This window comes from Aegilops tauschii, chromosome 5, assembly GCF_002575655.3.
Source record: "Aegilops tauschii subsp. strangulata cultivar AL8/78 chromosome 5, Aet v6.0, whole genome shotgun sequence".
Lineage (NCBI taxonomy): Eukaryota > Viridiplantae > Streptophyta > Magnoliopsida > Poales > Poaceae > Aegilops > Aegilops tauschii.
The window spans coordinates 114354453-114426541 of NC_053039.3; positions in this window are offsets into that span (position 1 = coordinate 114354453).

Sequence of the window (72089 nt, forward strand, 5' to 3'; positions counted from 1 at the left end):
GATCTATTTCCTCAAACACATTGCATGATTAGGATCTAATTAAACTGTGGGTATTGGGAAGTAGTTGAGGTAGTACCTATTACCTGTTTTCTATTCAAACCCTTGGGAGTTACTTCTACGTTGCTTTTATTGTTGCCATGCTATGCTCGTAGACGTGGATTGGGTTTGAGTGATATTCATGACAGATGTGAGTTGTTTATTAATGGTTCAACTTAAGGTGGCAACTAAAACTCACATCTGGGTGGATTGAGGCACCTGGAGAACCCAGTGTTGTCTGTATGTATAAGGTCCGCCACCCAGGCTCAAAGGGATCAAAGATTATTCATGCTAGAAACTTCCGTGTGCAGCCGCAAGCTATTATGGGCTCTAGCATAGCTGAGTAGGTTACAGGATCTCTTGAAGAGGTGGACTAGCAGATGTAGGGGAAAGTAGGTGTACCGGTCCATCCAGAGTAGAGAGTGACTGTTTCTGAAAGACTGTGTCTCGGTCATCCGTTTCTCAAACATCATGCAGTGTGAGAATCAAGCGGAGGCGATCGAGTCTTGTGGGGAAAAGTGCACAAACCTCTGCAGAGTGTACAAACTGATCATGATTAGCCGTGTCCCCGGTTATGGACAACTTGAGTATCTAGTACCTGGATTATCATTTGAATCTCATCACCGTGATACTTATAATTAATTTGTTGGGTTAATGATGTTACTTAATTGGGATTGAGTTGGAGGTACCATCTCAATGTTTCACAACCACCATGATAGTTAAATAAAAATTTATTCCTTTGCAGTAGGATAAAATTGGCTTTTCGCAAAAACTGTAACCATAGAGCCTTTCCACCAGCCATATATGCATATAGTATAGCCTTATCATTGTTCATTACTCTCTATGTGTTGCTTTGCCAGCATATTCTATGTGCTGACCCGTTTTCGGGCTACAACGTTTCATGTTGCAGACTTTTCAGACGACGAGTAAGGTGCCTGCAGAGGTTTGTGCACTTTTCCCCACAAGACTCGATCGCCTCCGCTTGATTCTCGCACTGCATGATGTTTGAGAAACGGATGACCGAGATACAGTCTTTCAGAAACAGTCACTCTCTACTCTGGATGGACCGGTACACCTACTTTCCCCTACATCTGCTAGTCCACCTCTTCAAGAGATCCTGTAACCTACTCAGCTATGCTAGAGCCCATAATAGCTTGCGGCTGCACACGGAAGTTTCTAGCATGAATAATCTTATGATCCCTTTGAGCCTGGGTGGCGGACCTTATACATACAGACAACACTGGGTTCTCCAGGTGCCTCAATCCACCCAGATGTGAGTTTTAGTTGCCACCTTAAGTTGAACCATTAATAAACAACTCACATCTATCATGAATATCACTCAAACCCAATCCACGTCTACGAGCATAGCATGGCAACAATAAAAGCAACGTAGAAGTAACTCCCAAGGGTTTGAATAGAAAACAGGTAATAGCTACTACCTCAACTACTTCCCAATACCCACAGTTTAATTAGATCCTAATCATGCAATGTGTTTGAGGAAATAGATCTAATGCAATAAAACTGGGTATGAACGGGGTATAATCAAAGTGTTACTTGCCTTGCTGATGATCCGCAAAACCTAGCGAGTCGAAGTAACAAGCGGCACACTCCGGGTACTCTATCGCAAACAAACAAGCATACAATCAGTACTCATCTAATGCACAGGTAAAACTCGAAAGAAAGATCCAACCAGAAAGTTCAACTTAAGAACTCCGGTTTGCAAAAAGAATCAACTCGAAAGAAACAACGAAAGTCAAACGGCGAAAGAAAGAAACTTCGTTTGCTAATCTGGATCTAGGTCAAATTTTACTGTAGCAAAAACTTGTTTGAGTAGATTAAACGGAAAGAGAATTTCGAGACGAAACTCTAGGCGCTTGAATCACCTGATTCCGATAAACGAGCGAAAAGTTAAACAGATTCGGAAATTCAATCAGAAATCGAATCAGAGAAAAATAACGAGAAAAATCCGACGAAAAAGAAAAACGGACGAACGGTTAAATAACGGACGTTCGTTAACAGAGAAAAACCGACGAACGCGTTCGTTAAAACGAACGGTTCGATGAACGCTCGTGAAATAAGAAAACCGAAAAAAAACCGATCTAGGGTTTTTTTTAAAACAAAAGGTTTTTTTTCTTCAGAAAACCGGTCACAACGGACGGGCAGTACCTCGTCGGGCTTCTCCGGCGAGGGGCTCCGGGCTCGGCGCGAGGGGCGGCGGGGTGCGGGCTCGGGGGGGGGGGGGGGGCGGCTCCGGCGGCGAGGGGGCGGGGCTCCGGCGGCGGCGGCGAGGCAAAAGGCGGGCGGCGGCGGCGGCTGGATGCGGCGGCGGCGGGCGGGCTCCTCCGGCGGCGATGGTGGCGAAAACGGAGGGGGGGTATATATATGGAGAGGGGGGGGCTAGGGCGGCTTGGGGAAGGGGCTACCGAGGCGGCGGCGGGGTCGTGGCGCTCCCGGACTCCGGCGGCGTCGTGGGGAGGAAGGAGAGGTCGCGGGCGGGCCGTCGGCTGGGCCTTTGGCCCAGTCGGCGCGGGCGCGTATTTTTTTTTAAAGTTCCGCGGAGAATATTGAGTAGAAAAAATAAATAAAAATCAGAAAAATATGAAATAAATTTTCCCCGTCTAGTTAGAAAATATAGAATAGGGTGAACATTTTTAAAATCAAAAATAAATATTTTGAAAACATGCATATTTTTTAAATGCAATAAAAATTGCAAATAAAATCCAAATAATGATTTTAACATTTTCCTCCAGTATTTCAATATTTTGGAGAAGTCATATTTTCTCCTCTCGTTTATTTAAAATAAAATGAAATATTTTTCGGGAGGGAAAATAATTAAAATTCCAAATCCTCGTTTGAAAAATCAAATAAGAAAATTCGAGAAAATCCCCAACTCTCTCCGAGGGTCCTTGAGTTGCTTAGGATTTATCGAGGATTTGTCAAAATGCAACAAAACATGATATGCAAATGATGATCTATGTATAACATTCCAAATTGAAAATTTGGGATGTTACAAACCTACCCCCCTTAAGATGAATCTCGCCCTCGAGATTCGGGTTGGCTAGAAAACAGGTGGGAGTGGTTTTTTCGTAGATCTTCCTCTCGCTCCCAGGTGGCCTCATCTTCTGTGTGGTGACTCTACTGGACTTTGCAAAACTTGATAACCTTGCTGCGGGTAACTCGGCTGGCATACTCGAGAATCTTAACTGGCTTCTCTTCATAAGTCAAATCACTTTCCAACTGAATCGCTTCCAGTGGCACAGTATCTCTTAGCGGTATCTCAGCCATCTCTGCGTGGCACTTCTTCAACTGCGAAACATGGAATACATCATGAACTTCAGACAATCCTTCGGGCAATTCCAGCTTGTAGGCAACTTCTCCCATACATTCCAACACTCTGTATGGTCCGATAAAACGGGGCGCTAACTTTCCCTTAACTCCAAAGCGCTTTACTCCTCATAGTGGTGATACTCGAAGATGCACTCTGTCTCCGACTTCGTGAACTGTCTCCTTGCGTTTAGAATCAGCATAACTCTTCTGCCTGGATTGGGCTACCTTGAGCCTATCGCGAATCAACTTCACTTTCTGTTCAGACTCCTTAATCAAATCTGGTCCAAACAACCGACGGTCTCCAACTTCGTCCCATGACAACGGTGTTCTACACCTCCTTCCGTACAAAGCTTCGAAAGGGGCCATCTTCAAACTGGTTTGATAACTGTTGTTATAAGAAAACTCCGCATATGGCAAATTGTCGTCCCAACTTGATCCATAATCTAGCGCACATGCTCTCAACATGTCCTCCAAAATCTGGTTGACTCTCTCGGTCTATCCATCTGTCTGCGGGTGAAATGCTGTACTAAATTCCAGCCTGGTTCCCAATGTTTCATGTAACTGCTTCCAAAACTTCGAGGTAAATTGGGTTCCTCTGTCTGATACAATGGTCCTCGGAACTCCATGCAAACATACTATCCTGGTCATGTATATCTTTGCCAACTTAGCACTGGTGTAAGTGGTCTTAACTGGAATGAAATGAGCCACTTTCGTCAAACGGTCGACTACAACCCATATCGAGTCATAGCCTGCACGGGTCCTGGGTAATCCCGTGATAAAATCCATGCCTATTTTATCCCACTTCCATTGTGGTATCGGCAATGGTTGTAACAATCCTGCTGGCTTCTGATGCTCTGCCTTCACTCTCTGACATACATCACAAACTGCTACAAACTCCGCAATATCCTTCTTCATTCCGGTCCACCAGAAAGTATTCTTCAAATCTAAATACATCTTGGTATTCCCTGGGTGAATCGAGTACGGTGAATCATGGGCTTCTTGCAAAATCAACTTCCTGATCTCCGGATCATTTGGCACATATACGCGGTCCTCGAACCATAAGGTATCGTGCTCATCCTCACGAAATCCCTTGGCTTTTCCTTTGCTCATCTTCTCCTTTATCTCTTCAATCTCCTTGTCTGTCTTCTGAGCTTCTCTGATCCTTTCCATCAAGGTAGACTGAATCTCCAATGTCGCTAAATAGCCTCTAGGGACTATCTCCAAGCATAGCTCACGTATGTCCTCGGCTAACTCCTGAGGTAACTCTCCTGTCATGAGGGTGTTGACATGACTCTTGCGTCTCAACGCGTCTGCTACTACGTTAGCCTTTCCGGGATGATAATGCAATTTCATATCATAGTCTTTGATGAGCTCCAACCATCTCCTCTGTCTGAGATTTAACTCCTTCTGCGTGAAAATGTACTTCAAACTCTTGTGATCCGTGTACACCTCACAATGGTTTCCAATGAGAAAATGTCTCCATGTTTTCAATGCATGCACCACGGCTGCTAATTCCAAATCATGCGTAGCATAATTCTTCTCATGGGGTTTAAGTTGTCGTGAAGCATACGAAACAACTCTTCCTTCCTGCATAAGCACTGCTCCAAGTCCTCGACGAGAAGCGTCGCAGTAAACTTCATAGTCCTTGCATTGATCTGGTAGAATCAACACTGGTGATGTAACCAATCGTTTCTTCAACTCCTGGAAACTAGCTTCACATTCCTCAGTCCAATTAAATTTGGTGTCCTTCTTCAATAGCTTAGTCATGGGCTTAGCAATCCTTGAGAAATTCTCGATAAATCTCCGGTAGTATCCTGCAAGTCCAAGAAAACTCCGGATTTCTCCAACTGTAGTGGGCGATTCCCAACTTGTCACTGTGTCAACCTTGACAGGGTCTACTACTATTCCTTCTCCAGAAATAACATGTCCAAGGAATCCAACTTCCTTCAACCAAAACTCACATTTGCTGAACTTGGCATATAACTGATGTTCCCTGAGCTTCTCAAGTACCAATCGTAAATGCTCCTCATGCTCTTCTTCATCCTTGGAAAAGATTAAAATATCATCAATGAACACCACGACGAACTTATCCAAAAACTCCATAAACACTTTGTTCATCAGGTTCATGAAATAGGCCGGTGCGTTAGTCAGTCCAAATGACATAACGGTATACTCATACAATCCATATCTGGTGGTAAATGCTGTCTTGGGTATATCCTGCTCTCGAATCTTTAACTGATGGTATCCTGATCGTAGATCGATCTTGGAAAATACTTTAGCTCCTTGCAGGCGGTCAAACAAATCATTTATCATCGGCAGTGGGTACTTGTTTTTGATGGTCACTTCATTCAATCCTCTGTAATCAACAACCATCCTTAGTGATCCATCTTTCTTCTCTACTAGAAGTACTGGTGATCCCCAAGGTGACGAACTTGGGCGAATATAGCCTTTATCCAGTAACTCCTTGATCTGCTTCTTAATTTCCTCCAAATCCTTTGCGGGCATCCTGTACGGTCTCTTAGATATTGGCCCTGTGCCTGGCAAAAGTTCAATCAAAAACTCAATGTCTCTATCTGGTGGCATGCCTGGCAAATCTTCTGGAAATACATCCGGATAATCCTTCACCACTGGTACTTCCTCCTGTACAACTCCTGATAAGGAATTCACTTGAGTCCTCTTTGGCATATGCCTGGATACATACTTGATCCTCTTTCCTTCCGGGGTGGTAAGCAAAATAGTCTTGCTGGCACAATCGATGTTTCCTCCATACAACGATAGCCAATCCATTCCCAAAATCACATCCAAACCTTGCGATTCCAAAACAATGAGGTCTGAGGGGAAAACATGCCTTCCAATGGCCAACGGTATCTTAAAACATCCTTGGGTGGCCATATACTCTGCTCCTGGCGAGGTTACTAACATGGGGCTTTTGAGAACTTGGGTGGACATCTTAAACTTGTTTACGAATCCCCTTGATATGTATGAATGCGATGCACCAGTATCGAAAAGAACAGTTGCAGTAAATGACTTAACCAAAAACTTACCTATTACTGCATCAGGCTGAGCTTCAATCTCCTCCACGCTCACGTGGTTCACATGTCCTTTGTTGAACGGGTTCGGCTTCTTCCCAGAGCTTCCATTGCCGTTTCCATTTTGGGCTTCGGGACAATCAGTTGCATAATGTCCCGTCTTCTGGCACTTGAAACAAGTAATGTGACTTAGATCTCTCTTGGTTGGGGTAGATGGGTTGGTGCGGTTCTGTCCATTTCCTCCTCCATTCCCATTACCATTCTTGGAGCCATTATGGTTGTGCGAACTACCTCCTCCATGGGTATGTTGAAACTGTCCTCCCAGCTTTGGGGTAAATCGTGGCTTCTGCTGGGCTCCAGAATTATACTTCCCTTGTCCATACTTCCTCTTGCGGTTTTCAATCTGCTGTTGCTTCCCTTCTATCATGAGAGCTCTATCTACCAGCTCCTGGTAGTTGTTGAAAGTTGCTACCATCAAGTGCATACTCAGCTCATCATTCAATCCTTCCAGAAACTTCTCCTGCTTGGCTGCATCCGTAGCAACGTCACCTGGTGCATAACGTGCTAACTTACTGAAATCCTCCACATATTGGCCTATGGTGCGTCCTCCTTGGCGTAGGTTGCGAAACTCACGCTTCTTCATAGCCATAGCTCCTGCTGAAACATGAGCTGTACGGAAAGCTTGCTGAAACTGGTCCCATGTGACAGTGTCAATAGGGTGCGTGGTTGTATAATTCTCCCACCATGATGCTGCGGGTCCATCAAGTTGATGTGCGGCAAAACGCACTCTTTCCGCATCTGTGCATCCTGCAGTGGTTAACTCCCTTCCAACTTTGCGGAGCCAATCATCTGCAACAATCGGCTCGGTGCTACTGGAAAACACCGGCGGGCTTAGCCTTAAGAAACGGGCTAAGTGGTCAACAGGTGGTGGTGGCGGTGGGTTGTTGTTGTTGTTGCCTTGGTTCTGAACTAACACTTGCATCAAGGCATTCTGTTGCTGAATCAACTGGGTGATCTCTGGCGGGAAAACAAATCCGGGGTCGCGTCTCGGAGGCATCTGATAGGTTTAGAAAAGATGAGAATTAAGAATAGAATGAGGTCTAGAGAGAAAACACTACCCATATGCTCATGAGACAAATTCAATCAATATCACTCAATCAATCCAAACAAGGCAAACAATCGATCTAACTAACGTTACAAAGTGCTTGAGCTATACTACTGAATGGGGGAAAACTACTACTGATATGGTAGTCTACTAAAAATTCTGATCCGTTGAAGACTCCATGATGTCTGCTCCAGCTTCATCAATCCATTCCTCTTCACTTGGTTCCGAGTCGGTGTCGTCGATGATGATGTAGTTATCCGGACAAGTGCATTCGTCGACTTCTGCTTTTGGCACTGGATTTCCCACGAATGTTCCAATCTTATTCTCCAGGTCGTCAATCTTCCCTACTAGTGCGTTGATTTCCTCCAGATAATCTTCGCGTGTAGTCTTGAGTTCTCCTTGGAGTTCCTTGATCTTCGTGAATGCCTTCTTCAGTTCTTCCTTGTCCGTGCATATCTGGTTCTCCTGGCGTCGAATATGTTGGTTCTGCTCCTGGATGAAAGCTGCAATTGAGCCATCCTTCTTGGTCTTGATCATCTCCCATTGCGCGTCTCGACGTCCACAAATTTGATAAATGGTATCCTTAAGCTCCTGGTGATAGACTTCTCCAATGCGTCCCATGGCGATGTGTGCGGCCATGCTCTTCCCTAAACTCCAAGTTGGTGCTTCGAAAACCAATCTCATGGGTTCCGTAATTGGCGCAAACGTTCTTCCTGGAATGATAACTTGAATCTTCCAGCTCTCCTCTTCAGGTAAGGTAGCGTTGCAGGTTCCGGTGACGCTTGGTATTCCTATGTTCAAGTACTTGGTGACTTCCTTCAAATGTCGTCCAAACGGCGTGTCTTCATCTGGTTGCATGAACTTGCTCCTTGCAATCGCCATTCCTAAAAGAGTAGAAGGTGGAGAGGGGTCAGAAATGAGAAGAGAGAAGTTTTCTAGGGCTTAAGCTTAGTGGTCGTGTCCTACAGTCAGCGTGTGCTCTGATACCAACTTTGTAGCGACCAGACCTCAAATGGTCTGTGCTGCTGTGCACCAGTGTCATCCCTGGATCAGTAATGCTGACACGCACAGTACAAATGGAGGATTTATAACAGAGTAGCAATGACACACTTATTACATCGAAAATCTCCGAAGAGATTAAGTATGATAACATGGCTTAAGGCCATCTAATAACAATAACAGCGGAAGACTTGGAAGATAAGTGAGTCCATCAACTCCAGCGGCATCACTGAGTATAAGACCACGACCTAAGGCACCTTACTCGTCGTCTGAAAAGTCTGCAACATGAAACGTTGCAGCCCGAAAACGGGTCAGCACATAGAATATGCTGGCAAAGCAACACATAGAGAGTAATGAACAATGATAAGGCTATACTATATGCATATATGGCTGGTGGAAAGGCTCTATGGTTACAGTTTTTGCGAAAAGCCAATTTTATCCTACTGCAAAGGAATAAATTTTTATTTAACTATCATGGTGGTTGTGAAACATTGAGATGGTACCTCCAACTCAATCCCAATTAAGTAACATCATTAACCCAACAAATTAATTATAAGTATCACGGTGATGAGATTCAAATGATAATCCAGGTACTAGATACTCAAGTTGTCCATAACCGGGGACACGGCTAATCATGATCAGTTTGTACACTCTGCAAAGGTTTGTGCACTTTTCCCCACAAGACTCGATCGCCTCCACTTGATTCTCACACTGCATGATGTTTGAGAAACGGATGACCGAGACACAGTCTTTCAGAAACAGTCACTCTCTACTCTGGATGGACCGGTACACCTACTTTCCCCTACATCTGCTAGTCCACCTCTTCAAGAGATCCTGTAACCTACTCAGCTATGCTAGAGCCCATAATAGCTTGCGGCTGCACACGGAAGTTTCTAGCATGAATAATCTTATGATCCCTTTGAGCCTGGGTGGCGGACCTTATACATACAGACAACACTGGGTTCTCCAGGTGCCTCAATCCACCCAGATGTGAGTTTTAGTTGCCACCTTAAGTTGAACCATTAATAAACAACTCACATCTGTCATGAATATCACTCAAACCCAATCCACGTCTACGAGCATAGCATGGCAACAATAAAAGCAACGTAGAAGTAACTCCCAAGGGTTTGAATAGAAAACAGGTAATAGGTACTACCTCAACTACTTCCCAATACCCACAGTTTAATTAGATCCTAATCATGCAATGTGTTTGAGGAAATAGATCTAATGCAATAAAACTGAGTATGAACGGGGTATGATCAAAGTGTTACTTGCCTTGCTGATGATCCGCAAAACCTAGTGAGTCGAAGTAACAAGCGGCACACTCCGGGTACTCTATCGCAAACAAACAAGCATACAATCAGTACTCATCTAATGCACAGGTAAAACTCGAAAGAAAGATCCAACCAGAAAGTTCAACTTAAGAACTCCGGTTTGCAAAAAGAATCAACTCGAAAGAAACAACGAAAGTCAAACGGCGAAAGAAAGAAACTTCGTTTGCTAATCTGGATCTAGGTCAAATTTTACTGTAGCAAAAACTTGTCAGAAAACCGGTCACAACGGACGGGCAGTACCTCGTCGGGCTTCTCCGGCGAGGGGCTCCGGCGGGGCTCCGGGCTCGGCGCGAGGGGCGGCGGGGTGCGGGCTCGGGGGGCGGCTCCGGCGGCGAGGGGGCGGGGCTCCGGCGGCGGCGGCGAGGCAAAAGGCGGGCAGCGGCGGCGGCTGGATGCGGCGGCGGCGGGCGGGCTCCTCCGGCGGCGATGGTGGCGAAAACGGACGGGGGTTTATATGGAGAGGGGGGGCTAGGGCGGCTTGGGGAAGGGGCTACCGAGGCGGCGGCGGGGTCGTGGCGCTCCCGGACTCCGGCGGCGTCGTGGGGAGGAAGGAGAGGTCGCGGGCGGGCCGTCGGCTGGGCCTTTGGCCCAGTCGGCGCGGGCGCGTATTTTTTTTAAGTTCCGCGGAGAATATTGAGTAAAAAAAATAAATAAAAATCAGAAAAATATGAAATAAATTTTCCCCGTCTTGTTAGAAAATCTAGAATAGGGTGAACATTTTTAAAATCAAAAATAAATATTTTGAAAACATGCATATTTTTTAAATGCAATAAAAATTGCAAATAAAATCCAAATAATGATTTTAACATTTTCCTCCAGTATTTCAATATTTTGGAGAAGTCATATTTTCTCCTCTCGTTTATTTAAAATAAAATGAAATATTTTTCGGGAGGGAAAATAATTAAAATTCCAAATCCTCGTTTGAAAAATCAAATAAGAAAATTCGAGAAAATCCCCAACTCTCTCCGAGGGTCCTTGAGTTGCTTAGGATTTATCGAGGATTTGTCAAAATGCAACAAAACATGATATGCAAATGATGATCTATGTATAACATTCCAAATTGAAAATTTGGGATGTTACAATTATTCGGGGTTAATTATGGTTAATGCTTGCTTATGAGATTATTCGTTTCTTGGTTGGTCGCTTCTCAATCTTTTGCTAGCCTTCATTTTGCACTAAGTATGATCTCTACTTGTGCATCCAAAATCCTTTAAACCAGTTTTGCCACATGAGTCCACTATATCTATCTATATGTGGTATTCTTTTGCCATTCTAAGCAAATTTGTATGTGCCATCTCTAATTTTCAAAACAAACTTCTCTTTTGTGTGTTCGTTTCGCTCGCGGAGCGGTGAGGGGTGGCTAATATTTTCCATGCTAGATGTGTTATTCTCACGATGAGTGTTTATTCACTTGTCATTGCACAAGAGTAAGGCAAATGTTTTAGGGATGCCCAGTCCTAAAATGAAAAATGATTTTACTTTATGTTGTCAAATAATAAATTCCTTGGAAACTTTTCGTATGGAGGGCAACCGTGGATACGGCTAGCCATGGAAAGTGAAAGTATGGTGGAAAAAGGAATAAACTTTATTTTCTGTTTGGGGACCGCCTATGATATATTTAGCCTGGAAAGTGTTGGGAACTCTAAGTTGTTTTCGTTGGTGGGAAGGATACACCTCCCAAAATGTTTTTTATCTCTAAGTTTTTCGCTTTGAGCTCTAGCACCTCTACAAATCTCAACTTCCCTCTGTGAAGGGCCTTTCTTTTACTTTATGTAATTTCTATTTTGAATTTGAGTCTCCATCTTCTCTTATAAAAGCACCAACTAAGAGGCAACATGATCGTACTTGAGTATTGGGTGTAGCTAATATGCGAGTGTGTGTTTCATGAATGGATCAATGATTGAGCATGATTGGCTAGGGATAACTTATTTTAGCGTTGATATTTTGAAAGACATGGTTGCTTGTTGATATGCTTGAGTATTTAAATTATCATGCCAAAACTAGACTATTGCTTTGAATCACATAAAAGCCCAAATGTCCATGCTATAAAGAAAAGAATATGATATGACATGTTAGGCAGCATTCCACATCAAAAAATCTATTTTTATCACTTACCTACTCGAGGACGAGTAGGAGTTAAGCTATGGGATGCTGATACGTCTCCAACGTATCTATAATTTTTTATTGTTCCATGCTGTTATATTATCAATCTTGGATGTTTTATAATCATTTTATAGTCATTTTATATCATTTTTGGTACTAACCTATTGACATAGTGCCAAGTGCCAAGTGCCAGTTGCTGTTTTCTGCATGTTTTTTACATCACATGAAATCATTATCAAACGGAGTCCAAATGCAACGAAATTTATGGAGATTTTTATGGACCAGAAGACACCTAATGGGCCAAGGCTGCGCCTATGGGGTGCTCCGAGGGGAGCACAACCCACCAGGGTGCGCCAGGAGGCCCAGGCGCGCCCTGGTGGGTTGTGCCCACCTTGGGTGCCCCCCGGACCGCCTCTTTGCTCTATAAATACCCCAATATTCCAGAAACCCCAGAGGAGTTGACGAAAATCAATTCCAGCCGCCGCAGAGTCCAGAACCACCAGATCCAATCTAGACACCATCACAGATGGGGTTCACCACCTTCATTGGTGCCTCTCCGATGATGCGTGAGTAGTTCTTTGTAGACCTTCGGGTCCATAGTTAGTAGCTAGATGGCTTCCTCTCTCTCGCTGAATTCTCAATACAATGGTCTCTTGGAGATCCATATGATGTAACTCTTTTTGCGGTGTGTTTGTTGGGATCTGATGAACTTTTGGTTTATGATCGGTTATATCTTTTTATATCCATGAAAGTATTTGAGTTTCTTTGATCTCTTTTATGCATGATCTCTTATAGCCTCGTATTTCTTCTTCGATATTTGGGTTTTGTTTGGCCAACTTGATCTATTTATCTTGCAATGGGAAGAGGTGCTTTGTAGTGGGTTCGATCTTACGGTGCTTGATCCCAGTGACAAAAGGGAACCGACACGTATGTATCGTTGCTACTAAGTATAAAACGATGGGGTCTATCTCTACATAGATAGATCTTGTCTACATCATGTCATCGTTCTTATTTCATTACTCCGTTTCTCCATGAACTTAATACACTAGATACATGCTGGATAGCGGTCGATGTGTGGATTAATAGTAGTAGATCTAGGAAGGAGTCGGTCTACTAAATCTTGGACGTGATGCCTATATAATGATCATTGCCTGGATATCGTCATGATTATTTGAAGTTCTACCAATTGCCTAACAGTAATTTGTTCACCCACCATTTGCTATTTTTCTCGAGAGAAGCTACTAGTGAAACCTACGGCCCCCGGGTCTCTTTCTCATATATTTGCCTTTGCAATCTATTTTTCCTTTGCATTTATTTTCAGATCTATTAAACCAAAAATACAAAAATACCTTGCTGCATTTTATTTTATTTGCAATCTATTTATTCAATCTATTACAACCTTTTTCCGTCCGCGCACCATCTCTAGCGCCGTTACCCAAAAGGGATTGACAACCTCTTTAACACGTCGGGTTGCAAGTGGTTTTTGTTTGTGTGCAGGGGCAGTTTATGTTATGTTGCTTGGTTCTCCTACTGGTTTGATAACCTTGGTTTCTTCACTGAGGGAAATACCTACCTTCGCTGTGCTACATCATCCCTTCCTCTTTGGGGAAATACCAATGTAGTCCTAGCAGACATCCGGGTAGCAGGCAACGAGGAGCCTGGGCGCACGGGCTCGAGCAGTATGGAAAGGTCGTCCATGCGCTTCTTGACGGCGGTGAACCTGCGGATGGAGTCGACCATCATCTGGCACATGCGAGAGGCGAACCCGGCGTCGACGAGGGCTATGACGCCAGCGGTCGCCAGCACCGTCTGGAAACGCTACGAGGTGCGGGGCCGCAGGTCGGCGTCTTGGACGAGCCGGCACAGCCGACTGCCGCATGCATCCATCGACGCCATGGGTGCTTGTGGCTTCTGGTCACTTGGTCTTGTTCTTGGTTTGGAGTGGGCAGTGTTGTGGAGAGACTAGGAGTAGATGGATTGGAGTGGTGGGGCGCCTTTATATGAGAGTCCAAATTGCATTGCATTCACATCGTGCTGGCTCCATTCTGCTTCTCCAATTACTTACTCCTACATCTACATGCTATATGAATGCGGAGGCATCACTGACCGTTCAAAATTTCGGGAACCGCCACCCTCCGTGTCGTTGGCATTCAAGTCATATCAACGTAAATGCGTGTCAAAAAGAGACTAGTCAGTAGTAGTATACTCAATATTGTGCACCGCGACCAAGGCGGAGAGGAAAACGAGAGAACTACGTATTTATTTACGGTGTAGTCACTTGTTGAAATCTCTAGAAAGGCAAATACTCCTTTCCGGTTTACAGGGCTATACGAGCAAGTAAAATAGTGGGCTTATAGCCTGCTTACATGGCAATTTTTTCTCATGCAAGAGCCTGGCTATATGCGTGCTCCAAGGCTCCTCACCACGCCCCACCCCTACACAAAGACTGCCATGCGAGCGTTCGCAACTGCCACGCTCGGGTTGCGCTTGGCTCTTCGCCTCTTCGAGAAGACGAACAATGATGTTACTACTTCTACAGTATCGAATCAACTGCTGCATGTCCATCCACCGCGTGCGGGAGGGATAGCTTGTTGTAGTAAGCAAAAGCCTGTCCTCGTCTGCGAGCCACCGCACGCATGGGTGAGGGAGAAGGCGTGTACTAGTAGTAAAATCAAGCTTCTCCTTGTTGTACGAGTTGACGTGACACATCATAGCACTGGCCCCACATGCTTGCCTCTAAACTTGGCCAAATGACCTGCAGTGTACAATATATTTGCCGCAACCTCTAACATTTACCGCACCACAAATTAAAATATATATTCCTGTCTTGACCGGATGAGAGTGCAAACTACAATCACCAGGATGACTGGTAGGGCCAGAAGATTATTTTAATCAAAAAATGCTTCAAGACGGCCTCATAGTATGGAGCCGACTCCAACGATTTTAAGCTTAGAGGCACGGTAGACGCTATCCTAGACTATGTCACTATACTACCTCCCCTACACATGAAACTGCCACACGAGCATCTGGGTTGCACTTGGCTCTTCGCCTCTTCGAGAAGTCGAACAATGATGGTATTATTGCAGTGAAGTACTACTAGTATGCTTCTGGCCATCTGACACCGAATGAACTGCAGCATGTCCACCGCGTGCGGGAGGGAGAGCGTGTAGCGAAAGCTTCTCCTAGTCCTGCGAGCCACCACACTCATGGGCGAGGGAGAGGGCATTGTAATCAAACTTATCCTTGTTGTACGAGTTGATGCAACACATCAAAGCAGTGCACTCAATATATTTCAATAATTTGCAATTACCGATGCATTAATTACAACGCATGCATGCATGCCTTTAAGGCACCGAAGCTGCATTCCTTGAAGTAGTATGAATATGTGATGGTAAAACTTTGTAATGCCCCAGCCCTAAAGCGAGAGAAGGTTGTGCACGAGGAGGATGAGACCATGCCGACGGAACAGGACCCGATGATGGAGCTCTCTGTGGTCTCTATGGACCTCACCTTGCTCCACTGCCCTTTATGCCTCCGCCCCTTGAAGCCTCCAGTGTATGAGGTTCGAATACACCTGGTCCATTCGGCTGATCGAGCAAGGCGGAGGTTTCTTGATTGATGTGCTGTTCGATTGATTTGTGCAGTGCAAGGGAGGGCACCTGGCCTGTGCGGACTGCCGCGGCGAGCACCCCGGGAACTAGCGGCAGTTCCAGAAGAGTGAGCGCGGCGGCGGCTTCGACGTGCGGAACACAGCGATGGACGCCATCCTCTCCTCGGTGAGGGTGGACTGCCCACACGAAGGCTGTGGGCTCTATGTCACTTACCACAAGCTCGCCGATCACTAGAGCGTGTGTCCGCTCGCGCCCTGTAATTGCCCCATGCCCGTCTGCGGCTAGGAAGGCCCACCGCCGACGCTCTCCCACCACATCAGCATCATGCATCCCATGCTCGTGCACAGGATCCAGTACGGCAAGGTGCTCCAGCTACAAGTGCCAGTGTCGTAGCCACGGCTCTTCCTGTTCGTGGAGGAGGACGACCACGCGTTTTTCTTGGTCGGCGGCGTGCTCGACATCGGCGCGCCTATCACCGTGTCAGTCGTCTGCATCAGAGCGGGGGCATCCCCACTGCCGCACTACGCGGCCAAGCTGTGGGCGAACGGCCCGCCGGGGGAGCCCAAAGGAAGGACCGACGTCGTCAAGGTGGAAATCAAGGTGACAAGCAGCAAGGATCCCGGCGACATCGCCGTGCAGGAGTTGACCTTCTTCACAGTTCCGCCAAAGCTGTTGGCCGGGGCTGTGTTGTCGTGGACGGTGTCCCTCCACATTCAGATTGATAAGCTCGCCTCCTAAATGATTCTACAGTGCCTTCTGTTTATCTTAGTGATGTGCTAATATAGGGGTTAGCTTGGTCTATTTTAGCTTAAGAGATGGTGGGTTTTGGTGGCGATGCAGCAATTATTTCGACATCAAATCAGCAGTTAAAGTAATTTGTGTCTGTTGGATATAAAGATCCATGGAGTATAAGCAACTTAGTATATGCTTGTTTCAAAAGTGTTGCACACTTGTGCGAGTTGACATGACACATCAAAGTAGTACTACTAGTAGTAGTACTCACCCGACTGCGCACCAGTCAGATGAAGCTCGTGTCGTGTTGGTGCCGTGTGCGGTCCGTACATTAACCAAAACCTCGCGCCTCTAGAGTACAAGTGTATGTGAGTGGCATCGACCTAGGGAGCTAGAGATGGTGTGTGTGAGAAATGCCGAGAGACTAGGTGTGTGCATGGGAAAGAGGGAGAGAGATGATGATATGTGTCATTGTAATGCGTGTGAAAAAGACTAGTGTATAGCTCGCCACGAGGCTATTCCTGTCGAAGGCCCCAATAACCGTAAGATATGTATCCGACGGTGTCAGTTATTGCACGTACACAGCAGTAGAAAAAGAAGTACCATGGCATATTACAAAACTGCTACACCACGGCCGAGAACACGTGCCCGCGTTACGCCATCCGGGAATAGTGTCGCACTTCGAAACTAGAACCGTCAATAAATTTTGAGCTTGCGTCTCGTCACATTCCAAATTACTACCACGCTATATTTGATTGCAAACCTGTTCACACCGATCACAACCTAAACGGTTTCCCACTTAAGAGCGTATTAGTACTCGGTTATAAATACTACTATGGCAAGATGACTGCACATTCCTCCTCAACTCCTCATCCACAAAAAGTCATTCAGAATCCTTCCTTTGTGTCTGCCATGGCCAGCGTGAGTTCTGGGTTGAGGGATTATCACCAGGGAGAGGCGAGCATGGAAGAGGAAGAACGAGAGATGTCCCGCCTTGCCACGAAAGCAGCCGACATGTCCCGCCGCGCGGTAGTAGCAGCACAGAGGTCCCGCCGCGCCGCCGAAGCAACACGGAGGTCCTGCCGCACTGTCGATGCTGCAGACTGGTCCGGCCGCACCATGGAAGTAGCAGAGATGTCCCGCCGCGCCGCGAATGTACCAGAGATGTCCTCCCGCATCGCGGCGGCCTGGGAAAATGTCTCGCGGGCAGGCGAGGACTCTTACAGGCGCATGCATGCGATCATCCATAGCCAGATGGATCAGATCTCTGGCTAGGCGAGGTTGGAGGACGACATGAAAGCCTCGTTTGAATAGGCTACCGGCGTCATCTGGCAACTAGGGGAGGGAAATGCGAAGCTCCGGGCCGAGCGCGACCTGCTGAGGGCGAAGATCGCCGGAACGATGGAGACCGCTGCCTTGTTGAAGAGGACGGGCGTCATCGTCGAGAAACTTATGGACGAGAATGCCATGCTCCGCATCGAGCGCAAAAGGTTGGTGGAGGAATCCATGGATGCTACCAAGTAGCGTATTAAGGACATGAAACTGATGAAAGATATCATCGCCGCTCGCTGCGAGAACTAGTCTTCACGACCTGTAGCACATCAAGAAAGTAGAGATCAGCGAGCCAGATCGTTGTATGCGTCTTCCTTCTTCTTTTGTCCTTGTGTTTGGGTTGTAGCCGCATGTGGCTTTTTAATTATCTTCCTAAATATGTAAGACAATTATTATCCACTGTTGTCGTCCTTATATATTCATCAGTCTTGCTATAAGTCGCAGTAGATGCTATATAGGTCCGTCGGATCTTACATCAAGATCCGTGCAAAATTTTCTTTTCAGATTTTCTTTTCTCTCTCTTAAATCTCAATCGAGTGAGACATAGCCACGCCATTAAGCAGGGGCTCGGGCGCCATTAATGGAGACCTTGGGAGAGAGGTGGGTGGCGAATGGAGGTCAAAGGGTTCTCCTCCCGATAAGCACGAGCAGGGGTCTGATCGCACGCCTCCCGTACTCAAATAGCTACCCTGCATGGCGCCTCATAGCTAATAAAAAAAGGGGACGCGTGGCAGCATGTAAATGGTAAGTAGAACACCCACGGTTTCAATAATACTACTTGTGTTTCCGATTGTAATGTGACAACACTTGTTCCAAAATGACTTTATTGATTGTTAATGTGTGCGCCTTCGCAAATCGGACAGCAAAATTACCACAGCATGTTGGTGCCATGTCATGACACCAAGCCAAGTTTCATGATTTTCATGCGTGTTTTGGACTTACAGGAATTAAAAAAGGGATAATTGAAATTGTGCCCTTAGTTGTGTCCCACTCGACTGATTTAACCCTAATTTCGAAAAACTCGTGGTCCTGCCCAAGTGCGTTTGGTCCCCTTGTGTTTTTGCCCTTCCATCCCAATTCCGTCCAGTCAAAGGCGTTTGACTGTTAGGAAGACATTTGCCTGGACCATTTTGCCCCTTGTTACAACTTCAGTTAAAAATCAAAGAGAAAAAAAGCTTACATGTGGGACCCAATTAAACACAAAAGAAAAAAAGCATTCCCTCTCTCTTCCATGCGGGACCCATGCCCCCATCCACCTTCCTATCTTCTTCCTCCCCCAGCTCCTCCCTGACCTCCATCCCAGCCATCGCGTCGTGAGCCCCGCCGCCTGTTGCCAGTCCCTTCCGGACCTCCATCCCGGTCGAATCCGATCCAGACGAAGCCTCCCACGATGGGATCTGCCATCTCTGCCGCGCCTCCATGTCCCGCGTCGATCCTGGCCACCCCTGCATCACGCCGCCACCTCATGCCCTAGGATTGCGCCGCCGTCCCTGGATCCACCGAGTCTCGGTGGCTCCGGCGGATTTGGCCGCAGGAGGCTCGAGCACTTCGGCTACCTACCTCGGCCACCTAGACGACGACCTTGTCGGCGTCGCGTGACACGGGTCTCCGGCGTGGCTGCGATGAAGAGAGGCGAGGTGCGGGTGCTCCGGCAACAAGAACGGTGAGGAACTGCGGGGATATGGACGTGGCCGAGACGGGGTAGAAGATCCTGCGACGGAGGCGAAGTCCAGGGTGGTGGCAAACTCCAAGGGCGGCGGCGGCGCTCTGCACGTCCGAGGGAGAGAGAGGAGTTATAGGAGAGAGAGAGAGAGGATCGGTCCCGGAAGCCAGATCTGGGCCATAGCGGGCCGTGTGGTGGTGTTTGGCTGGGGAAGTGGCTAGGGCGAAATGGTCCAGGCAAATGTCTTCCTAACAGTCAAACGCCTTTGACTTGATGGAATTGGGACGGAAGGGCAAAAACACAAGGGGACCAAACGCACTTGGGCAGGACCACGGGTTTTCTGAAATTAGGGGCAAATCAGTCGAGTGGGGCACAACTAAGGGCACAATTCCAATTATCCCATTAAAAAACAATGTTACTCAATCTTTCCGGCCGAGCCACGACGCCCAAATGTTTGAATTTCATTCTCATTTCTTGCATGGGACCTAGAAATTTACCCGAGGACACACATGTGATTTTTCAACAAACTTTGGTGCACTCGAGCATGTGCTTGTAGTTCAAATTTGAATTATGCACATTAAATGACCAGAAACTCAATTAATGTATAAAAAGGCCAAACGAACCCACAATAATTCCAAAATTTAACACGACACTCATATAGTTCTATGTTGCCTCTATAAAGAAAATCAAGGGGGGCAGCGTATATCGTTTTGCACACAAAGGTGACACATTCCCTCTCGGAACCACGAGCCTCCTTGAGAGAAGCTCCGGTTTGCAAGAAGGTTATACCAAAACTTGTTCCATTTCGGCCAATTTTTTTACCACAACATGTTAGTGCCATGACATGACACCATGCCAAGTTTCATAATTTCCAGGCAAGTTTTGGATTTGCAGGAATTTAAAAACCAAGTTTCTCAATGTTCTCGGCCGAGTCACGACGCCCAAATGTTTGAATTTCATTCATATTTCTTGCATGGGACCTAGAAATTCACCCGAGGACACACATGTTATTTTCCAACCAACTTTGGTGCACTGGAGCATGTGCTTGTAGTTCAAAATTGAATTATGCACATTAAATGACCAGAAACTCAATTAATGTATAAGAAAGGCCAAACGAACCCAGACTAATCCCAAAATTTAACACGACACTCATATAGTTCTATGTTGCCTCTTTAAAGAAAATCTAGGGGGGCAGCGTATATCGTTTTGCACACAAAGGTGACACGTTCCCTCTCAGAACCACGAGCCTTCTTGAGAGAAGCTCCAGTTTGCAAGGAGCTTATACCAAAACTTGTTCCAACTCGGCCAAGTTTTTTACCATAGCATGTTAGTGCCATGACATGACACCATGCCAAGTTTCATGATTTCCAGGCGAGTTTTGGATTTACAGGAATTTAAAAACCAAGTTTCTCAATGTTCTCGGCCAAGTCATGATGCCCAGATGTTTGAATTTCATTCCCATTTCTTGCATGGGACCTAGAAATTCACCCAAGGACACACATGTGATTTTTCAACCAACTTTGGTGCACCGCAGCATGTGCTTGCAGTTCAAATTTGAATTATGCAAATTAAATGTCCAGAAACTCAATTAATGTATAAAAAAGGCCAAATGAACCCGGAATAATTCCAAAATTTAACAAAATGTAAACTTAATTATATATGTTTTCTACCCTATTCAAATTTAGTAGATATGACAGTTTGATGCTCTCACATAATCTATTATTGACACTATAGGGGATGTTGATTCCTATCAACTACCATATCCTAGTTAAAACAGGTACATAATTATCTTCTCTTTTTTGCACAGTGCACTACCAGCCCCTATACGATGATGCACATTAAACTATTGATACGAGTTTTATGTAAACCAGTGGCTTAAAGTTGATTTTCATATTGTTTGAAATTGTGTCAATAAAGATTTTTTAAAGAATATTGCTTGCTGATGTTGTCGGATGTGTGTATGAAAGATGCTTTCATTTCCTCCCGTTGCAACGCACGGGCATGTGTTGCTAGTGTATAAAAAAGGCCAAACGAACCCCGAACAATTCCAAAATTTAAAAGGGCACTCATATAGTTCTATGTTGCCTCTATAAAGAAAATCAGGGGGAGGCAGCATATATTGTTTCGCACACAAAGGTGACACGTTCCCTCTCGGAACCACAAGGCTTGTTGAGAGAATCTCCGGTTTGCAAGAAGCTTATAGCAAAACTTGTCCCAATTCGGGCAAAAATTATACATATGAAAACATGATTTAGATTATCCCGAACATCTCGCTACCTAGACCAATGTACTGTGATTTGAATTCAACATAAAATGGATACACATATTTGAATTGGAGATCGTATAGTACATGTAGTTCATAGTGAAATATGATTACTGCTATATGCATGTTTCTGTTATCAAGATAATATTTAAATGATGGTATAAATTGACAACAATCGTATTCAAATAAGGATAATTGATTCAAATTTAGTCCATATGGTAGATGACAATATATATGTTCACAGGGTGGAGTAAAATGTTCATATAAGATGGAAGATCAAACTGTAGGACTACATCCATTATAAACCGCAAGGTCACCTAACGATATATTCGAATTCAACATAACATGGATTCAAAAATTGAAATTCGGGATCCTGGCATTTTTAATCATCTAAAAAGGGACATGACTCTTTATTGTGGTGGGAATTGATTTTTTTTGTTGTTGTTGAGGGAAGTGCGAATTGATTTGGTACTGTACAGGGTAATCTTGTTCTCCCAATTTTTTGCATTTTCTTGTAGTTTCTTCGATGGCATTTATAACAATATAGTAAAAGGGGACATGACTCTCTTGTTTCTTGTATGAATTGATTTTTTTGTACATGTTAAGTTTGTCCTGCCAAACATCGAATCCGCGCCTTGTTATCCAGAAATTTTCAAGCTTGAGTATCTTTTGTCTCTTCTGCTGTGAAACTCCCGCCTCTTCAACCCACGCCACGCCTTGTTATCCCGAAATTTCGACGTGCGCGAAAACTCCTTCCTCAGCCGAAATTGGTCCCGCAGCCTAGACACGCGAAATCCCCTTCTACCCCTCAGCCGGAAATCCCGCCTCGACATCGCGTTGTCAAAACCGGTGGGGGTACGTTCGTAACTTACCCTACATTTCAGACAAGCGCGTCCCTAAGCCATGGATCCCCCTACCTCCCCCTTCGCCCCATTCATACACCGAGGCCGCCAAAACCGCGAAACCCCATGCTCCTCTGTCGGCCTCCTGACCGCTGCCTAGCCGGAGACTCTTCCCCGATGATGTCGTCCACCGCAACAGCTCCCCCGTCCCTCATCCACCACACCGGATGAGGATCTGTCATCGATCTCGTCGTCCCGCCGGATCAGCCGCCCTATCCTCCACCTCCACGGAGCTGCCCTGATGTTCGCCTCGTCTATCGTGCCACCTCCATCCCCACAGCGCCGTCTTGACCTGCCCCACCAGAACCGCATCACCCTCACCAATTCCTCCGATGAAGCTGAGGCCTACTCGGCGCCACTAAGGAGGTTCTGCATTCACCGCTGCATTTTATCTTTTATTCAATCTCACGGGGCTGCCGGTGCTCGATACCGAGCAGCAATGGCAGGTCTCCATCGACGGCGCTGTCGCCGGCCACTTCATCCACGGCGTCTCTCCCCCATGTCGTTGCTTCCTCGGTGGCGACTTCTACACCGGCACTAGTTGCAGCTGCTCCGGCTCTCGCTCGCACCACGGCTCTGTTCTTGCCGTCGTCGCGCTGCTGCACTACTCTTGCTTTCATTCATGATGCTGCTCTGCTCTGCTATTGTTGTCGGTCGCGCTGCTGTTCCGCTCTTTCTCTCGTTTGTGCTGCTGCTCTGCTCTTGCTCTCGCTGCTGCTGCTACTGTTGCATGACCTCCGGCAGCTACAGGAGCTGCTGCTTTAGCACTCGCTCTTGGTGCTGTTGCACGACTTGCTCTCTGCTAGTGCATTCCCTGCTCGAGCGGTTGCTGATTTAGATCACTGCTTCTCTGCTACTAGTGCTCGAACGCCCTAAACTTCTATTGCAATGCTCTGCTACTAGTTCAATCAGTTTCGACAGTAAAATTTAGTTTTGACTGTAAAGTTCAGTTTCTTCAGTTAAGTTCAGAGTGAACAATATTTACAGCATCTGTCGGAGCGGCCGTGGCGCGGCTGATGTGTTTTACATCTAGCACCTTTTGGTGATGTATTTTACATCATCTATTGCAGATGATATTAGAGTCCCACTTCAAATTAACATTGTTTGTCCTGTCCTGCTTCAGCCTTGCCGCCGTACACCTCACCAGAGCTGCTCCAATGACGGAACCGTCCATCATAGCCAAGCAGTACCCTCAGCGCCGTTTCCAGAGGTCTCAGATCTTCTTCCCCGCCTCCGACAGTAACACCAGCATAACCATCCTCCACGTCCAACCAAATGATGCTGAGGTCGCCAAGGCTATGCCAAAGAGGTTGTACACTTGTCGCATCACTTTGTTACTCTGCATTCATGTCGATCCCTCAGGGATCCTTTGCTATGGAACTACTATGGTACTACTATTCGTGCATTTGGTTAGAAGGAGTGGAGCAAAGCAAAACTGGAGGATTTTTTTTCCTTTGGTGTCTCTTTCAAAGAAAAAACGTAGGAATTTTAATATCCACTTGGACATCCTTTTCAAATTAATATGCATGAAGAACAGGACTAATTGCATTACTGGCATAATAAGGTTCTTATTAATTCATTTTATGTGGTTTGACTTTAATTTGACCATGTTTCTCCATTTTTGTGTTCTTCCAATTCATGTGAACCAAACCCAGGTTGACAGAAATCCTATGTTTGCAAATGCTCTATTTTGCATGTGCATTCCTATCCTATTCCTGTGTTTTTCCTGTCCCTGTGTTTATAGAATCCTCCAATTCTAAGGAGCCCATACAGATTTACTTCATTTGCAGATAGGCACCAAAGAAGACTCTGTGTGTTATGTCTTGCTCCTGCCGTGTCGTCATCCACCCCACCTGAGGTGCACCATCGACGGAAGCGTTCACTACAGCAGAGATTCCCCCTGCAGACATTCTTTCGCCGCCTCAGATCGTCTTCCCCGTTGACAGCAGCCACGCCAACTGCATTACCATCATTGACTGAGCAGATGAACCTGAGGACTACACAGTTTCGGAAGAGAGGTCGCACTCTTTCGTGTCTGCTTACATTATACATCGGTTATTATTACCTGCTACTTTATCGTTCAAACTTGAGTTTTAAAATGCCCGTGGGGCACATATCGAGGCAGCAATGAATAGTATCTGTCTACTATCTAGTTCATCTGGGGTCTTCTATGTGGTTCATGTTGGGTGGGCAACAAATAGTAGATGATCCATCGTATATCTTTTTAAACTGAAGCTATAATCTACCTGGTATCATTAGTTTTGGATCTATCAACTCGTTTGCTACCATCAGTCTTGATTTCTGCATGCACCCCTTAGGCCTTACATAATCTAACTATGTTTTTTATTATGCATGTCAGTTATTGTACACAGTCGTACTGAACATGTAAGGAAAAAGAGAAGACCGTTGCATGGGAATATAATGTCATGCAGACACCGCTCGATGGTGGGCGAAGTGGGCCCCCCTCCCACCATTCCAGATTGTATTCCAGAAGAAGATAACTGTTCAGAGGGGGATTCAGAGGGAGCCGACAACTCCTATTTACCCCCTGAGGTGTTTGCTCTAACCTGGCATGCTGATGTTGGTCATATCATGCATATGGCGCCTCACATTGCTTACATTATACATCTTATATGTCATCAGCTTAGTTTAGATTTGCTTTGTGTGAATGACACCTGTTTTATTTCTATATCATACTCCCAACGTTCCTAAATATTTATCTTTTTAGAGATTTCAACAAGTGACTACATACGGAGCAAAATGAGTGAATCTACACTCTAAAATATGTCTATATACATCCGTATGTGGTAGTCCATTTGGAATCTCTAAAAGGACAAATATTTAGGAATGGGGGATTATATGGGAATTATGCAATGCCATCTTCTTTATCTAGGCATCATATGTGTGAATCATGCAATGCCATCCTGTTTAGCCAGTCATCGTATATGTGAATTGTATCGTGCCATATTTTTTTCATAATGTATTCCATTTGTCAACAATGTTTGTACATCCATCTACTCTTCCTGTGCATCAGCCATTTGAGTCGGTCATGGGAAACTCTGGAGTGAAAACAAGGTCTTCTGAGCAGTCAGTGCTACCTGTCGATGCAGATTTCTTGCTGGTTACAAATAGCTCCTCAGAGGAGGATTCAGAGACAGATGACCAGTCGTATTCCCCCTCCCCCCGAGGTGCATGCTCTAACTTGGCAGGGTTATATCGCTCATATCATGCATATGGTGTCTTGCATTTCCATGCCATCTGCTTAGATTAGACATGCTTTGTGTGAATGCCTCCTGTTTGCTTTCTATATCAGATATCTGAATTATGCAATGCCATGTTTTTCAGCCAGTTATCATATATGTGAATTATGCACCGCCATGTAGCCAGGCACCATATATGTGAATTATCTCATGCCATCCTTTTTTCATTACGTATTCCATTTGTCGACAATCTGTGTATATTGAACTACTCTTCATGTGTATCAGCCATTTGAGCCGGTTATGGAAAAATCAGGAGTGAAAACAAGTTCTTCAGAGCAGGCAATGGTACCAGTTGAAGCATATAACTCGATGGTTACAGGTAGCTCCTCAGAGGAGGATTCAGAGACAGATAACCAGTCCTATATCCCACCTGAGGTGTATGCTCTAAGTTGCAATGTTTATATTTCTCATATCATGCATATGGTGTCTTGCATTGGTTACTTTAGACGTCATATGCACAATATTGAATTCCATCTGCTCAATTTAGAGATCATACATGCGAGTGTCAGCTGCTTAGTATATGAATCAATTATGTCAATTATATCATGCCATCCTGTATACTTAGACAACATGTATGTGAATTATTTCATCCCAACCTATTTTAGAAAGACATCATTTATTTGTCATGTTATCCTGTTTAGATACTCATCATATGTTGAATTATGCCATTATATCCTGTTAAGTTATCCATCATATATCTGAAACTGTGTCATGCTATCCTATTTAGTTAGCCATCATATATGTGAAATTGTGTCATGCTGTCCTGTTTGGTTAGACAACATATATGTGAATTACCACATCTGTCTATCATACAATGTTTGTACGTTCAATTTCTTTTCTTGTTTATCAGCCATTTGAATTGGAGGGGGTGATGGCAGTATCTAAGGGAGCAAAAAACCGTTCTTCACAAAAGATGGTGCTACCCGTCGATGCAGATAGAACCATGGTTGTATTGGCCCACGAACTAGCCCCACCACACATAATCGAGACTCTTACAGATTGCACACTTACACCGTTGGATAGAGAAGCAGCTACAACCCATCTAACCCCAACCCCAGCGGATAGTAACCCACTTCTAGTTGACACACCACCATGTCCACCACAAAGTACCCCCACACGAGCAGTTTGTAAAGCAACTGCAGTGCCCAAAGCACGAAGACCACCATAGCGAACCCAAACTCCATGTTTAAAGAAAAGAGCAACTATTCTCAGGTCAGATTCCGTAGCTATGGTCCATACTCCTTTGCTGTTGCATCACTTTATTTACTCATACCAACTACTTTCGAATTTGAAGGATCCAATTGAAACTCCAATGGCGCAACAGGTATGTTTTAAACCTATCTCTTTAACTGGATTGTTGTTCTAACTTCTTGCTCTATGTTGATTTTAGTTTCATTTGTATAAACAATTATGTTCTCATGTGATGCACATTACAAGTTTTGCCAATGTTGTGTAGTTTCTCATACTTATATTCTGTCTATGCTGCTGTGTCTTGAAAATATATGATTTGAACTGTGTCTCTATCTTGATTTGGCAACATAAACTACAATGATATGGAAAATACAGTGACCATAGTACATAGATATATGTTTATTTCATGCTGTTATCCTATCCACCTTACTACTAAACCGGTTTACCAAAATGAGTTTCGTATACTACATGCTAAACCTGTGATGTGTCTGCTTGTTTCTCTTGTAGAATGCGAAAAGAATATTGGAGAATAGCACCCCACTATGCAATGGTAGAGAAAGTAATGCAGATAAGGTTCAAGATAGTGAGACAACCCTGTTGGTCTTCAAGAAAGGTGATAAAAACGATCTTGTAGACCGTGAGGCAACCCCACAGTCCTGCGTTGATGTAGTGTTCGAGTTACTGGCCAGTACCGCTGGCACAAGATCTTCGAACTCGCTGCCTGAATCACTTCGGCTTCTTCAGACTCAGCTACAAGCTGAAAGGCATCAGTCAGCTGTGCTGCGGCAAGAAGCCGAAAGACTGAGGAAGTCCCTGCAGAATTCAGGTGCATACTTTCTGGTGCAACGGCAAGCACTGGAGGATTTAAGCGCCAAACAAGAGAAAGTTAATAAGCTTGCTAAGCATCTTGCAAGCATTATGGGTACCTAGGATATTGTTTCTTGAGCTCTTCTGAAGTGGTTTCAGTTCTAGACTTGTTTTGCTGCGGCGTTTATTTGCACTGGTCGCCAACTTTGATAACCAGTGTATGTGATATGCTACTTTGTTCCCTATATTTGCACTGGTGGCGAACTTTGATGCCCAGTGGATGTAATATGTATAATAGTCGTGATAGCCTAGCGTAAGTTGCTTGCTTATTTACTTCCTTCTTGTCTTGTTTATTTGTTTGCTTGTAGTTAGTGCATTTCTTTTTCCGCGGTTTGCTAGTGGCTGCAATAACCTATTTTTTAAAACTAGGCCACAATAACCATGGGCTACATATTTACTGTAGTGAGCTTGGGCTTCCTACGGGCTGTAGAAACAATGGGCCTTCTACGGGTTGTAGAAACAATGGGCCTTCTACGGACCGTATAATCGATCGACCAACATGGGCCAATAACGGACCGCATTATGGGCCGTAAACGGGCTAGAATTGGAATCGTACATTCATGGGCCGACCATAATGGACCATCATTAATAGGCCATAATTGATGACGCTATGAAAACGGCCCAACGGATTAACGGGCCACAAACGGGCCGACTGTAACCACGGGCTGAATTTCGCCCACAAACAGAAAAGGCCAGCAATGGGCCGTAAGTAAACGAATGCTGGAAATGAGCCCAAGAATAAATGGGCCCTGAGAAGGCCGAAAGATAACACGGGCTGGAAACAGTCCAATGGAATAATGGGCCATTAATGGGTATAAAGCGATACACTATTCATTACGGGCAAGTTTCACCACGGGCCAAGAGTAACAAAGGGCCTCATATGGGCCAAAAGATGTCATGGGCCATACATGGGCCGGAAGTTACAAAGGGCTGGCATCATATTGGATGGCCCAGATGACGCTACTAGGCCTAATTCGGATAGGCCGTAACGGGCCTTGAGTTAGCGGGCTGTAAATGGGCTATATGCGAACCGGCCGTTAACAGGCTTTTTGTGGGCCAGCCTGCTACCTTTTGACCAAGTCAAATAGGCCGGCCTTTTCACAGGAATGGGCCTCTGTTGGGCCGTGCCACATGTCGACGTATCATAGGCGCCATTGGTCCAATGAGTGGATGACATCGGTCCCAACGGTGAGTCGACATGTGTTTCCTCCAGCCAATGATGATTTTACACGTGGAAAATCCCCATTGGTCGGGGCTGTTAACGGGTTATCGGATCCAAACCGGAAGCCGATAGCTTAACGGTGACCTGTTACGGTGGATGTCACGTGTCGGTTACGCTTGACGAAAGCACTTCCATGACACGCCATTTATCGTCATGGAAGTGGACAATTCCGTGATGATAATTTTGGTAATGTCATGGAACACTTCTACGACAGCACATGTATGACTATCTTGATTATGTCATAAAATCGTCATGGATGTACATGCATGAAAAAAAAGTGACCTACAGTGACAAACACGTATCATCACGAAAGTGTATTTTTTGTAGTGTAAGTAGTATGTATGTTGTTGTAACGCCCAAAGATCCTTCCTCGACTCCCTGCAAGAAAGTAATCTCGGAGCCATCATAACCATTTCATGTCTCCAGTATACAGTTCTAGTTGTATGGATCAGGATACAACTCCGAGCGTCCATTACCGATGACACGGCTATTCAAATATATTAACTTCCCAGCAGGGGTGCAAAAACTTACCCAACATGCTCGATTAACTCTGCCCCAAACAGACTTTCCTGGGTCATGCCCGGCCTCAGTTTATCTACACATCGTATTCCTACCTAAGCTCAACAGAGAAACCATCACGCCAGTCTACATCCTAAGCGCTCAGGGGTCTTGGGCCCATCGTGTTGGGGAACGTAGTAATTTCAAAAAAATTCCTACGCACACGCAAGATCATATTGATGCATAGCAACAAGAGGGGAGAGTGTTGTCCACATACCCTCGTAGACCGAAAGCGGAAGCGTTAGAACAACGCGGTTGATGTAGTCGTACGTCTTCACGATCCAACCGATCCAAGTACCGAACGCACGGCACCTCCGAGTTCAGCACACGTTCAACTCGATGACGTCCCACGAACTCTGATCCAGCAGAGCTTCGAGGGAGAGTTCCGTCAGTACGACGGCGTGATGACGGTGCCCCCCTCCACCATATTACACCTCGATAATATCGTTGCGAAGCTTAGGCGAAGCCCTGCGTCGGTAGAACATCATCATCGTCACCACGCCGTCGTGCTGACAAAACTCTCCCTCAACACTCAGTTGGACCGGAGTTCGAGGGACGTCATCGAGCTGAACGTGTGCTGAACTCGGAGGTGCCGTGCGTTCGGTACTTGATCGGTCGGATCTTGAAGACGTACGACTACATCAACCGCGTTGTGATAACGCTTCCGCTGTCGGTCTACGAGGGTACGTGGACAACACTCTCCCCTCTCGTTGCTATGCATCACCATGATCTTGCGTGTGCGTAGGAATTTTTTTGAAATTACTACGTAACCCAACAGTGGCCTCCGAGCCTGGTTTTATGCGTTGATGCTATGCACGAGTAGAACACAAGTGAGTTGTGGGCGATATAAGTCATACTGCTTACCAGCATGTCATACTTTGGTTCAGCGGTATTGTGAGATGAAGCGGCCTGGACCGACATTATGCGTACGCTTACGCGAGACTGGTTTCACCGTCGGGAGCACTCGTTGCTTAAAGGTGACTGGCGGGTGTCTGTCTCTCTCACTTTAGTTGAACCGAGTGTGGCTACGCCCGGTCCTTCCGACGGTTAAAACAGCACCAACTTGAAAAACTATCGTTGTGGTTTTGATGCGTAGGTAAGAACGTTTCTTGCTAAGCCCGTAGCAGCCACGTAAAACTTGCAACAACAAAGTAGAGGACGTCTAACTTGTTTTTGCAGGGCATGATGTGATGTGATATGGTCAAGACATGATGCTATATTTTATTGTATGAGATTTTCATGTTTTGTAACCGAGTTATCGGCAACTGGCAGGAGCCATATGGTTGTCGCTTTATTGTATGCAATGCAATCGCCATGTAATTGTTTTACTTTATCACTAAGCGGCAGCGATAGTCGTAAAAGCAATAAGTTGGCGAGACGACAACGATACTACGATGGAGATCAAGGTGTCGCGCCGGTGACGATGGTGATCATGACGGTGCTTCGGAGATGGAGATCACGAGCACGGTGCTTCAGAGATGGAGATCACAAGCACAAGATGATGATGGCCATATCATATCACTTATATTGATTGCATGTGATGTTAATCTTTTATGCATCTTATCTTGCTTTGATGATCGGGTGTGATAGGCTCCGAGATAGTCGTAAAAGCAATAAGTTGGCTGAGACACCACGTGATGATCGGGTGTGATAGGCTCTACGTTCAAATACAACGGGTGCAAAACAGTTGCACACGCGGAATACTCAGGTTAAACTTGACGAGCCTAGCATATGCAGATATGGCCTCGGAACACGGAGACCGAAAGGTCGAGCGTGAATCATATAGTAGATATGATCAACATAGTGATGTTCACCATTGAAACTACTCCATCTCACGTGATGATCGGACATGGTTTAGTTGATTTGGATCACGTAAACACTTAGATGATTAGAGGGATGTCTATCTAAGTGGGAGTTCTTAAGTAATATGATTATTTGAACTTAAATTTATCATGAACTTAGTACCTGATAGTATCTTGCTTGTCTATGTTAATTGTAGATAAATGGCCCGTGCTGTTGTTCCATTGAATTTTAATGCGTTCCTTGAGAAAGCTAAGTTGAAAGATGATGGTAGCAATTACACGGACTGGGTCCGTAACTTGAGGATTATCCTCATTGCTGCACAGAAGAATTACGTCCTAGAAGCACTGCTAGGTGCCAGGCCTCCTGCAAGAGCAACGCGAGAAGTTATGAACGTCTGGCAGAGCAAAGCTGATGACTACTCAATAGTTTAGTGTGCCATGCTTTACGGCTTAGAACCGGGCCTTCAACGACGTTTTGAACGTCATGGAGCATATGAGATGTTCCAGGAGTTGAAGTTAATATTTCAAGCAAATGCCCGGATTGAGAGATATGAAGTCTCCAATAAGTTCTATAGCTGCAAGATGGAAGAGAATAGTTCTGTTAGTGATCATATACTCAAAATGTCTGGGTATAATAATCACTTGATTCAACTGGGAGTTAATCTTTCGGATGATAGCGTCATTGACAGAATTCTTCAATCACTGCCACCAAGCTACAAGAGTGCGTGATGAACTATAACATGCAAGGGATGAATAAGACAATTCCCGAGCTCTTCGCAATGCTAAAGGCAGCGGAGGTAGAAATCAAAAAGGAGCATCAAGTGTTGATGGTCAGTAAAACCACTAGTTTCAAGAAAAAGGGCAAAGGGAAGAAGAAGGGGAACTTCAAGAAGAACAGCAAGCAAGTTGCTGTTCAGGAGAAGAAATCCAAGTATGGACCTAAGCCTGAAACTGAGTGCTTCTACTGTAAGCAGACTGGTCACTGGAAGCGGAACTGCCCCAAGTATTTGGCGGAAAAGAAGGATGGCAAGGTTAACAAAGGTATATGTGATATACATGTTATTCATGTGTACCTTACTAATACTCGCAGTAGCACCTGGGTATTTGATACTGGTTCTGTTGCTAATATTTGCAACTCGAAACAGGGGCTACGGATTAAGCGAAGATTGGCTAAGGATGAGGTGACGATGCGCGTGGGAAATGGTTCCAAAGTCGATGTAATCGCCGTCGGCACGCTACCTCTACATCTACCTTCGGGATTAGTTTTAGACCTAAATAATTGTTATTTGGTGCCAGCGTTGAGCATGAACATTATATCTGGATCTTGTTTAATGCGAGACGGTTATTCATTTAAATCAGAGAATAATGGTTGTTCTATTTATATGAATAATATCTTTTATGGTCATGCACCCTTGAAGAGTGGTCTATTTTTAATGAATCTCGATAGTAGTGATACACATATTCATAATGTAGAAGCCAAAAGATGCAGAGTTGATAATGACAGTGCAACTTATTTGTGGCAGTGCCGTTTGGGTCATATCGGTGTAAAGCGCATGAAGAAACTCCATACTGATGGACTTTTGGAATCACTTGATTATGAATCACTTGGTACTTGCGAACCGTGCCTCATGGGCAAGATGACCAAAACACCGTTCTCCGAAACTATGGAGAGAGCAACAGATTTGTTGGAAATCATACATACAGATGTATGTGGTCCAATGAATATTGAGGCTCGTGGCGGATATCGTTATTTTCTCACCTTCACAGATGATTTGAGCAGATATGGGTATATCTACTTAATGAAACATAAGTCTGAAACATTTGAAAAGTTCAAAGAATTTCAGAGTGAAGTTGAAAATCATCGTAACAAGAAAATAAAATTCCTACGATCTGATCATGGAGGAGAATATTTGAGTTACGAGTTTGGCCTACATTTGAAACAATGCGGAATAGTTTCGCAACTCACGCCACCCGGAACACCACAGCGTAATGGTGTGTCCGAACATTGTAATCGTACTTTATTAGATATGGTGCGATCTATGATGTCTCTTACTGATTTACCGCTATCGTTTTGGGGTTATGCTTTAGAGACGGCTGCATTCACTCTAAATAGGACACCATCGAAATCCGTTGAGACGACGCCTTATGAACTATGGTTTGGCAAGAAACCAAAGTTGTCGTATCTTAAAGTTTGGGGTTGCGATGCTTATGTGAAGAAACTTCAACCTGATAAGCTCGAACCTAAATCGGAGAAATGTGTCTTCATAGGATAGCCAAAAGAGACTGTTGGGTACACCTTCTATCACAGATCCGAAGGCAAGATATTCGTTGCTAAGAATGGATCCTTTCTAGAGAAGGAGTTTCTCTCGAAAGAAGTGAGTGGGAGGAAAGTAGAACTTGATGAGGTAACTGTACCTGCTCCCTTATTGGAAAGTAGATCATCACAGAAATCAGTTTCTGTGACACCTACACCAATTAGTGAGGAAGTTAATGATAATGATCATGAAACTTCAGATCAAGTTATTACTGAACCTCGTCGGTCAACCAGATCAAGATCCGCACCAGAGTGGTAAGGTAATCCTGTTCTGGAGGTTATGTTACTAGACCATGACGAACCTACGAACTATGAAGAAGCGATGGTGAGCCCAGTTTCCGCAAAATGGCTTGAAGCCATGAAATCCGAGATGGGATCCATGTATGAGAACAAAGTATGGACTTTGGTTGACTTGCCCGTTGGTCGGCAAGCTATTGAAACTAAATGGATCTTCAAGAAGAAGACTGACGCTGATGGTAATGTTCCTGTCTATAAAGCTCGACTTGTTGCAAAAGGTTTTTGACAAGTTCAAGGGATTGACTACGATGAGACCTTCTCACCCGTAGCGATGCTTAAGTCTGTCCGAATCATGTTAGCAATTGCCGCATTTTATGATTATGAAATTTGGCAAATGGATGTCAAAACTGCATTCCTGAATGGATTTCTGGAAGAAGAGTTGTATATGATGCAATCGGAAGGTTTTGTCGATCCAAAGGGAGCTAACAAAGTGTGCAAGCTCCAGCGATCCATTTATGGACTGGTGCAAGCCTCTCGGAGTTGGAATAAACGCTTTGACAGTGTGATCAAAGCATTTGGTTTTATACAGACTTTTGGAGAAGCCTGTATTTACAAGAAAATGAGTGTGAGCTCAGTAGCATTTCTGATATTATATGTGGATGACATATTGCTGATTGGAAATGATATAGAATTTCTGGATAGCATAAAGGGATACTTGAATAAGAGTTTTTGAATGAAAGACCTCGGTGAAGCTGCATATATATTAGGCATTAAGATCTATAGAGATAGATCAAGACGCTTAATAGGACTTTCACAAAGCACATACCTTGATAAAGTTTTGAAGAAGTTCAAAATGGATCAAGCAAAGAAAGGGTTCTTGCCTGTACTACAAGGTGTGAGATTGAGTAAGACTCAATGCCCGACCACTGCAGAAGATAGAGAGAAGATGAAAGATGTTCCCTATGCTTCAGCCATAGGCTCTATCATGTATGCAATGCTGTGTACCAGACCTGATGTGTGCCTTGCTATAAGTTTAGCAGGGAGGTACCAAAGTAATCCAGGAGTGGATCACTGGACAGCGGTCAAGAACATCCTGAAATACCTGAAAAGGACTAAGGATATGTTTCTCATTTATGGAGGTGACAAAGAGCTCATCGTAAGTGGTTACGTTGATGCAAGCTTTGACACTGATCCGGATGATTCTAAATCGCAAACCGGATACGTATTTACATTGAACGGTGGAGCTGTCAGTTGGTGGAGTTCTAAGCAAAGTGTCGTGGCAGGATCTACGTGTGAAGCGGAGTACATAGCTGCTTCGGAAGCAGCAAATGAAGGAGTCTGGATGAAGGAGTTCATATCCGATCTAGGTGTCATACCTAGTGCATCGGGACCAATGAAAATCTTTTGTGAAAATACTGGTGCAATTGCCTTAGCAAAGGAATCCAGATTTCACAAGAGAACCAAGCACATCAAAAGACGCTTCAATTCCATCCGGGATTTAGTCCAGGTGAGAGACATAGAAATTTGCAAGATACATACGGATCTGAATGTTGCAGACCCGTTGACTAAGCCTCTTCCACGAGCAAAACATGATCAGCACCAAGACTCCATGGGTGTAAGAATCATTACTGTGTAATCTAGATTATTGACTCTAGTGCAAGTGGGAGACTGAAGGAAATATGCCCTAGAGGCAATAATAAAGTATTATTTATTTCCTTATATCATGATAAATGTTTATTATTCATGCTAGAATTGTATTAACCGGAAACATAATACATGTGTGAATACATAGACAAACAGTGTGTCACTAGTATGCCTCTACTTGACTAGCTCGTTAATCAAAGATGGTTATGTTTCCTAGCCATAGACATGAGTTGTCATTTGATTAACGGGATCACCTCATTAGGAGAATGACGTGATTGACTTGACCCATTCCGTAAGCTTAGCACCCGATCGTTTAGTATGTTGCTATTGCTTTCTTCATGACTTATACATGTTCCTATGACTATGAGATTATGCAACTCCCGTTTACCGGAGGAACACCTTGTGTGCTACCAAACGTCACAACGTAAATGGGTGATTATAAAGGTGCTCTACAGGTGTCTCCAAAGGTACTTGTTGGGTTGGCGTATTTCGAGATTAGGATTTGTCACTCCGATTGTCGGAGAGGTATCTCTGGGCCCACTCGGTAATGCACATCACTATAAGCCTTCCAAGCATTGTGACTAATGAGTTAGTTGCGGGATGATGTATTAAGGAACGAGTAAAGAGACTTGCCGGTAACGAGATTGAACTAGGTATCGAGATACCGACGATCGAATCTCGGGCAAGTAACATACTGATGACAAAGGGAACAACGTATGTTGTTATGCGGTTTGACCGATAAAGATCTTCGTAGAATATGTAGGAACCAATATGAGCATCCAGGTTCCGCTATTGGTTATTGACCGGAGAGGTGTCTCGGTCATGTCTACATAGTTCTCGAACCCGTAGGGTCCGCACGCTTAACGTTACGATGACAGTTACATTATGAGTTTATATGTTTTGATGTACCGAAGGTTGTTCGGAGTCCCGGATGTGATCACGGACATGACGAGCAGTCTCGAAATGGTCGAGACATAAATATTGATATATTGGACGACTATATTCGGACACCGGAAGTGTTCCGGAGAAGTTTCGGATAAAATCGGAGTGCCAGAGGGGTTACCGGAACCCCCCGGGGAAGTATTGGGCCTTAGTGGGCCTTGAGGGGAGAGAGAGGGCAGCAGCCAGGAGGTGGCGCGCCCCCTCCCATGAGGAGTCCTAATAGGACTAGGAGAGGGGGGCACAGCCCCTCTTTCCCTCTCCCTCTCCCTCTCTTTCCTTCCCCCCCTCTCTTCCTAGTTGGACTAGGAAAGGGGAGTCCTACTCCTACTAGGAGGAGGACTCCCCCCCTCTCCTTGGCGCGCCCAAGGCAGCCGGCCTCCCCCTTGCTCCTTTATATACGGGGGCAGGGGGGCACCTCTACACACAAGTTGATATACGATATTTTAGCCGTGTGCGGTGCCCCCCTCCACCATATTACACCTCGATAATATCGTTGCGGAGCTTAGGCGAAGCCCTGCGTCGGTAGAACATCATCATCGTCACCATGCCGTCGTGCTGACAAAACTCTCCCTCAACACTCGGCTGGATCAGAGTTCGAGGGACGTCATTGAGATGAACGTGTGCTGAACTCGGAGGTGCCGTGCGTTCGGTACTTGATCGGTCGGATCGTGAAGACGTACGACTACATCAACCGCGTTGTGATAACGCTTCCGCTGTCGGTCTACGAGGGTACGTGGACAACACTCTCCCCTCTCGTTGCTATGCATCACCATGATCATTCGTGTGCGTAGGAATTTTTTTGAAATTACTACGTTCCCCAACACTCTTCTCCCACTAGGGCCCAATAGGCCCAATAAACTCCCCTGGGGGTTCCGGTAACCCCCCGGTACTCCGGTATATGTCCGAAACCTCTCGAAACACTTCCGGTGTCCGAACATAGTCGTCCAATATATCGATCATTATGTCTCGACCATTTCGTGACTCCTCGTCATGTCCGTGATCATATCTGGGACTCCGAACTACCTTCGGTACATCAAAACACAAAAACTCATAATACCGATCGTCACCAAACTTTAAGCGTGCGGACCCTACGGGTTCGAGAACTATGTAGACATGATCGAGACACCTCTCCGGTCAATAACCAATAGCGGAACCTGGATGCTCATATTGGCTCCCACATATTCTACGAAGATCTTTATCGGTCAAACCGCATAACAACATACGTTGTTCCTTTTGTCATCGGTATGTTACTTGCCCGAGATTCGATCGTCGGTATCTTATACCTAGTTCAATCTCGTTACCGGCAAGTCTCTTTACTCATTCCGTAATACATCATCCCGCAACTAACTCATTAGTTACAATGCTTGCAAGGCTTATAGTGATGTCCATTATCGAGAGGGCCCAGAGATACCTCTCCGACAATCTGAGTGACAAATTCTAATCTCGATATATGCGAAGTCAACAAGTACCTTCGGAGACACCTTTATAATCACCCAGTTACGTTGTGATGTTTGGTAGCACACAAAGTGTTCCTCCGGTAATCGGGAGTTGCATAATCTCATAGTCATAGGAACATGTATAAGTCATGAAGAAAGCAATAGCAGTAAACTAAAACGATCAAGTGCTAAGCTAACGGAATGGGTCAAGTCAATCACATCATTCTCCTAATGATGTGATCCTATTTATCAAATGACAACTCATGTCTATGGCTAGTAAACATAACCATCTTTGATCAACGAGCTAGTCAACTAGAGGCATACTAGTGACACTCTGTTTGTCTATGTATTCACACATGTATTATGTTTCTGGTTAATACAATTCTAGCATGAATAATAAACATTTATCATGAAATAAGGAAATAAATAATAACTTTATTATTGCCTCTAGGGCATATTTCCTTCAGTCTCCCACTTGCACTAGAGTCAATAATCTAGATTACACAGTAATGATTCTAACACCAATGGAGCCTTGGTGTTGATCATGTTTTTCTCGTGAGAGAGGCTTAGTCAACGGCTCTGCAACATCCAGATCCGTATGTATCTTGCAAATCTGTATGTCTCCCACCTAGACTTGATCGCAGCTGGAATTGAAGCGTCTCTTGATGTGCTTGGTTTTCTTGTGAAATCTGGATTCCTTTGCCAAGGCAATTGCACCAGTATTGTCACAAAAGATTTTCATTGGACCCGATGCATTAGGTATGACACCTAGATCGGATATGAACTCCTTCATCCAGACTCCTTCATTTGCTGCTTCCGAAGCAACTATGTACTCCGCTTCACACGTAGATCCCGCCACGACTCTTTGTTTAGAACTGCTCCAACTAACAGCTCCACCGTTCATATAAACACGTATCCGGTTTGCGATTTAGAATCGTCCGGATCAGTGTCAAAGCTTGCATCGACGTAACCATTTACGACGAGCTCTGTGTCACCTCCATAAACGAGAAACATATCCTTAGTCCTTTTCAGGTATTTCATGATGTTCTTGACCGCTGTCCACTGGTCCACTCCTGGATTACTTTGGTACCTCCCTGCTAAACTAATAGCAAGGCACACATCAGGTCTGGTACATAGCATTGCATACATGATAGAGCCTATGGCTGAAGCATAGGGAACATCTTTCATTTTCTCTCTATCTTCTGCAGTGGTCGGGCATTGAGTCTGACTCAACTTCACACCTTGTAACACAGGCAAGAGCCCTTTCTTTGCTTGATCCATTTTGAACTTTTTCAAAACTTTATGAAGGTATATGCTTTGTGAAAGTCCAATTAAGCGTCTTGATCTATCTCTATAGATCTTGATGCCCAATATATAAGCAGCTTCACCGAGGTCTTTCATTGAAAAACTCTTATTCAAGTATCCTTTTATGCTATCCAGAAATTCTATATCATTTCCAATCAACAATATGTCATCCACATATAGTATTAGAAATGCTATAGAGCTCCCACTCACTTTCTTGTAAATACAGCCTTCTCCAAAAGTCTATATAAAACCATATGCTTTGATCACACTATCAAAGCGTTTATTCCAACTCCGAGAGGCTTGCACAAGTCCATAAATGGATCGCTGGAGCTTGCACACTTTGTTAGCACCCTTTGGATCGATAAAACCTTCAGGTTGCATCATATATAACTCTTCTTCCTGAAATCCATTCAGGAATGCAGTCTTCACATCCATTTGCCAAATTTCATAATCATAAAATGCGGCAGTTGCTAACATGATTCGGACGGACTTAAGCATCGCTACGGGTGAGAAGGTCTCATCGTAGTCAACTCCTTGAACTTGTCAAAAACCTTTTGCAACAAGTCGAGCTTTGTAGACAGTAATATTACCATCAGCGTGTGTCTTCTTCTTGAAGATCCATTTATTCTCGATGGCTTGCCGATCATCGGGCAAGTCAACCAAAGTCCATACTTTGTTCTCATACATGGATCCCATCTCAGATTTCATGGCCTCAAGCCATTTTGCAGAATCTGGGATCATCATCGCTTCCTCATAGTTCGTAGGTTCGTCGTGGTCTAGTAACATGACCTCCAGAACAGGATTACCGTACGACTCTGGTGCGGATCTTACTCTGGTTGACCTACGAGGTGTGGTAGTAACTTGATCTGAAGTTTCATGATCATCATCATTAGGTTGCCATTAGTGTTTCTTGACTCTTTTTTCGGAAGCAAGGGGAAAAATAATGCCTAAATTCTAAACGAAAGTAGAAGTTCAAGGCCTAATTAATTTCATAGATACAAGTTTAGCACAATGAATTTCTGAGTTATTTCACACAAGGAATTTACAAGCTAATGAAAATCAATAGATTTATAGGATATCTATCTAAATACGGCTCCTACACTAATTGGTGTAGGTGTCACAGGAACCAGTTTCTGTGATGAACTACTTTCCAATAAGGGAGCAGGTACAGTTACCTCATCAAGTTCTACTTTCCTCCCACTCACTTCTTTCGAGAGAAACTCCTTCTCTAGAAAGGATCCATTCTTAGCAACAAATGTGTTGCCTTCGGATCTGTGATAGAAGGTGTACCCAACAGTCTCTTTTGGTTATCCTATGAAGACACATTTCTCCGATTTGAGTTCGAGCTTATCAGGTTGAAGCTTTTTCACATAAGCATCGCAGCCCCAAACCTTAAGAAACGACAACTTTTATTTCTTGCCAAACCACAGTTCATAAGGAGTCGTCTCAACAGATTTAGATGGTGCCCTACTTAACGTGAATGCAGCTGTCTCTAGAGCATATCCCCAAAACGATAGCGGTAAATTAGTAAGAGACATCATAGATCGCACCATATCTAGTAAAGTACGATTACGACGTTCGGACATACCATTACGTTGTGGTGTTCCGGGTGGCGTGAGTTGCGAAACTATTCCGCATTGTTTCAAATGAAGACCAAACTCGTAACTCAAATATTCTCCTCCAAGATCAGATCGTAGAAACTTTATTTTCTTGTTATGATGATTTTCCACTTCACTCTGAAATTCTTTGAACTTTTCAAATGTTTCAGACTTATGTTACATTAAGTAGATATACCCATATCTGCTTAAATCATCTGTGAAGGTGAGAAAATAACGATATCCGCCGCGAGCCTCAACATTCATCGGACCACATACATCAGTATGTATGATTTCCAGCAAATCTGTTGCTCTCTCCATTGTTCCAGAGAACAGCGTTTTAGTCATCTTGCCCATGAGGCATGGTTCGCATGTACCAAGTGATTCATAATCAAGTGATTCCAAAAGTCGATTAGTATGGAGTTTCTTCATGCACTTTACACCAATATGACCTAAATGGCAGTGCCACAATTGCACTATCATTATCAACTCTGCATCTTTTGGCTTCAATATTATGAATATGTGTATCACTACTATCAAGATTCAATATAAATAGACCACTCTTCAAGTGTGCATGCCCATAAAAGATATTACTCATATAAATAGAACAACCATTATTCTCTGATTTAAAGGAATAACCGTCTCGCATCAAACAAGATCCAAATATAATGTTCATGCTCAACGCTGGCACCAAATAACAATTATTGAGGTCTAAAACTAATCTCGAAGGTAGATGTAGAGGTAGCGTGCCGACCGCAATCACATCGACTTTGGAACCATTTCCCACGCGCATCGTCACCTCGTCCTTAGCCAATCTTTGCCTAATCCGTAGTCCCTGTTTCGAGTTGCAAATATTAGCAACAGAACCAGTATCAAATACCCAGGTGCTACTGCGAGAATTAGTAAGGTACACATCAATAACATGTATATCACATATACCTTTGTTCACCTTGCCATCCTTCTTTTCCGCCAAATACTTGGGGCAGTTCCGCTTCCAGAGACCAGTCCCTTTGCAGTAGAAGCACTCAGTCTCAGGCTTAGGTCTAAACTTGGGTTTCTTCTCTTGAGCAGCAACTTGCTTGCTGTTCTTCTTGAAGTTCCCCTTCTTCTTCCCTTTACCCTTTTTCTTGAAACTGGTGGTCTTGTTGACCATCAACACTTGATGCTCCTTCTTGATTTCTACCTCCGCAGCCTTTAGCATCGCGAAGAGCTCGGGAATCGTCTTATCCATTCCTTACATGTTATAGTTCATCACAAAGCTCTTGTAGCTTGGTGGTAGTGATTGAAGAATTCTGTCAATGACGCTATCATCCGAAAGATTAACTCCCAGTTGAATCAAGTGATTGTTATACCCAGACATTCTGAGTATATGCTCACTGACAGAACTAATCTCCTCCATCTTGCAGCTGTAGAACTTATTGGAGACTTCATATCTCTCAATCCGGGCATTTGCTTGAAATATTAACTTCAACTCCTGGAACATCTCATATGCTCCATGACGTTCAAAATGTCGTTGAAGTCTCGGTTCTAAGCCATAAAGCATGGCACACTGAACTATAGAGTAGTCATCAACTTTGCTCTGCCAGACGTTCATAACATCTAGCGTTGCTCCTGCAGCGGGTTTGGCACCTAGCGGTGCTTCCAGCACGTAATTCTTCTGTGCAGCAATGAGGATAATCCTCAAGTTACGGACCCAGTCCGTGTAATTGCTACCATCATCTTTCAACTTTGCTTTCTCAAGGAACGCATTAAAATTCAACGGAACAACATCACGGGCCATCTATCTACAACAACATAGACATGCAAAATTCTATCAGGTACTAAGTTCATGATAAATTAAAGTTCAGTTAATCATATTACTTAAGAACTCCCACTTAGATAGACATCCCTCTAATCATCTAAGTGATCACGTGATCCATATCAACTAAACCATGTCCGATCATCACGTGAGATGGATTAGTTTTCAATGGTGAACATCACTATGTTGATCATATCTACTATATCATTCACGCTCGACCTTTCGGTCTCAGTGTTCCGAGGCCATATCTGCATATGCTAGGCTCGTCAAGTTTAACCCAAGTATTCTGCGTGTGTAAAACTGGCTTACACCCGTTGTATGTGAACGTAGAGCTTATCACACCCGGTCATCACGTGGTGTCTCAGCACGGCGAACTTTCGCAACGGTGCATACTCAGGGAGAACACTTATACCTTGAAATTTAGTGAGATCATCTTATAATGCTACCGTCGATCTACGCAAAATAAGATGCATAAAAGATGAACATCACATGCAATCAATATAAGTGATATGATATGGCCATCATCATCTTGTGCCTGTGATCTCCATCTCCAAAGCACCGTCATGATCACCATCGTCACCGGCGCAACACCTTGATCTCCATCGTAGCATCGTTGTCGTCTCGCCAACTATTGCTTCTACGACTATCGCTACCGCTTAGTGATAAAGTAAAGCAATTACAGGGCGATTGCATTGCATACAATAAAGCGACAACCATATGGCTCCTGCCAGTTGCCGATAACTATGTTACAAAACATGATCATCTCATACAATAAAATTTAGCATCATGTCTTGACCATATCACATCACAACATGCCCTGCAAAAACAAGTTAGACGTCCTCTACTATGTTGTTGCAAGTTTTACGTGGCTGCTATGGGCTGAGCAAGAACCGTTCTTACCTACGCATCAAAACCACAACGATAGTTCGTCAAGTTAGAGCTGTTTTAACCTTCATAAGGAACGGGCGTAGCCACACTCGGTTCACCTAAAGTGGGAGAAACTGACACCCGCCAGGCACCTGTGTGCAAAGCACGTCGGTAGAACCAGTCTCGCGTAAGCGTACGCGTAATGTCGGTACGAGCCGCTTCATCCAACACTACCACTGAACCAAAGTGTGACATGCTGGTAAGCAGTATGACTTGTATCGCCCACAACTCACTTGTGTTCTACTCGTGCATATAACATCTACGCATAAACCTGGCTCGGATGCCACTGTTGGGGAACGTAGTAATTTCAAAAAAATTCATACGCACACACAAGATCATGGTGATGCATAGCAACGAGAGGGGAGAGTGTTGTCCACGTACCCTTGTAGACCGAAAGCGGAAGCGTTAGAACAACGCGGTCGATGTAGTCGTACGTCTTCACGATCCGACCGATCCAAGTACCGAACACACGGCACCTCCGAGTTCAGCACACGTTCAACTCGATGACGTCCCACGAACTCCGATCCAGCAGAGCTTCGAGGGAGAGTTCCGTCAGCACGACGGCATGATGACGGTGATGATGTCGCTACCGACGCAGGGCTTCGCCTAAGCACTGCTACGATATTACCGAGGTGGATTATGGTGGAGGGGGGCACCGCACATGGCTAAGAGATCAATGATCAATTGTTGTGTCTCCAAGGGGTGCCTCCCTCCCCGTATATAAAGGAGTGGAGAAGGGGGAGGGGCCGGCCCCCTATGGCGCGCCCCATGAGGAGTCCTACTCCCACCGAGAGTTGGACTTCCCCCTTCCAAGTAGGAGTAGGAGAGGAGAGGGAAGGGAGAGAGGAAGAGAAGGAAAGGGGGGCGCCGCCCCCTCCTTGTCCAATTCAGACTATAGGGGGAGGGGGCGCGCGGCTGCCCTGGCCGCCCCTCCTCTTCTCCCTCTAGGGCCCAATAGGCCCAATAAACTCTCCGAGGGGTTCCGGTAACCCCCCGGTACTCCGGTATATGTCCGAAACCTGTCGAAACACTTCCGGTGTCCTAACATAGTCGTCCAATATATCGATCTTTACGTCTCGGCCATTTCGAGACTCCTCGTAATGTCCGTGATCATATCCGGGACTCCGAACTACCTTCGGTACATCAAAACACAAAAACTCATAATACCGATCGTCACCGAGCTTTAAGCGTGCGGACCCTACGGGTTCGAGAACTATGGAGACATGATCGAGACATGTCTCCAGTCAACAACCAATAGCGGAACCTGGATGCTCATATTTGCTCCCACATATTCTATGAAGATCTTTATCGGTCAAACCGCATAACAACATACGTTGTTCCTTTTGTCATCGGTATGTTACTTGCCCGAGATTCGATCGTCGGTATCTTAATACCTAGTTCAATCTCGTTACCGGCAAGTCTCTTTACTCGTTCTGTAATACATCATCCCGCAACTAACTCATTAGTTACAATGCTTGCAAGGCTTATAGTGATGTGCATTACCGAGAGGGCCCAGAGATACCTCTCCGACAATCGGAGTGACAAATCCTAATCTCGATCTATGCCAACTCAACAAGTACCTTCGGAGACACCTATAGAGCACCTTTATAATCACCCAGTTACATTGTGACGTTTGGTAGCACACAATGTGTTCCTCAGGTAATCGGGAGTTGCATAATCTCATAGTCATAGGAACATATATAAGTCATGAAGAAAGCAATAGCAGTAAACTAAAACGATCAAGTGCTAAGCTAATGGAATGGGTCAAGTCAATCACATCATTCTCCTAATGATGTGATCCTGTTTATCAAATGACAACTCATGTCTATGGCTAGGAAACATAACCATCTTTGATCAACGAGCTAGTCAAGTAGAGGCATACTAGTGACACTCTGTTTGTCTATGTATTCACACATGTATTATGTTTCCGGTTAATACAATTCTAGCATGAATAATAAACATTTATCATGAAATAAGGAAATAAATAATAACTTTATTACTGCCTCTAGGGCATATTTCCTTCACTTCGCCCTTTGCACTCCTGCACATTGCATACACGGCCTGGAGAAGACCCACCCCCTTATACAAGCGAAGGTGGTTACAGTTCAACCGGGCGCCCGCCACTCAATCGCTGACGTCCGAAGAGCTTTTAGAGAATCGTACGACGCTGAGTGCCCATACTTATTTCTGCATGGTGGTGAGTGAAAAAGGCTAGAGGCCTACTCAGATCACATATCCAAACCCGATAGTGTCTTGGGAGGAAGCGGAGACGATCAATGATCCATGATTTGTGGTCCCGTCGCCGGTCTCGCAGACTTACGGCAGGGCTAAGAATGCCCGGTCGTGCCGCGTAATTATCTCGCGGGCAACCTCACGGTCAACCCGACTCCACATCACTCGCGGGTACCCCTCGGGGCGACCCTTCTTCAACATGGTTCTGGGGTAAAGTTAAAGTAACCTGTGTCCATAACATCAAGGGGGAAACCTGAGGAATCACCCTCGATGTAACCATCAAGGTGAACTTGGAGGAATCACCCTCGAGGGTTCACACTTGAGGAGCTGCATGACAGAGTCATTACCGGGAGTGGTGAAGGAGGAATAGCCCTTCGTAATCCATGACCGATTAGCTACACTACAGAGTTATCATCAGGAGTGCGATACGAGGTATCATCCTCGACACTCGATAGTAGCTCTGCAGAGTCATACAACTAAGGGGGTGTCGGTGATGTGTCGGGCTCTAGATGTCGATCACGTTGATTGAGTCATCGGTGATAAAGCGGGGGCAACAGGGACAAGGTGATGGGTCACTGACGGATTACTAACCAACCTATACTAAGCATATAGGATAAACAGGTAAGTAACAATAGCAGGTCACAAAATCAGGCTATGCATCAGAATAGGAGAAATCAAATACAATAACAAATTCTAATGCAAGCATGAGAGAGAAGGAATGGGCGGTATAGGAATGATCAAGGGGGTTTTGCTTGCCTGGAAGCACTTCTGAGAGTGGCTGGACGTCAGGGGCGTATTCGTACATGACAGCAGCGTTAGTCTCAATGTCTTCCAGAGAGAAGAGGGGGACGAAACAATAAATATAATGCAAACAAATGCATCATGATGCATGACATGTCAATATGCCGTGCTAGGGGTGACCTAGCGCAGTGCTAAACAATAGCTACGAAGCGAGAAAACATCTGGGAATGTTTCCCGGCGTTTGGCAGTTTTCAGATAGATGAATCGGGGGGGAAGGATCCATGTTCATCATGTTAGAGGCATGTGACGGCTGAATGGATTGCATATTCGGGTCGTCACATTTTTCTGAGCAATTTTCATATATAAATTATTTTCATCTCACTTACGAATTAATTTATATGATTTTTCAAAGATTTAAACATTTTTTGAAATTAATATTAATTCAAAATAAAAAGGAAAATGCTAAGTGCACACACAGAGTGTACACAATAGTCTGCTAAAGGGGTTAACCGGTCAAGGGATCCACTAGACCCACTTGCCAGTCTCAGTTAGACTAACAAGGTTTTTAAACTAATATAATTTTACTGATTAAGCTCTGGGCCCCTTCGGTCTGTGGCCTATTAATTAACTGAGTTTAATTTTAAACTAATCTTAGTTAGTTTAATTACAAAGTGTCCCCACATGTCAGGGGGTTAGGTTTCGGGATAGTGGCTAATTAGCCAGCTAACCACCTGGGCCCATCGGTCAGCGGCAAAGGGCGGCTTAAACCGCAGTGGCGCGCCGGCGGCAGAGCCCCGGCGACCATAGGGACGGCGGAGGGGCTCGAGATCGCGTCTCCGACCATCATTTGGTGCGCAGAGGGCGTGTTCAAACCTGGGAGAAGGGCCACGTCGAGTGGTGGCCGCGACAGCAGCTAGGGAGGCTGGGAACAACACCGACGACGAGCTGCAGCTGCAGCAACTATGGGGTCTCGTCGGGATGGACGCTGCGGGGCACATGGAGGGGAGGGGTGGTTGCGTTGTGCTCCTGTGAGGCCCGGGAACTCGAGGCAGTGCTCGGGCGCGAGCCAGGACAGGCGAAAGCGACCGGGGCGACGAAGTGGCGACGATGATGGTGCTTTATGATGACTAGTCTACGAGGCATGGGAAGGAGCAAAGGGAGGTCGAGGAGGAGCGGGGCTCACATCGGGGCCGGCGGGGGGTGCTCGGTGGAGTCGGAGGAGGTCGAGGTGGAGTGGATCAGCGTCAATGGCGATGGCAACCGAGGCAGTGCAGACGGGTCGACGGCGAGGCTTGGGGTCGGTCCACTTGTCCTGATGTTTGGGAGGACGAAGATGAGGGCGGCGAGCCTCCTGGACATGCGTAGACGGCGTGGGGTGGCCGGTGGCCGCGTCTATGGCGATGCAGCGGCGGCGACAACGGCAACAACGGAGAGGGCATGTGATGTTTGCTTGAACTACGTCGGTATTTCCCCAGAGAGGAAGGGATGATGCAACACAACAACGGTAGGTATTTCCCTCAGTGATGAGACCAAGGTTATCGAACCAGTAGGAGAACCACGCAACACCACGTAAACAGCTCCTACACACAAAGAATAAATACTTGCAACCCAACGTAAGAGAGGGGTTGTCAATCCCTCACGGGTAAAAAGATAGATAAAATTGTAGTAGATTGGATAAATTGATCTCGCGGCAACGCGAGATAAAAAAATTGCAGCAAGGTATTTTTGTATTTTTGGATTAAGAGATCTGAAAATAAAAGCAAATGAAAATAGATCGCGAAGGCAAATATAATAAAGAAGAGACCCGGGGGCCGTAGATTTCACTAGTGGCTTCTCTCGAGAAAAATAGCAAACGGTGGGTAAACAAATTACTGTTCGGCAATTGATAGAACTTCAAATACTCATGACAATATCCAGGCAATGATCATTATATAGGCATCACGTCCAAGATTAGTAGACCGACTCCTGCCTGCATCTACTACTATTACTCCACACATCGACCGCTATCCAGCATGCATCTAGTGTTTTAACTTCATGGAAAAACGGAGTAATGCAATAAGAATGATGACATGATGTAGACAAGATCTATTTATGTAGAAATACACCCCATCTTGTTATCCTTAATAGCAACGATACATACGTGTCGGTTCCCCTTCTGTCACTGGGATCAAGCACCGTAAGATCGAACTCATCACAAATCACCTCTTCCCATTGCTAGATAAATAGATCAAGTTGGTCAAACAAAACCCAAATATTGGAGAAGAAATACGAGGCTATAAGCAATCATGGATATAAGAGATCAAAGAAGACTCAAATAACTTTCATGGATAAAAACATAGATATGATCATAAACTCAAAGTTCACCGGATCCCAACAAACACACCGCAAAAAAAGATTTACATCATATGGATCTCCAAGAGACCATTGTATTGAGAACCAGAAGAGAGAGAGGAAGCCATCTAGCTACTAACTACGGACCCGTAGGTCTACTGTGAACTACTCACGCATCATCGGAGAGGCACCAATGGGCATGATGAACCCCTCCGTGATGGTGTCTAGATTGGATCTGGTGGTTCTGGAACTTGCGGCGGCTGGAATTGATTTTCGTCGACTCCTAGGGTTTCTGGAATATTAGCGTATTTATAGAACAAAGAGGCGGTGCGGGAGGCCACCGAGGTGGGCACAACCCATCAGGGCATGCCTGGGCCTCCTGGCGTGCCCTGGTGTCTTGTGCTCACCTCGGCCCCCTCTTCAGTACTTCTTTGGCCCACGGGATGTCTTCTGGTCCAAAAAAATCTCCAAAAAGTTTCGCTGCGTTTGGACTCCGTTTGGTATTGATTTCCTGCGATGTAAAAAACAAGCAGAAAACAGCAACTAGCACTGGAACAATAAAATGATTGTAATACATCCAAGAATGATAATATAACAACATGGAACAATAAAAAAATTATAGATACGTTGGAGACGTATCAGCATCCCCAAGCTTACTTCCTGCTCGTCCTCGAGTAGGTAAATGATAAAAACAAATTTTTTGATGTGGAATGCTGCCTAACATGTTCATCACACATTCTTTTCTTTGTAGCATGGACATCTGGACTTTCATATGGTTCAAAGCAATAGTCTAGTTTTGACATGAGGACTTTAATACTCAAGCATATCAACAAGCAACCATGTCTTTGAAAATATCAACACTAAAACAAGTTATCCCTAGCCCATTATGCTCAATCATTGATCCATTCATGAAACACACTCGCATATTAGCTACACCCAGTGCTCAAGTACAATCATAGTGCCCCTTAGTTAGTGCTTTATAAGACAGGATGGAGACTCAAATAAAAATAAAAATTGCATAAAGTAAAAGAAAGGCCCTTCACAGAGGAAAGTAGGGATTTTTAGAGGTGCCAGAGCTCAAAGCGAAAAAGATAGAGATAAAAACATTTTGGGAGGCATGCTTTTCCTGTCAACGAGAACGATCGAGTAGTTCCCAATACTTTCCATGCTAGATATATCATAGGCGGTTCCCAAACAGAAAATAAAGTTTATTCCTTTTTCCACCATACTTTCACTTTCCATGGCTAACCGTATCCACGGGTGCCTTCCATACCAACACTTTCCAAGGAATTTATTATTTGACAACATAAAGCAAATTCATTTTTTCATTTTCTGGGCATCCCTAATACCTTTGCCGTACTCTCGTGCAATGACAAGTGAATAAACACTCATCTTAAAAATAACACATCTAGCATGGAAATATATTAGCCACCCCCTACCGTTTCATGAGCGGTACGAGCACACAAAAGAGAAGCTTATTTTGAAAATTAGAGATGGCACATACAAAATTGCTTAGAACGGCAAAAGAATACCACATATAGGTAGGTATGGTGGACTCATATGGAAAAACTGGTTTAAAGGATTTTGGATGCACAAGTAGTGATCATACTTAGTGCTAAATGAAGGCTAGCAAAATACTGAGAAGCGACGAACCAAGAAACGAAAAATCTCATAAGCGAGCATTAAGCATAACTAACACCGAATAATGCACCACAAATAGGATGTAATTTCATTGCATAACTGTTGACTTTCGTGCTTGCATAGGGAATCACAAGCCTTAACACCAATATTCTTACTAAAGCATAATTACTCATCAACATGACTCACATATCATATCATCATACATTCGTGCGCGTCGGTCTGATGACCCACAAGTATAGGGGATCTATCATAGTCCTTTCGATAAGTAAGAGTGTCGAACCCAACGAGGAGCAGAAGGAAATAACAAGCGGTTTTCAGTAAGGTATTGATGTAGGGTGGAACCCTAGATGGCCGATCTTTTACGGAAGGAGCGGATCCCAACTAAGAACACGAAGAACACGAGGGGAAACACGAGGGGAAACACGAGAGAATCACTCAAACCAACAAGATTCGATTACACATGCGCTAGATCCAAGAATACAAAGGGAGATACATGATCCACGATCAACAAAGGACGATACAAAGGGTAACCGGTTCTTCTCCGTGAGGAGGTCTTGATGGGGGCCACCCAAGAGGGGGTCTTGAATCTAACGTGGATCGTCTCCGAAGAGGGGCCGCAGTCTCTCTCGAGGAGGAGATCCGTATGGATGAGCAATGCTCTATCTCACATATGAGCTAAACCAATGCTGACCCTAGAAAGTTGGGGGAGAAGGAGTATATATAGTCTAGAGGGTCGAAGGGGTAAACGGGCTTCGGCCCTTTACTGTGCGCAGACAGAGGGGGCCAGATGTCCGGGCGACGGGCCGGATGTCCGGGCCTTCCCGAGGGGCCGAATGTCCGGGCTTGGTGGCCGGATGTCCGGGCTGGAGGGTTCAGCTACTGTAGTTTCTGTCGCGTGGCGCCGGATGTCCGGCCGAGGGGCCGGATTTCCGCGGCTTCGGGAGGAGCCGGATGTCCGGGGCTGGGTCCGGATGTCCGGGCTCTGTAGCACTTCGATGGCTGGGCTGCTGCTGTTCTTGACATCTTCAGGGGCCGGATGTCCGGGGCCTGGAAGGTGGACTTGCCTTCTTCCGTTGGTTCTCTTCATCCATGGACTTGGTGGCTTGTCCGTCTTCACGTGCATCTTCGTGAGGGTCCTCTTGACACCTGATCATGCATAGCATATCGGACTTAGGTAGTAGCCATGTCTCGAGTGGATCATATGTGATATCACTAAGGAAGGAAGTCACCTCGTTCTCGAGAGCTCTAGCTCGTGCTCGTGTCATAGGTCCTCTTGGCTCTTGATGAGACGATGGTAGGTCCATGGGGATGACCGTAGGATGCTCCGCATCGTCTCCCCTCCCTTGGGAAAGATCTGACCTCGGATCAAAATCCTCATCACCATGGTATGGGGATAGATCTTTGATGTTGAAGATGTCACTCACGGAGTACTTGTCGCGTGGGATGTCGATCTTGTATGCGTTGTTGTTGTAGCGTGCAAGCACCTTGAAGGGTCCATCCGCTCGGGGTAGTAGCTTGGACTTGTGTTCCTTGGGGAAGCGTTCCTTGTGAAGGTGTAGCCACACAAGATCTCCAACATTTAACATCATGGGTTGCTTGTTGACGTTGAGCTTGGTCGCGAGTCATTGTACTTGGCGCTCGATGTTGTTTCTTGTATCTTCGTGCACCTTCTTGAGGAAGTTGACTCGGGCACTCGCGTCCATGTTTGTGCACTCTTGTAGCGATAGAGGTAGAATGTCCAATGGAGACAATGGGTTGAAGCCATAGACGACCTCGAAGGGGACTTGCCGGTAGTCGAATGTCTTGCACGATTGTAGGCGTACTCGGCGATGGGTAGTCACTCCTCCCGCTCCTTGATGTTCTTCTTTATCAACACGCGTAGTAGAGTGGAGAGCGTGCGGTTGGTCACCTCCGTTTGGCCGTCGGTTTGTGGATGGTATGCCGAAGAGAACAAAAGCTTGATTCCGAGCTTGGCACACAATGTCTTCCAAAAGTAACTCAGGAACTTGACGTCGCGGTCCGAGACAATCGTCTTTGGCACTCCATGAAGGCGCAAGATTTCCCTTTGAATTTCTTTGGTTTCTTCGGGGTTGATGTGGTAGGGCCCTTTGTTTGGAAGCGGCGCTCCGGGGATGAGATCAATTCGGTGCTCAATGCCTCGTACTGGAGGTAGACCCTGAGGTAGCTCATCGGGGAAAACATCTTGGAATTCCTGCAATAAAGAAGATAACACCAAAGGTAGATCGTGAGAGTTGTTAGTTTTTGGTGCCTCATCCTTGCACAATAGGACATAGTGTAGGACACTTGATGGGTTCTCACACACTTCTCTCATCTCACGTTTGGTGGCAAATAGGACTAAGTTTTTCTTGTCGCTCATCGTGGAGGCACTCAATTTGGGCTTGTGGCGCTCACTCTCTTTTTGGTGGTTCACTCTCTCACTATTCTCTCCATGATGGGTGTTTTGCTTGTCGGCTAGCACTTGGCTTGGAGACATAGAAGGTAGCACAAACTCTTTCCCTTTCATCTTGAAGCTATAGTGATTTGTACGCCCATTGTGAATGACACCTCGGTCAAATTGCCATGGCCGTCCAAGAAGGAGGTGGCACACGGTCATCGGAAGGACATCACACTCCAAAGTGTCTTCATAGGCGCCGATCTTGAAAGAGACTTGTACTCTCTGCTCGACTTGTATGGTGCCGATGTCGCTTAGCCATTGAACCTTGTAGCGGTGCGGGTGCTTCATCTTGACCAATTGGAGTTTGGAGCATAGTTCTTCACTTGCCAAGTTATGGTAACTCCCTCCATCGATGATGACCTTGACGGACCGTCCATTGATGCCGGCCTTTGTGTGGAAGATATGGCATCTTTGATCTTCGTCTTGTTGATGTTGAAGAGTCAAGACCTTGGAGACAACAAGAGCAGGACTTGAGTCTTCGTCACAAAAGATGTGATCATCTTCTTCGTCATTGTTCACTTGTCAGTGCATGGCCACTTGCTCAAGAGCTTCCATTTCTCCTTCACTCATGGAGTCGTAGGTGCCGTCGTCGTTGAGGATCATGGTGCGCTTGTTTGTGCACTTGAAGGACTTGTGGCCTCGGCCTCGGCATGTGAAACATTTGATGGAACTTGTCTTGATGGTCTCATCGGTTGGAGTAGATGATGATGAAGCTTTCGGCTTGAAGTTGCTTGTAGTAGGAGGACGACTTGAGCTCGTCGAAGCTTTCTTGTAACTTGACTTGTCGCCATTGCTCGTGGTGGGAGTCGTTGAAGCTTGATTGTTGGAGAGGCCATAGGACTTGGATGAGAACTTGGCATACTTGAAGTTGTCTTGTACTTGCCGTTCTGCTTTGGTAGCTTGATGCACTAGCTCGATGAGGTTCGAGTATGGTTGGAAGTCGGCAATCTTCTTGATAGGGTGATTGAGTCCATTCAAGAAATGTGCCATAGTTTGCTGATCATCTTCTTTGACATTGGCTCGTATCATGGCAATCTCCATTTCGTTGTAGTACTCTTCAACGCTCTTGGTTCCTTGCTTGAGTTGTTGGAGTTTCTTGAAGAGGTCGCGGTTGTAGTAGTTTGGCACGAATCGTGCTCTCATGACATCCTTCATTTGTGCCCAAGTGGTGATGGGTGGTTCACCTCTTGCCGCATGGCGCTCAATGACTTGTTCCCACCAAATGAGGACGTAGTCTTGGAATTCGAGGGATGCCATTGCGATCTTCTTCTCTTCTTCTTCATAGTCTTGGAATTCGAGGGATGCCATTGTCAACCTTCAATGCCCATGATATGTACTCTTCGGGGTCATTGCTTCCGGTAAACTTGGGCATGGTGAACTTTAGCTTGCCATATCGTTGCTCTTCATTGTGTTGGGGTCGGGGATGATGACACCCATGTCGTTGAGGATTGACAATCTCATGTTGTGCTTGGAGAGGAGGGTTGTCTTCCTCATGTTGCTCTTGGCGAGGAGGGTTGTCGATCTCATGTTGCTCTTGGCGAGGAGGGTTGTCTTCCTCATGTTGCTCTTGGTGAGGAGGGTTGTCTTCCTCATGATGCTCTTGGCGAGGAGGTGGTCCATTGTCTTCTTGCTCTCGATGGACTTGACGTTCTTGTCTCGCATGAGGAGGAGCTTGTCGATCTTGACGAGGAGCTTGTCGATGCACACGTGCTTCGTAAATCCTTTCTTGAGCTTCGTCGCGAAGTGCTTCTTGATGTAGTCGAGCTTGTCGGCCTCGATTGGCTATGGCACGACTTGAGTCTTGAAGAGCACGTTGCGCCTCAAGTGCTTGAGCTTCACGTAGTTGTCGTTCTTGACGTTGCGCCTCGGCGTCTTGTGCATCTTGATGTTGTCGCGCTCGCTCCTCTTGTTCTTGTTGTCGTTGGCGTTTTCGTTCTTGTGCTTGTGCGAAAGCAGCTTGGTTGTGACGATGTCGATGCTCTTGAGAGTCGGTGTCGTGTAGAGGATTGCGGTTAGCTTGACGGTCTTGACACGCGGCACGACGAAGAGTGTTCGATGTCAGTGTACTTGAACCGGACATGGTGTCGTCGTAGTGTCGACTTGAGCAGCTCCGTCTTGACGAGGACGAAGTTGTAGAAGAGCGGACCATCATGGTTCGGATATCTTCTTTGAGGGAAGTCATGGATGTGTCGAAGTAGTCTCTTGTACGTTGCTCAGATTGTCGTAGATCAGTGGCGAGGTTGTCGATGCGATCGCCCAAAGCAAGTTGTTCTTGATGCAAAGCTCGGTGTGCACCAAATAGTTCAGTCTTGGTGACGTAGGATGACATGTCATCGTCTTGCTCCAAGAAGAGTGGGTTGGTAGAAGTACTTGGCCTATCCATCATTCCAAACAAAGATATGTGAGTGGGAGAAAGAGAAGAACCAATACCAAATGTACCTTGACCGATGTTGAAAATGGATCAAAGATCACTCCAATGTGTAGCAAGGAAATAGCACAATTGGTACCAATTCTTGTCGGTTCTCGCACCTACACAAGTAAAAGCTTATGGTGGAGCTTGGTTAGGATGGTGGCACAAAATTTGATGCAATTGTAAGTGAGACTCAATAATGTTGGAAAAGATTCACAAATTTGCAAATGCGACAAGTAGACCAATAGCAAGATATGGTACACGGAAACACACACGCAAATAGATAAGTGGGGTTGGGCAACCAAGGGTGAGCCAAAATGTGGAATCCACCAAGATGCTCTTGTTGCACAACACTAGAGAGATGCTAGCACGATTGCACAATAGGCGGATACGAACTTGTGCACAACCTACTAAGAAAAAATGCAACGACTTCTATCCCAAGTATGCTATATGTATGATGTTTCTATGCTTTGATCCAAGATGATCGAGTATGACAATCTTAATGTTGTATGATGCTATGGTTCTTGCTTATAAGCTCTTTGCTTATCGTTTCCTTTTGCTTAAAAGCTTGTTTGGCTCTTTGTTGTTTGAGCTCTTTTCTCATGCAATGCTTCACAAACCAAGATAGCAATTGTGTATGCGAAGACAACTTTTGTGACACAAGAGATGATACCAAGATATGCAACTCAATGATGGTATGTATGCTATGTGAAGTATGAACACTAATGTGCACAAGTCACGTTGCCGTCAATACTCAAAGGCTAGTCTCGATGGGTAAGCTACGCAAAAGTAAGGGAATGGGTTTATCAATGCAAATGCAAGAGAGTATGATGATATCGCTATTCCAAGATGATATGAAGGTGAAGGTGATACCAATGTAGCCGTTCGTAGTAGTCCTTGGCGAAGATGAGCGGTGGTGATGTTGTTGCCGAACCGTACCTAGATAGCCGAAACACAATAGGATACGGAAACCACAACTCAAATTCTCAAAACAAAATGGGTCAAAATTGTCGGAGTTGGTAGCGGGAAAGGCTATGGTGGTGCTATGCGGAAATGGTGGTGGTATGCGGAAGTGTATGTGGGCTCCGGAACAAAATTGGACGAAAGTTAGGCGGTAAACGGAGTGGAGGATGGAGTTGATGCTGTCAGGGGCCGGATGTCCGGGCTGATGGCCGGATGTCCGGGCCGGGCCGGATGTCCGGGCTCGGGATCCATGGATGAACACCGCGTGGAGAGGTCAAATCCGGGGCAAAATTCGGAAGATTTTGTGGATGGAAATTGGGGAAAAGATGGGGAAAAGCTAGATCTACCTGCAACACACAAAATCCGCGGATCAAATCCAACAAAACTTCATCACACCAACAAATCACAAAAAAAAATTGGGGCTATTTTTGTGGGGCAATTTTCCGGTTAGGACGAAAAACAACAAAATCAAGCTAGAAAACAATGAGAGGGGGCTCCGAAATCGTGATCAACGTGGCTCATGATACCAAGATGATGTAGGGTGCAACCCTAGATAGCCGATTGTTGGAGTAAATGGCCACGGGTAGCCTAACCGACTCACCCTAGCTCTTCAAAAATTATCAAGCCATTCAAGCCTTCAAGCATACGAAGCATAGGGCCGCCTCCCCCCGGCCGACTATCCCCAGGGCCGACTTCCCGAAGGTGACCCAGTCAGAAACCTTCCCCAAGAAAGCTATGAGATGTCCGACTCCAGGAAGCTGGCCCCAAGAGGACCGACTCCCAGAAGCCGGCCTAGAAGAATGCCGACTCCCAGAAGCCGGCCCAGACCGCACCCACCAAGACTGCATCCACATAACGGTGATAAGAGGGGACGTGGCTGCAGTGCGGCCCACTACCCCCGAATCCCGGAGCCGGCATGGCCACAGGGCGCCGTACGGATCAGCCATCTCCCGTCCGGCGCGGCACTGTAGCCAGGTTGACCTCGACGTCACCCACGACCGATGGTAGTACGTCCCGCGGGTGGCGGGCCCCTTTAGCCAGAGAGACGCTCAAAGGCGGCCCGGCCTCCCCTAGTCGGCCGAGGGCGTGGCCGGCTCCCAATAGCCGGCTACCTCCCTCCCTCGAAACACGAGCCTCATTAAGGAGACAAGACGAGGTGAGGCTACAGTGAGAGCCCGCAAGGCGGTGGTGCTGTAGCCACGCTTACCTCGACAAAGCCCTCGTCATCAAGGGCGAGGCAACAGTAACCGCCACCGACAAGACCGCCAGGCGGTGGGGCCGGCCTGTCGACCAAGAGGCCGGCAGCCGGCGGGACCCACCAGTCGGCGGGCCCCAATGGCCGGCGGAGAAGCCGGCGAACACAGACACTGACGGCTGGGACCCGCGCCCAGCCGGACTACTATTGTACCCCTGGGGGATAGGCTTATATAAACCCCCCGGGGCACCCATGCAAAGGGTTGGTCTCATAGAATTACACACACCATACAGAGAGAAAAGGAGAGCTAGCCTGGCCCTTCTTCTCCCTCTAACCCGACAGCTCAAGGAGCGTTTGTAGCTACTCATTTCGATCTAGTGATCATGCGGAGACACCGCAGAGCAGAACTAGGGGTGTTATCTCCACAGAGAGCCCTGAACCTGGGTAAGATTCGCCGGCATGCATGTCTTCGCCTCATCCCGTTTCCAGGCACCGGCGACGTCTTACTGGCTCCCACAATGATAAGCCACCCGTTGGCATATGTCGCACCTACCACCCGACATTTAGCGCCCACCGTGGGGCCAGGTGCACCGTCGTCCGGAGACCTGTTCTGGACGGGAACCCTTTTCCGCCCCCGCGAGCGCAGCCAGCCAGCTACGCCCGACGGCGTTTGCCCCGACGCGCTGCAAGGCGTCGACGACGCCTGCGCAGCGAGCTGCCTCGCCGATCTGCTCTGCGAGACTCACATCTCCGACGAGCCCGCGTCCGACGCCGGCACGGACTACTCCGAGAGCCGCCTCGTCAGCCTCCTCGACCAACTTCACGTCTCCCGCGAGCCTGCTGTAGACTTGGAGTCGGTCGGCTCCACCGACCCGATGCTTGTCGACTCCGACACGGCATCGCTCGACGCCTACCCCTCCGACATGGTAGTCTTCAACGACCCTCTCCCTCGAGCTGACAGCGGCACCAGCGCTGCCACCGAAGTGCTGGTCATCAGCCACGTCGCCAACTCGGGCGAGAACACCCACGACGCCCTACAAGCGGCGATGCATGACTTATCCATCCCCATCCCGGCTGACACCGACGCCGAGACCTTGGAGGCACGCCGCCTCACCCTCATCGCGGAAGGCCAGAAGATAGCCTCCATGAGATGCCTCACCGAGGCTCACCAACGCGAAGTCGACCGCGCCGCCTTTGGCACGCCGCCTCATGGCGGGCCGAGCCGAGCCGGCCTCGTCCAGAAGCGCGGCGCGGCCATCGCCAGCATGCTGGGGGCGGACCGCCCCGTCTACGCCACCCCGCTCGAGAATCTGCGAGCCGCTCAGGCGGCCTCTGAAGAGCTAAATGGGCTGGGAGCCGAAGAGCTCCCTTACATGACAAGGCGAATCCAGCAGCTGATCGACGCGGCCGCAGAACGGTACGAAGCCGGCGCCCGCGCTGAGAGTCCTCCCCCGCGCCGAGAGCACGCCGCGACATCCCGGTCGCCGACTGCGAGCGGCGCCCGCGCGAGGAAAGACAAGGAGCCGGCTGCTAGCCGCAGCCGGACTCGGATCACCATCGAGCGCGACGCGGAAGGCCTCCCTCGAGCAGTGGAGCGCCAAGGAAATCCGCCTCCTCCCCTGCCTCGAGGGGAGAGATATCCCACCCTGCCGCCTGTCACGCATCCGACTCTTGGTGGCCGACTAGGCCACCGCGAAGGAGTCGGCGAGAACGACGCCCGCCACCGGATCGACTGCCTGGCTCGGTCCCTGGTGCTAGAAGAAGAAGACGATGTCGGTCCGCCATGCTTTGGCCCCCGCATCCGCGACGAGCCCTTCCCCAAAGTGTTCTCGCTCCCCAGAGACACGCCCAAGTACAACGGCTCTGTGAAGCCGGAAGATTGGCTCATCGACTACTCTACGGCTGTCAGCATAGCCAACGGCAACAGGCGCGTAGCCGTGAAGTATGTCCCCCTCATGCTACAAGGCACGGCGCGTACCTGGCTCAACAGCCTCAAGCCCTACAGCGTCAACAGCTAGCTGGACTTCACGGAAGTCTTCGTCCGCAACTTCACCAGCACGTACAAGCGGCCTCCCAAGCCTCGCCAGCTCTCCCTATGCGTCCAAGGGCCCAACGAGTCGACCCGCGACTACCTCACGCGGTGGGCCGAGCTCTGCAACTCCTGCAAGGGGGGTGCACGAGGTTCAGGCCATCGAGTACTTCACCGTCGGGTGCCGAGAGGGCACCCTCCTCAAGCACCGACTCCTCTGCGATGAGCCGGCTACCCTCGACGAACTGCTGATCATCGCGGACAAGTACGCCACAGCCGACTCCTCGATGAAGACCGAGCTTCGAGTGGACGCCTCTGGGAAGGTGATCGCTCCGGCTCCCAAGACGCCGGCTGGCGACTCCAATCGGTGCCCCTACCAGAACGATCACAAGCGCAAGGCCCCTATGCCGCCTTCTACCAGTCGGCAAGTGGCCACAGTTGAAGATGAGCAGCCTGAAGAGCGGCCCACTCCCAAGAAGAAGGGTGGCAGGCCGGCTTGGCAGCCGGCTTTCTCCTACGAGCAGACTCTCGATGCCCCCTGCAAGTTCCACAGCGGCGCGAAGCCGTCCAACCACACGACCCGAAAGTGCCACTGGCTCACACGGATCTCCAAGGGCGAGGGGCTGGTGCCGCCTCCGCCTCCCGGCCCGCCGCCTCCAGCTCCCCAGCAGCCAGCAGCTCGACCGGCAGTCGGAGCCATTCAAGATGAGTTCCTTGAAGAGCACGCCGCCTACGTCGTCTTCACCAGCCAAGTTGAAGACAAGCGCAGTCGGCGCCGACAGCACCAAGAGGTCAACGCAGTCGCCTCCAGCAACCCCAAGTTCATGCACTGGTCCGAGAAGCCTATCAATTGGAGCCGGGCTGACCACCCAGAGGTTATGCCGTCCCCTGGCTCATACGCATTAGTATTGGATGTCACCCTCGCGACGGAGAGGCGAGCTGCCCGATTCTCCCGCGTTCTGATTGATGGCGGAAGCAGTATCAACATATTGTACCGCGATACCATGGAGAAGCTGAACATCAAAGCAAAGCAGCTCATGCCAAGCCGGACCGTGTTCCATGGCATCGTACCCGGCCTGTCCTGTTCCCCGATCGGCAAGATCAAGATGGATGTTCTCTTCGGAGACAAGGATCACTTTCGCCGAGAGGCGATCTGGTTCGAGGTAGTGGATCTAGAGAGCCCTTACCATGCGTTGCTTGGCCGACCTGCTCTGGCCAAGTTCATGGCTGTGCCCCACTACGCCTACCTGAAGATGAAGATGCCGAGCTCGAAGGGGATCATCACTGTAGCCGGCGACTACAAGAAGTCCATCGAGTGCGCTGCAGCCAGCAGTCGGCTGGCCGAGTCCCTCGTAGTAGCGTAAGAGAAGAAGATGCTGGAGCGAGTTGTGGCCATGGCCGGCAAGCAGCCGGCCTTGTCCCCCAACCCCAAAGATTATGATGCGCAGGGCTCCTTCTAGCCGGCCAAGGAGACGAAGAAGATACCTCGGGACCCGGAGAACCCGGAAAGGTTTGCTGTCATTGGGGCAAACCTGGACAGTAAATAGGAAGGCGAGCTCGTCGACTTCCTCCGTGAGAGTCGAGACATCTTTGCATGGTCCCCAAAGGACATGCCGGGTGTCCCGAAGGATTTCGCCGAGCACAAATTACACGTCCGAGCGAACGCGAAGCCGGTCAAGCAGCCCCTCCGCCGACTGTCAGAAGAGAAGCGAAGAATCGTAGGAGAAGAGATAGCCCGGCTCCTCGCCGCCGGCTTTATTATGGAAGTATTTTTCCCAGAGTGGCTTGCCAACCCAGTCTTGGTGTTGAAGAAGAACAACAAGTGGCGTATGTGTATAGACTACACCAGCCTCAACAAGGCCTTCCCCAAAGATCCGTTTGCTTTGCCACGGATTGACCAAGTGATAGACTCCACGGCTGGATGCGAGCTGTTGAGTTTTTTGGATGCCTACTCAGGATACCATCAGATCAAGTTGGACCCGGCAGACCGCCTGAAGACTGCCTTCATCACACCATTCGGAGCTTTCTGTTACCTAACTATGACATTCGGCTTAAGGAATGCCGGTGCCACTTTTCAGCGTTGCATGCAGAAATGCCTCCTCAAGTAACTCGGCAGAAATGCCCACATCTACGTAGACGATATTGTGGTGAAGACAGAGAAGCGCGGCACCCTGCTGGAGGACCTCAAAGAAACATTTGCCAACTTGTGCCGATTCCAGATTAAGCTCAACCCCGAGAAGTGCGTGTTCGGAGTACCAGCCGGCCAGCTGCTAGGCTTTCTGGTCTTCGAACGCGGCATTGAGTGCAACCCTGTGAAGATCAAGGCCATTGAGAGGATGGAGATTCCCACCAAGTTGCGGGATGTGCAGAAGTTCACTGGGTGCCTGGTCTCCTTAAACCGCTTTATCAGCCGGCTAGGAGAGAAGACTCCCCCTGTACCGACTCATGAAGAAATCCACTCATTTCGAGTGGAATGACCAAGCCGACCAAGCCTTCCATGAGTTGAAGAAGATGCTGACTACTCCACCTGTCCTGGCGGCGCCGACTGAGAAGGAGCCCATGCTCCTCTACATTGCCGCGACTAGCCGAGTGGTCAGTACAGTTGTCGTGGTCCAGCGCCCGGAAGAAGGCCGAGCCCAGCTAGTCCAGAGGCCGGTGTATTATCTAAGCGAAGTACTATCCAGCTCAAAGCAAAACTACCCGCACTACCAGAAGATGTGCTATGGGGTGTACTTCGCCGCCAAGAAGCTGAAGCTCTACTTCCAAGAGCATCCCATCACGGTCGTGTGCACCGCCCCGCTCGCCGAGATCATAGGCAGCCGGGATGCATCTGGCCGGGTGGCCAAATGGGCCATTGCGCTGGCACCTTACACCATCTTTTACCAGCCCCGCACCGCCATCAAGTCCCAAGCATTGGCCGACTTCCTCGTCGACTGGGCCGAGACCCAGTACCTACCGCCGGCTCCCGACTCTACCCATTGGCGGATGCACTTTGACGGGTCCAAGATGCGCACCGGCTTGGGAGCCGGCATCGTCCTCACCTCTCCCAAAGGCGACAAACTCAGATACACGCTGCAAATCCACTTCGCCGCCTCCAACAACGTGGCCGAGTACGAGGCACTCATACACGGGCTCTGGCTAGCCAAAGAGCTTGGCATACGCCGGATCCTGTGCTATGGCGACTCAGACTTGGTGGTCCAGCAGTCATCTGGCGACTGGGACGCCAAGGATGCAAACATGGCGAGCTATCGATTCCACGTCCAGCAGATCAGTGGGTACTTCGAAGGGTGCGAGTTCCTTCACGTACCACGGGCCGACAACGACCAAGCAGATGCCCTGGCGCGGATCGGCTCCACATGACAGGCTATACCGACCGGTGTCTCTCTCCGGCGCCTCCTCAAGCCGTCCATCAAGCTGTCTCCAGAGTTGGACTCTATCTTCGTACCGCCTGCCCCTGATGCAGCCGGATCCGACTGGAGGAACCCAGCAGCCGGCTCGGGGACTTCAGAACCCGGCCCGGGGACTGCAGCAGTCGGCCTGGGGACTGCAGCAACACAAGAAGCGGTGGCCGACTCCAACCCTCCACCACCCAACCCACCCACCCGAGTCACGGTGGCCGTATTGACAGTAGAAGAAGTCACAGCTCCATCATGGGCCCAGCCCATCCTCAACTTTCTAGTCAACAGAGAGCTGCCGGCTGATGAGATCTCGGCAAGACTAGTGCAACATCGAGCCAGAGAATATGCAATAATAAACAGAGAGCTTGTCAAGCGCAGCGTCGCTGGAGTCTTCCAGCGCTGCGTCGAGCCAGAGAAAGGAGTGGCAATCCTCAAGGATATCCATCAAGGCGAATGCGGCCACCACGCAGCCACAAGATCACTTGTGGCCAAAGCTTTCCGCCACGGTTTCTTTTGGCCGACTTCTTTGGAAGATGCCAAAGAGATAGTCAAGAGCTGCAAAGGATGCCAAGTCTTCAGTTCCAAGCAACACCTGCCGGCTTCTGCACTCAAGACCATCCCCCTCACCTGGCCCTTAGCCGTCTGGGGGCTGGACATGGTGGGCCCATTCAAGACAGCCCACGGCGGCTTGACACATCTGCTTGTCACCGTGGACAAATTTACCAAGTGGATCGAAGCAAAGCCGATCAAGAAGCTGAACGGGCCGACTGCCGTGATGTTCATTGCCGACATCACCACTCGGTACGGCGTGCCGCACAACATCATCACCGACAACGGCACAAACTTTGCCAAAGGAGCACTGGCACGTTTCTGCGCGACGCAGGGTATCCGACTGGACTTAGCGTCCGTTGCCCACCCGCAGTCAAACGGCCAGGTCGAGCGTGCAAATGGACTCATCCTCTCTGGCATCAAGCCCCGACTGGTCGTACCACTCGAGCGATCGGCCGGCTGCTGGCTCGATGAGCTGCCGGCTGTCCTCTGGAGTCTGCGTACTACCCCTAACAAGTTGACCGGCTTCACTCCGTTCTTCCTTGTATATGGTGCCGAGGCTGTCATCCCAACCGACATCGAGTTCGACTCGCCTCGGGTCACCATGTAGACGGAGGCAGAGGCCAAGGAAGCACGAGAAGACGGCGTCGACCTGCTGGAAGAAGGCCGGCTGTTAGCACTCAGCCGGTCCGCCATCTACCAGCAGGGGTTGCGCCGTTACCACAACCGCAAGGTCAGGCCAAGATCTTTCCAAGAGCACGACCTTGTGCTTCGGCTGATCCAGCGAACAGCCGGCCAGCACAAGCTCTCGGCCCCTTGGGAAGGCCCTTTCGTCATCAGCAAGGCACTAGGCAACGACTCCTACTACCTGATCGACGCACAAAAACCAAGAGCACGCAAGAGGGATGATTCCGGCAAGGAGTCGGAGCGACCATGGAACCCGAACCTCCTGAGAAGATTTTACAGTTGAAAGCAGTATGTATCATGCTACCCTTTTGTATTAAGTACGAAACAACAGGCCCCCCGAGGAGCACTCGGGGACTGCCTTCCTTTATCTATGAATGACGAGTGTCATATTCACGAATGTATTATTACATTTGATTTTCTGTCTGGCACCGGGTTCGACTAGTCGGCTCGGGGACTGGCCGCCTTAAGTTATATTAAAGTTCTACCTGAAGTCAGACAAGTAGTGTGCCGGCTCCCGGACCCTCTCTTGTTGAAAGTCGCAGCTCGAAGAACCGACTGTCCGACTAGCAAGAGCCAAAGGCAGAAAGGATGCCCACACGAAAAACGGCTAAGGACCAACAAACTTGTATAACGAATAAACGGCCTCCAACCACGCCTGCCGACTGTCAAAACAGCCGGCTGGCCGGCCTCCCAAACACTTAGCTATAATCCAACAAAGCTAGAGTACTTGCCCTCCCAACTGGCCAAGCACTTCTCCAGCCACCAGTTGCAGAGCAACTGTCCGACTGGGGAGGCGGCAACCAAGGGAGGGCGGCAAAGGAAACAGCAGAAGGATGAAAAGCAAAGAACAAGGGAAAGCCAAACACATGCATATTCATATTTACACATAAGGCCCCCAATAGGCCGGCAATCAACATAGTTCGAATACACCCCAAGTGGGTGGAATTGTGCAAACTTAACAAAATATTGTTCCAAAAGTGATAAGACAGGAAAATAAAGACAGCAGACTAGACTAAGGGCGCGGTGTGGGAGCCGGGTTGGTCGGTGGAGACGGCGCCACCGGCTAGAGGAGTGGCCGGCTGGCGGGTCTCGGCTTGATCATCACCGGCTGCAGGCGGTGCACCCGCGCGTGCCTTGTTGCTGGAGGCACGGTCAAGCTGCGGCTGACCGGCCTCTCCACCATCTGGCCCGGCGTCTTCACCCTCCTCCTCCTCCTCTTCGCCCTCGTCGCTGGAGTCGATCTCCTCCGCCGAGTCTTCGCCGTCTACCGGGTTCAGCCCGAACCACTCCTCCGGCTGGGCAACACCGTTGTCGTCCACCTCAGGAGCGAAGGCGCTGGTGTCGGTGTAGTCGGCTATCGCCGAAGCCCGCCGGATGATAGCTGGCCGCGCCGGCTCCAGCTCCGTGTCGGCCTGCTGCTGCCAGGTGGCCAGCTGGTCCAGACTCAGCCCGGGATACCAGGCCTTGGCGAACTCCAGCGCCCGCCTGGCGCCGGACCGAGCCGCCGAAGCCTTCCAGGCCATGAAGCGGCCGACCGCCACCTCCAGCCAGTCGGCAGTCCGACTGGGGGTGTGGGGAATCACTTCACCAGGCCAGAGAGCGGCCAACACCTGCGCCCCGACATGTTGAAGCCGGCGGAGCAGGCGATGAGCCGGCTGGAGGCGGGCCTAGATCGCCAAGAGCTGCTCCTCCAGCGACCGGCGAGCGTTTGGCGCGATCTCGGCGCCAGCCTGCCTCTGTGCCTCGCGGCGGGCCTCGATGATCTGGTTGGCGGCGGTAGAGCAGCTAGGGAAGTACTCTGCGCAAGAAAGAAAGAGAAAGAAGAGAAAAACACCAAGTCGGAAAACGAGCCAAAACGGCAAGCGACAAGCAAGGACGAAGAAGAAGGCGGCTTACCGTCAACCAAATCTTTGATCTGGCCATAGCCGTTGATCAGCGTCTGCTTCGCTTCGGCCCAGCTAGCCGCCTCTGTCTCATACTCGGCCTGGAGGGCGGCCTCGCTGTCCTGCACCGCCTTCAGGGCCGCCTTGTGGCTCTCCTCCTAGTCGGCCAACCTCTTGGCCAGGCGGTCACGCTTCTGCGCCAAGGCGGCAAACTCGGCCTCCTTAGCATGGAGGGCGGCCTGAGACCCTCCCAGCTGCTCCCTTAGACTGGCGTTGGCCGCTGCAGGGATGGCAGAGAAAAAAGAAGCAATAATAAGAAGTCGTCAAGGAAGATCCGACCCGACTGCTCAGCAGTCGGCCCGAATCTCGGGGACTACACCCAGTGGATGCGCTGACGCGCCCCCACGTGAGATAAAAGACGAAGCACTTACCCCGGCTCTCAGATAGGTCAGCAGTCTTCTAGGTCAGCTCCCCAGCCTGGGAGTTGAAGGCAGCCGCGCGGAGGTTGTGGTAGTCCTGCAAGTCAGGCAGAAGAGCGAATGAGAACAAGAATAGCAAAACAAGGTCCGCTAGGAAGTTCCAAGCCGCCTGCTCAGCAGCCGACTCGGAACTCGGGGACTACACCCAGTGGGTGCGCTGACGCGCCCCCACGGAAGAAACCAAGATAAAAAAAGCAAAGACAAGAAGACTAACCCGGATGGCCGCCCGCGTTGCAAGGAACTCGTCATTGTACTTCCTCAGCGCCGCAGCCTGGGCTTGAAGCCAGGTTCGGACGTCCTGCGCGGCCACGTTCATCACAGCCGTCCCTCCGCCCGGCGTCCACCCCGAGCTGGCGCTGGCCGCCTCCATGTCCTGGGCTGACGAGCTGGAGCCCGCGGCCTGCTGCGGCTCCGATGCGGCCTTCGCCGCGCGCTGGCACGACGGCGTCCGGACCGCCAGATCAGTCCTCGCGGCCGGCTCGCCCCCGGCCGATTGCACAGGCGGCAAGTTAGGCCAGCCGCCTTGAGTCGCCCCAGGCGGCGGGGCCGGTGCCGCCTCCCTCTCCAGGACGACGACGTCGTCCTCCCTCTCCAGCCCCGGCTGGTCACCGCCGGCTTCTTCTGGCAAGGGCTCTGGGGCCCCAGGCGCCACGATGCGTAGTGGGGTGACCAGCAAGGCCCCCTCCGCCATCGCCGCAGCCGCAGCCTCCGCTTGGGCCTTGGCTGCGGCGTCGGCGCGCGCCTTCGCTGCCTCCTCCTCCTGCGCCGCCTTGGCGACGGCCGCCCTCAATGCCTCCGCCTCCCGCGCCTCCCGCTCCTCCCGCGTCTCCTGCGTGTTCCGCTCCGTCGCCGCCTGAAGGTCGGCACGGGGGTCCACGCGGCGAGTGGTGCTCCCGGATCCTCCCGGCGACCCAACGACGGAGGCGGCAGCAACCCGCTCGAGCGACAATGGAGCCCTGGTTTTTTGAGAAAGGACAAGGATTCAGGAACTACCAGAGAAAAGAAGAAAGAATACATGAAGGAGTAAATATACTTACGCCGACACCGTCTGCGGCTGCTTCACTGCCTTGCGAAAGCGGGCCGCCTTCGCGGCCGCCTCCTCCCGCCTGGTCGCCGTTGCCCCGCCCTTGGGCTTCTTCCGCCGACTACCGAACAAGCCCGGCGCGGCACGACGCTTTTGCCCGCCGCCCTGAGCAGGCGGCGCGGCGGAGGAACCCGCGCCATGGCCAGGCGCCGGTTGGCGGCGTGGGACGACTTTCGCCTCGTCGTCGTCCGGCCAGTCGTCGAAGCTGACTCCAAGCCCGGAGCCGCCTGCCTCGCCGCCGGCTTGGCCACCGCCCGTCTCGGTGTTGTCATCCATGGCGGCCACCCCCAATTCGGGGTCCTCCAGATCGTGCTCCGTCCCGCCGGGGACGAATCGGCGCTCCGCGTCCGACCCGCCTGCAGGCCGAAGAAGAGGGTTCTGTCGAGACAAGCCGACTAGTCAGAGTCGGCCAAAAGGAACTCGGCGACAAAACTGAGAGAAGAAAGGGAAAAAGAGAACATACCGTGGGCGGCGGGTGAGCTCGGCAATATGGCTCCTTGCCAAACTGCCACTCTGCGGAGAGCTTGCAGTTCGCAAGGTAGTTCACCATGTGGGCCACTTCGTCGTGCGGCATGTCTTTGGTGCACATCCGACTCGGATCGAGCTAGCCGCTCATCTGATAGATCAGATGAGGGCAGCTCTGGAGCGGAAGCACCCGGCGCGTGACGAAGGCGGCCAGCAGGTCGGGCCCAGATAGGCCCTCCGACTGGATCATCACCCGCAGCCGGGCGACAGCCGCGGCTCCAGCCGGCGTCAGCGTCGCGGCCCGATAGGACCACTGGGGCCGCCTACCCGCCGGCGGACCGGCTACGTAAGCCGGCAAATTGACGTAGTCGCCTTGCGGGGCGAGGTTCTTCACGTAGAAGTATGACTTCTGCCAGAGCTTCACCGACTGGATCAGCGTGATGACGGGGAAGGGGTTGTCGGCTGTCACCCTCCGCATCGCGATGTAGGCGCCACTCTGAGCCGGTACGCCCTGCATACGCGTGCCCAGCTTGGACTGGAAGAACTCCCCCCAGAGCTCGAGGGTGGGGAGGACGCCGAGATAGCCTTCGCACAAGGTGACGAAGGCGGACAGCAGCACCACCGTGTTCGGGGTGAGGTGGTGCGGCTGGATTTGGTAGAATTCAAGAAAGGAGCGGAAGAAGGCGCTTGCCGGCAAGCCGATGCCGCGCAAGAAATGCGAGCGGAAGACCACCCGCTCGCCTTCCTCCGGCTCCGGTGTGATCTCCTTCTCCGGCGCGAGACGGACCCGCACCTTGTCCGCACCGGGCAGCCGCCGCGTCTTGCGGAGGAACTCGACGTGGTCCTCATGGACGTTGGAGCCGTCCCAATCCCCGCCGTACTGCATCGCGGCGTGAGACCGGCGAGAATGAGCGCGGCGGCGGAGAAAAGAGTGGTGGAACGGTGCGGCGGCGAGACGCTGCTGTGAGGGAGAGCAGAAGGAAGAAGATGGCGGAGAGGAGAGGGGCGTGCGAGCGCCTGCCGCTTCCCCCCTCCCCCTACTTATAGCTTCGTGCGGCGAAGCCGAGGAGGCGAGGCGTGGGGTGGGACATGGGATTAACTGCACCCACTCCCCCCACGCCCCGCGATTACTGCGCCCTAAAGGCGTGCCGAAACCGCCGCAGGAAGACGTGCGGACGGCTTTGGGCCGCAGGGAATCCGCGCCCAGGCCCGGGCGTAGGAGTGGTGGGCCCCCAACCTGCAGCGACGTCTTGTCGCGCGTGTGGGCTGGCAGGCTTTTCAGCCAAGGGATGCCACGTGGTTCGCAGGCGGCGAGTGGCCGGCCTGCAGCACGGCGCGCGCGCCAGCAGACTCCCGCCCTCCGACTTCAATTTTTTTTGCCAAGACGGCGCGCCCAACCGAAGCCGGCTACCAGTTGCCGGCTCGTCAAGATAAGAGGCTGCCCGAGCTTCTCGACCTCCACTCAACCTCGAAGCCCAACCAGCTTCGGGGACTACTGTCGGAGTAAATGGCCATGGGTAGCCTAACCGACTCACCCTAGCTCTTCAAAAATTATCAAGCCATTCAAGCCTTCAAGCATACGAAGCATAGGGCCGCCTCCCCCCGGTCGACTATCCCCAGGGCCGACTTCCCGAAGGCGACCCAGTCAGAAACCTTCCCCAAGAAAGCTACGAGATGTCCGACTCCAGGAAGCCGGCCCCAAGAGGAACGACTCCCAGAAGCCGGCCTAGAAGAATGCCGACTCCCAGAAGCCGGCCCAGACCGCACCCACCAAGACTGCGTCCACATAACGGTGATAAGACGGGACGTGGCTGCAATGCGGCCCACTACCCCCGAATCCCGGAGCCGGCATGGCCACAGGGCGCCGTACGGATTAGCCATCTCCCGTCCGGTGCGGCACTGTAGCCATGTTGACCTCGACGTCACCCACGACAGACGCCAGTACGTCCCGCGGGTGGCGGGCTCCTTTAGCCAGAGAGACGCTCAAAGGCGGCCCGGCCTCCCCTAGTCGGCCGGGGGCGTGGTCGGCTCCCAATAGCCGGCTACCTCCCTCCCTCGAAACACGAGCCTCATTAAGGAGACAAGACGAGGTGAGGCTACGGTGAGAGCCCGCAAGGCGGCGGCGCTGTAGCCACGCTTACCTCGACAAAGCCCTCGTCATCAGGGGCGAGGCAACAGTAACCAGCCGCCGACAAGACCGCCAGGCGGTGGGGCCGGCCTGTCGACCAAGAGGCCGGCAGCCGGCGGGACCCACCAGTCGGCGGGCCCCAATGGCCAGCGGAGAAGCCGGCGAACACAGACACTGACGGCTGGGACCCGCACCCAGCTGGATTACTATTGTACCCCTGGGGGGTAGGCTTATATAAACCCCCCGGGGCACCCATGCAAAGGGTTGGTCTCATAGAATTACACACACCATACAGAGAGAAAAGGAGAGCCAGCCTGGCCCTTCTTCTCCCTCTAACCCGACAGCTCAAGGAGCGTTTGTAGCTTCTCATTTCGATCTAGTGATCATGTGGAGACCCCGCAGAGCAGGACTAGGGGTGTTATCTCCACAGAGAGCCCCGAACCTGGGTAAGATTCGCCGGCGTGCATGTCTTCGCCTCATCCCGTTTCTAGGCACCGGCAACGTCTTACTTGCTCCCACAATGATAAGCCACCCATTGGCATATGTCGCACCTACCACCCGACACCGATCTTTCACGAAAGGAGCGGATCCCAACTAAGAACATGAAGAACACGAGGGGAAACACGAGGGGAAACACAAGGGAATCACTCAAACCAACAAGATTCGATTACACATGCGCTAGATCCAAGAATACAAAGGGAGATACACGATCCACGATCAACAAAGGACGATACAAAGGGTAACCGGTTCTTCTCCGTGAGGAGGTCTTAATGGGGGCCACCCAAGAGGGGGTCTTGAATCCAACGTGGATCGTCTCCGAAGAAAGTTGGGGGAGAAGGAGTATATATAGTCTAGAGGGTCGAAGGGGTACACGGGCTTCGGCCCTTTACTGTGCGTAGACAGAGGGGGCCGGATGTCCGGGCGACGGGCCGGATGTCCGGGCCTTCCCGAGGGGCCGGATGTCCGGGCTTGGTGGCCGGATGTCCGGGCCGGAGGGTTCAGCTACTGTAGTTTCTGTCGCGTGGCGCCGGATGTCCGGGCGAGGGGCCGGATTTCCGGGGCTTCGGGAGGAGCCGGATGTCCGGGGCTGGGTCCGAATGTCCGGGCCCTGTAGCACTTCGATGGCTGGGCTGCTGCTGTTGTTGACATCTTCAAGGGCTGGATGTCCGGGGCCTTGGCCGGATGTCTGGGGCCTGGAAGGTGGACTTGCCTTCTTCCGTTGGTTCTCTTTATCCATGGACTTGGTGGCTTGTCCGTCTTCATGTGCATCTTCGTGAGGGTCCTCTTGACACCTGCTCATGCATAGCATATCGGACTTAGGTAGTAGCCATGTCTCGAGTGGATCATATGTGATATCACTAAGGAAGGAAGTCACCTCGTTCTCGAGAGCTCTAGCTCGTGCTCGTGTCATAGGTCCTCTTGGCTCTTGATGAGACGATGGTAGGTCCATGGGGATGACCGTAGGATGCTCCGCATCAGGTATTCTCTGCAAGCACTGAAATTATCGATAACAGATAGTTTTGTGATAAGGTAATTTGTAACAGGCAACAAGTAAAGAAAGTAAATAAGGTGCAGCAAGGTGGCCCAATCCTTTTTGTAGCAAAGGACAAGCCTGGACAAACTCTTATATGAAGGAAAGCGCTCCCGAGGACACATGGGAATTATCATCAAGCTAGTTTTCATCACGCTCATATGATTCGCGTTCGTTACTTTGATAATTTGGTATGTGGGTGGACCGGTGCTTGGGTGCTGCCCTTTCTTGGACAAGCATCCCACTTATGATTAACCCCTATTGCAAGTATCCGCAACTACAAAAGAAGTATTAAGGTAAACCTAACCATAGCATGAAACATATGGATCCAAATCAGCCCCTTACGAAGCAACT